We start from the raw sequence: 72,089 nt of genomic DNA, 5'->3' as shown, positions 1-72,089 counted from the left end.
TAACACAACCTTAGTAAATATAATTCTACTTAATTTATGAAAATTTTCATTTTTTCAAAAATTCTATATTCATTTATGTGTAACATACAGTATGTCACAGTCAAGCACAGGCTGAAAAGTAAGAACTGTACCAGACATAATCTAGAGTTCACCCTGTGATCAGAATTGCCAGGATTACAGGGGACTGATACAAAGAGGACACGTGGGAGAGTGTTGCACTGAGATACACATGCCCATTTCTTTTTGCATTTAGGAAGAAAAAAAAACAATGAAGTGCTATTATTTTTAATATTTAAGACAAGAGTGAAAAACATTTTTATGAGGACGTTCAAAAAGTTTCCACACTTTTAAAAAATTCTATTTATTAAGAATTTCAAAAACAAATTATGAGCACTATTCTACATAGTTACCTTCATTTGCCATGCAATTTTCCCAGCATCGTATCAACTTCCTCCCGCCTTCACCGTTTCCAACGAAAATATAAAAGTCCGGAAACTTTTTGAATGTCACTCATATAAATCACACAGTCACAACCCACCTGCAGATGCAAATGTCCTGCTAGTAGTTCTGGATCAACAAGGACCAAAAGCAGACAATAAAAAGGATGGCAGATTGAAAAAAAAAAGAAGGATGATGTTTATTTTACAGTTATTTTGAAAAGGAAAAACAGTTTTTAGTTGTACAAATATTTACAGTGACAAAAATAATGTTGTTAAATCCAAATAAAAATCAACAATCACAAAATGTAAAACATAAGAAAAAACAAGAAGGCTGCTAACCCACTATATAAAGATCTGCCCTGAGTGGTCTCAAAATACAGCTCTGCAACAGTCACAATGTAACAAATACAACGGACTCCCACAAAAAGCAAAAATATGGAGCTTTTACTGGCTAAATAGGAACCTTAATGACTCTTAAACAACATCCCACTGCTGCCACCAAATTGTCATAAGCTACCTGTGGATGCATATGTGCTTTTGTGCTTTTACTACCATAGGTCCCAAACTACTAGCAGGACATCTACATCTGCAGGTGGCTTGTGACACACAGAAACTACTAAATATTGGAGAATTGCTCTATACAAAAGCTTTACTAACCATAAGGTACAGTAGTATGACAGTATTTATAAAAAACTGTTTGCTGAGCAAAACTAGCTGTATACACTGTATTTGACAAAAGAGCTCAAACCAGGTGACACATTATATTTCTAATTTATTACTGTCATACATTATTTTAAGTTAATATTATTTCACTTAAGATTATACAGTGTGTTTGACATGCAAATAACATATACATACCTTAATTGCTGGATAGTGACCATCTTGTGAGATAAATTCTTTAGCTGTCAAGCAGTGTGTGCAGTAATGAATAGTTTGTTTTTCATTCAAATTTATGCTGAAAGTGATTATGCAGCCATGTAATTTTCTTGTATAATTACACATACATATAAATTTTGCTTAGAGTTATCCACACATGTAAAAGTCTTTTGACTTATTCTATGAATATGCAGTTTCTCTTGAGAATGGAGAAATCCCGAGACAAACTATAAAACAAGGCAGAGCTGAAGATCAAATACACAATATTTTATATAAAAAAGAACTTGTTTGAATATTATGGTTACAGAGAGAAGTGGCTCTTAGATTGCTGAATCATTTGCTGCACTAATTCGTACATACACTATTTGAAGAAGATGATAAAAGAGCAGCTAACACACCTAGCTGCTTCAAAGTAATTTATCAGAAAGTTTCAACTGCGAGTGTTGACTTTCATATGTCAGCAAGCCTTCCAGCCCTTTGGATCTTTTCTCTGAGCTAAGCCACATGGATACAGCTGAACAGCCAAGGCCTCAAGAACAGACATGAAAATTGCTTGCAATTCTGCTGTTCCAATGATTTCCTCCCCAACTGTGCCTTAATAGCCATTTATTTCAAAATATTAAATCATCATTAAAAGTCAAGTTGTGTTTTTTTCTGTGATAATTGAGTGTTTCTACTTTTGTTATCTCTCTTAAGGTAAACATGTAAGAATAAGGAAATTAGCAGTCTGTGGAATAGAAAAAACATTTTCATTTTGACTTATTCTCTACAATGAACTGGCACCTATTTAATGTTTGATTCCTGTTTTGCACCTAATTCTGCAGGGATAGATTTTAGCCATTACAGTCTTGGGCAGGTTTAAACAAGTTGGAAAATATATGGAGTTTTCATTTAGCTGTTTTTGACAAAAATTGTGAGATCACATTTGTCCTATCATTTTTGCTCTTGATACTGCAAAGGAAATAAACAACAAGGTAAACAATGGAGTGTTGGGGCTTCAATTGGGAGATCCCGTTTAATGTGTTTTGCACCAAGATCTTTAAAATAAGCAATGACAGTGATGATTTGGCACCCTCTAGTGGTGCCACAAGCAATAACAAGAACATCCGTGTAGCTCTGATCTTCGTAGTTAAATGACAAGCTTCTGCTGTTGCATCTTTGTTTTCATCCTGGCAGGCTGGAAAGATGGGGCTTGATGCGAAAACGTTTTTTCTACGTGCTGTTCCTCCATTCTAAAGAAGGAAACGGAGTGTAACCTAAATACAGTCTGTGTAAAAAACTCAACATAACTGCATATGTAACAGTACTGAAAGATATCTGAATGACCCTGATATGTCCACCTATGTTTTTTATAGATAAGAAAGCCCATTATCACTAATATGTCCAAATAATAAAGCTTTCTATCAATATTAGAAATATTACAGGTTGTCTCTAAAACATAACATTCTCAAACCAGCTTAATCCAATTCAGGTTCACTGAAGCATCTGTCCTAAAGCAGGAAACAACCATGGACAGATGCCAATCCATCACAAGGACATCTACGTGGGGCCAATTTGAAATAGACAATCAACTTAACACAAATGTCTTTGGGTTATGGAAGGAGAAGCTAAAAACATCACCTGAAGAAGAAAACAGCTGAAAAGTGACTTGCTATCTGATTCAAACTTACAGTGTCAGATCAAGCAGCAGTACTGAACAATGTGCCACCATCCCACCCTCAATGTCAGTTAATACAGTTCAATGATGTAGATGTTCAAAAATGGAAAGGACAACTTTCAATTTCTTGTTTTACAAATAATGAACACTTTAATATAGTTGTTCCCCAGCAAAAGGCAACTACTGCACGTGGTATTGATATTGGACCCATCACTGTATTGTATAATAAGTCTTGTGTTTTAATTCTTTAATATACCTTGAAGTAAAATGTACTGTACTTAAATACTGTAAATCAGAAATATTATTAAGGTGCATTTCACCTGTGCAAAATGTCCAGTTTCCAAGCCATTTAATGCATTGTAACTTCATCCATTACTACAGAACATGCTTTTAAAGTTATACATTAAGCTTTATTTACAAATATTTATTTGTTCAAGGATGCTCAAGGATGGATGAATTTCCATAATTTGAAAAATTTGTAAGCAATTAGGGGGCAAATAAAAATCTACATTTATTTTTGGCAGCTTATGCAAACATATTGTAAATTATGTATGGGATAAACAGTATCAGCATTGGATATTATATTAAGAGGCGAGTAATAATAGTAATAAAAAGAATGAGAATTTTTTTTTTTAAATTGAATATTTCTCAGAACATTTCCAAAATTTAATCACCCTCAAAATACTCTCCCTGAAACGCAATATACTTGTCCCACTGCTTTTCCCATTGTCCAAAACTGTTCAGACACTTTTGCAAAATGATAGCCTTCAGTGCCTCCGCCATTTCTTGACCTCCTCTACATCCTGAAAATGCTTTCCTTTAAGGTCCCTCTTCATTCTAGGAAATAAGAAAAAAAATGACAGAGTGCAAGGTCCAGGGAGTAGGGGGTGGTGGGAAACCGTTGTCATCCCGTTTATTGTGAGAATCTGCAGCATGCTCAATGTTGTGTGGACGGGAGTGTTGTCGTGATGCAGAAGCCACTCGCCTGTTTGCCACAATTTGGGTCATTTTCTCTGCACTGCATCACGTAATCACTTGAGCACTTCAAGGACGCCACTTGGCCAAATGATGCAGAGGGCAGTCTAGTGCATGCACCTAGCGGCAAACATCGAAACTAACACCCCTATTGCCTCCAGAATAAAATTCTCATTATTTTTGGGTCCCCCCTCATATAGCACTTTTCCCATGCTTAAGGCGCTTATTTAAACAGCAGGGTATATGTAACATTGGGTAACAAAATTTTTTTGCATAGAACACAGATAATTACAGGAGATACAAAGCATTAAATAGAATAAAAGACAATAAGCAAGAATAAAATGCTAAATTCAATACTAAAAGAAAGCCTAGCAAATAACATCATATGTGATATAACACACACACAAATTAATATTGAGCATCTGCACAGATAGAAAGACTGAAAGAGGGAGCAGAATGTCAGGTTAAGTTAAACACCTTCCTGAACAGATGAGTTTTAAGTTGTTTTTTAAAAGAATGAATGGAGTCAGCTGATCTAATCTAATTAATTTCAGGAGATCACTCCAAAGTCTGGGTGCTATACAGTTAAATGCCCAGTCACCTATAGCGTGCAGGTTAGTGTGGGGCACAACAAGATCGCCAGAATCAGAGGACCTTAGCATAGTGATGGAGAAGGTCACTGAAGGTCTCCTGCCAGCCGACTGCCAGGAATCCCATCTGAAATGCCAATTGTGAAGTATATAGCCACCCCACCCCGGTACAGACAGGCAGGACACAGGTTCACCACACAACACAAATGTTTATTTTTCCGAGGGGAAGTGTTTTTTTAATTGCTCCCCACTTCTCTACAGAATACAAAAAACGTCAACATTGATCGCACAGTCCTTCTTCCTTCGGTCCTCCACACAGACTCGTGATCATTTACATTGCACTGCTAGCACACTTACTGAACTGGAAGAATCCAAATCCAAATCCAAATACCATAACAGTAGAAAAAGTATGTCCTGTTTAATTTATAACTAGAAAAAAATGTAAATGATTTTACAATCTGACAGACATTTGTCATTGTTATCCTTTAAATAATAAACATAAAAAAACATACTCATTAGTTAATCCAATTTAGTGTTACGGGGGCCCGAAACTTCCCCAGCAGCACCGGGCACAAGACAAGAATCTTTCATAGACAAGGAACCAGTACATTACAAGGCCAACTGGAGCACAAACACCCTTATACAAGCTCGCACATGGGTCAATTTGGAATCACGTAACAAACCTTATAAATATGGGGAGAATATGTTAACTCCACAAAGACAACAACCATGTGCATGATCTGAACCTATGAAGCTAATCCATTGCTGATATGTGGGATATATCAACATCACATTGAACATTGTTTCTTTTTCTATTCTCTAGATTGGTAGGGGAGGAAGTTTCTGATTTAAACAAGATGTTATGCCGTATGTCATTCTGATTTGCAAATTTTTCATTGGAAGTTAATTTTTAGAATAAAATAAATGCATGTTGAGCTGTTTAATGAATAGAAAGTGTATTAAAATGGAGCTGAGTGCTTTCCATGTGTTAAAATTATTAGCAGATTCTGTCTGAGATCAGGGCTAATACCAATTTATTTTTCTGATGTACAGTGAGGAACATAAGTATTTGAACACCCTGCGATTTTGCAAGTTCTCCCACGTAGAAATCATGGAGGGGTCTGAAATTCACTTTGTAGGTGCATTCCCACTGTGAGAGACAGAATGTAAAAAAAAAAATGCAGGAACTCACATTGTATGATTTGTACAGAATTTATTTGTATTGCACTGCTGCACATAAGTATTTGAACACCTGAGAAAATCAGTGTTAATATTTGGTACAGAAGCCTTTGTTTGCAATTACAGAGGCCAAATGTTTCCCGTAGTTCTTGACCAGCTTTGCACACACTGCAACAGGTATTTTGGCCCACTCCTCCACACAGATCTCCTCTAGATCTGTCAGGTTCCAGGGCTGGTGCTGAGCAACATGGAGTTTCAGCTCCCTCCAAAGATTTTCGATTGGATTTAGGTCTGGAGACTGGCTAGGCCACTCCAGAACCTTGATATGCTTCTTACGGAGCCACTCCTTTGTTATCCTGGCTGTGTGCTTCGGGTCATTGTCATGTTGGAAGACCCAGCCACGACCCATCTTCAGTGCTCTGACTGAGGGAAGGAGGTTGTTGCTCAAAATCTCACAACACATGGCCCCATTCATCCTCTCCTTAATACAGTGCAGTCGTCCTGTCCCCTTCGCAGAAAAGCACCCCCAAAGCATGATGTTTCCACCCCCATGCTTCACAGTAGGGATGGTGTTCTTGGGATGCAACTCCTCCTTCTTTTTCCTCCAAACACGGCGCGTGAAGTTTAGACCAAAAAGTTCTATATTGGACTCATCTGACCACATGACTTTCTCCCATGCCTCCTCTGGATCATCCAGATGGTCATTGGCAAACTTCAGACAGGCCTGGACATGTGATGACTTGAGCAGGGGAACCTTCCGTGCAATGCGTGATTTGAAACCATGACGGCATAGTGTTCTACCGACAGTGACCTTTGAAACTGTGGTCCCAGCTCTCTTCATGTCATTGACCAGCTCCTCCCATGTAGTTCTGGACTGATTCCTCACCTTTCTTATCATCTGTGATACCCCACGAGGTGAGATCTTGCATGGAGCCCCAGTCTGAGGGAGACTGACAGTCGTCTTTAGCCTCTTCCATTTTCTGACAATTGCTCCAGCAGTTGATCTATTTTCACCAAGCTGCTTGGCAATTGCCCCGTAGCCCTGTCCAGCCTTGTGGAGGCCCAAAATTTTGTCTCTGGTGTCTTTTGACAGCTCTGTGGTCTTGCCCATGGTAGCAGTTGGAGTCTGACTGACTGTGGGGTGAACAGGTGTCTTTAAAGAGCTCAGACAGGTGCTACTAATTAAGATTACTAAGTGGAGTAGAGGTGGACTTCTTAAAGGCAGAGTAACAGGTCTTTGAGAGCCAGGATTCTTGCTGATTGCCAGGTGTTCAAATACTTATGTGCAGCAGTGCAATACAAATAAATTCTGTACAAATCATACAATGTGATTTCCTGATTTTTTTTTTACATTCTGTCTCTCACAGTGGGAATGCACCTACAATGTGAATTTCAGACCCCTCCATGATTTCTAAGTGGGAGAACTTGCAAAATCGCAGGGTGTTCAAATACTTATGTTCCTCACTGTATATTAACAACATTGATACATATATAGTTAGTTAAAGCAGTGATATTTGTAGATAATGTAAAATTAGAGAAATAAGTAATCCCAAGTGGGTATGATCATGACAACGGTTAAAAATGAGCAAACACTTGCAATCTGCATTAGATCTGTGTAAAGAGTATATAATGACACAAATAACACAAATAAAGAGTTAGGGTACCACACCTTTGTAACCCCGTATAATGTGAGTTTTTTTGTGTTAATAAAAACACAGTTGGTTGTGGTGATGTGTTTACAGACCTGAGTCCAAACAGAACTGAAGTAGGCAGCTGGTGTGCTGTTTTATGAAGGAAGATGGAAGGAAGGGGCGGGTCCAGGAGGACAGACACCGGAAATGACATCAGTGATGGAAGGTCTGTCAATCACCAGGCCTGCAGAGGGAGAAAGAGAGAAAGGATTGGAAAACAGTGCCAACTCCTGACTTGGCAGGTAATTACACTTTACTAGAGCCCTTAAGCTGCCTCCCATGTGCACACACATGACAAGTACTAAACGCACATAAGAGGGATACTGATTTTAAAGGTGGCCTCCTTATAATTTATCACATATTGAATGATTTGAAACTAGATAGAAACTAGAACTTCACTTAGATAGTTTAAATCATTTTTATTAAATCATACACTATCTATAAAGTCACTTGTGACAGTGTGCTTTGTGCTGGGCACTGTATAAATGATGTTTTTGTGGGCGCAGCTCAGAAATTTCTTACCTGGGCAGTTGTGCTAATCACTGTGTAGTATAAGATCACATTGGGTTAAGAGTTATTAGAGTGGGAAATGGCTGTGTTTTTTTGCAAAACTGCCTTAAACGTATTAAAAACAGTCCAAGTCTTCAAGGACACTGAATTGCACATGCAAATACTGATGTATTTTCCAAGGTTACTGTAAAAAAATCTGTTGAATTACTCACTGTGCAGTTGAAAGTAGAAACCAAAGTATATAGTCATAAAAAATGTATTTTTGCAATGCTCACAAGTTTCTGATTATGCAAGAAAAACACATACTGAAACAAAATCAGTTACAACCATTCCCCAGTAAAAATGCAAACCCAAATATCCTGGTTTTTTTTTCATACTATAAAAAGCATGATGTGATACCTAACATAATTAATGCCTGTCTTAATTGTATGTGCATGATTAGATCTCTAAGAACTTAACACCTCAGTAAGGGAGAGAAGTGTCACAATTCTTAGACTACACTGACCCAAGCCAATCTGAAAGTAATTTTTATATCTGAGAGGTGCGTATAATATTTGAATAAATTCCTAAGATTTTCATTAACCATTTTTTAAGATGAAGCAGGCCATCTTTCTCCTCATACCCCTTCAATGAGGCAAGAAATAATTAATTTTTTTACAGAATTAAAAAACCCATTGCTGATTTTTGAGTGATTTAATTTCACAAGGAAAAATTTCTTTTATGGGAAGGATTTCAAGAGTACATCAGAGAAGGATTTTTACTGCTGCTCACCCATCTTTCTTTTCACCCATTGCAAGGAGGAATGAGACTTGGTAGAAGACAAACTCTCTCCATAACTCTTCCCCTTCCTGCTATAAAACTTCTTCTAGACAGGAAGTAAACTCATTTGTTGTATGACCAGCAGAAAAGAGCATGTGCTGTATTTATTCCTCAAAACACCATTTCATCCAGCCTATTTTTAATAATAATAATAAATTACATTTCTATAGCGCTTTTCTCAGTACTCAAAGCTTTTATGCTAATAAATGTGGTTATCTGCTGGTATACTAATTTTAACACAAATAAACTGTTAATTTCATAATATAAGATACACATTCTATATACCGCCTGTGATGGACAGCCAGCTGCTCAACCTGGCTGGGACGCCCAAAGAGTGCAAGGATGGGGGAAGGCAGAGACTTTGGGACACTGCCTCCCCCAGGATGCTAGATGGCAGCTTCCCTGGACTGTAGTGGTACCCCAGTTTCCCGCAGGGCACCATGGGGCATGGAGTTTGTTTATACAGCCCTGCTGGGTATTGTGGGTGCCGCCAGAGGAGGCGACAAGGATGTGAGGTGAAATGCTCGCCTAGCCTGGAAGTACTAGAAGGTCACAGGAACGGAAGCCCAGAAGTACTTCCAGGCTGATTAAAGAACTTGAATTCTCCATCTGACCTGGAAGTTCTGGCAGATCACATGGACAAAAGAGCAGAAGCACTTCCGGGTCAAGAACTATATAAAGAACAGCGAGCCAGACTTGGGTGGAGGTGGACAAAGCTTGCTGGGAGGTGTGGAGGAGATGAGAGAGATTATTATGCTTATTATTGTTCTTGTTTACTTGCCTGTTTATTGTGGCTGTGGTGCTTAGGGAGCACTGTTGGAGAAGAAAATAATTAAAAGAACTTCTTCGTGCTTTTACCTGGTGTCCTGAGTGTCTGTCTGGTCTAAATGGGCAACAGTGCCATCTAGCGTCCACACTCCTCACGCCACTAGGAAAAATGGCAATGATGGACATTTAGGTTTGTTTGTCTCCCAACCTCATAGAGCCAATCCTTATCACAATGCTACACAAATGCCCAGCCACTTTTCCTTGGCTGTGATGTTTAGCGGCAACTAACCTTGATGGTCTGCTACTTACATGAGTACTGATATAAGTTCTTCTATTTACCAACATGGAAATTCATTTTACATTTACTTATTTGACTGACACCTTTATCCAAGGCAAGTTACAACATTTATGATACAATTGGTTACATTTCTTTTGGTTTTTCAATTGGATCACAGGCAGGTCAAGGGACTTGCTCATGGTCACACAACCTCAGGGTTTCAAATCCAAAGCCTTAACCACTACACCACATTGCCTGCCAGATAAAGCAGAAGTGGTGTGATGGTTTCTGAGTGCGAGACAGCATTTGCTATAAATGAGGTTTTAGACACAGTAGTTTTTGCTTTGTATGGAGATGATGACATACCACATCTGCCTGTTATTAACAAGAAGATTATACACTAGGAATGAATATCAATTCATTACCACATGCCAGTGGATCAGTGACATGGGTATTAAGGACTGCTGCTTCACTTGGCAGACCTAGGTTTGATTTCTGACCCAATCACTTTCATTGCTGCCTTTTTACCCATCTTTTTGGTTGAATTGTTTGTTTTTTCTGGGTATTTAGGTTGTCTTCTGAATTCAAAATACATGTACATTTGGTTAAATGAATTCCTTATGTTGACAAAGTGTGGAGGGAGTACACAGCTGTTACAGACTGGCATCCCAAACAGGCACAGCGGCAATGAGCTGCCTGACATAACTTATAGGTGGCTGATCAGTTTACTAGCTAAAGTACGCAGCATTGCCCACGTATATATTTGTAGAATAGTTTAAGGAAAGAAAACAAAGATTTACTGTATGTGTTTTATAAATGGTCACTCTATTTGGCAGAGTGGTGGCTTTGAGGCTAGGGATCTGCACTGGCATTCAGAAGATTGCCGGTTTGATTCCTGTAAATGCCAACAAAAAAGGGACTCTGCTCTGTTGGGCCCTTAACCTGCACATGCTGAGCGCTTTGAGTAGTGAGAAAAGTGTTATATAAATGCAAAGAATTATTATTATTATTACTGCTAGCTTTCCCATTTGTCATCCACACTGGCTCTCTGTCAACATCTACTCTTGGGGGTTGAGAATTTGTTCTTTTTGGGTCCAATTGGTAACAGAATTGCTGAAACTCTTTGCTGGGTTGTAACCATGAACTGACTTGTCCTCTTAGTTTAAGTTGGACAGTTCGTAGTGCTTAAATTATGAAGAAAAGTTGACAAAGCAGGAGGTAAACAGTAACCGTTTGATTTTCCTTTGTGTTGGGCAGCACTTTCACTCTCGATCAAGCCTCACTCGATAGAAGCAGCATGCAGGATTACTCGGGTAAATAATGTTAACCTCTGTTCCTTTTGTCTGCTTGTCTGGTTTTAGTTTGTTTGGTTGTCTTACTTGTTCTAAACCAGTAGGTGGCATTGGTGTGCAAATTGTGGCACACACAAAAAAAAAAAAACACTGGAAGCCCTAGGGTCAAAATTTTGGGTTCCAAAGTAGTCTGTGTTGTCCGTATGCAAAATTTGGTCCAGATGGGTCAAAGGGTGTAGGATTGCATAAGGAACAGACAGACAGGCATTCTATAGTAAAATAAACAAGAGGAGACAGAAAAAGGTTTGGGGTAGCCACCCTCTATACTTCAAAGTTGGTCTATGAAAAGGCAAAAAACAACAACAAATAGGTCTTTACAGACTTGAGTCCAAAACAGAACTGAGGTACATTGGGAAAGATGGCCGATATATATAGCTGACTGATAAGAAGAGGTGGGTTTGGAAGTGGAAATGATGTTGTTAGAAGGCAGGTGCTGAGGGACTGGATGTGGAAATGACGTTTGTAGAAAGCAGGTTCTGAGGGACCGGAGGCGTAAGTAAAGTTTTTATGAGATGGATTCTTCTGTTGGTCTGTAGAGGGGAAGAAGAGAAAGAGTTAGAGTACAGCGCCATCCCCCTGTTTGGCGGAGAAACACATTTATTTGAGCCCGTGAACTGTCTCCCATGTGCATGTGTGTGACAATACAGTATATATATATATATATATATATATATACAGTATGTACATAGACAGATATATAACAGTTCCAACATCTATCATTTGTAAATGCAATTAGACATTTATATGCTTTCATTTCCTTTCATATCAGCGAGTTTTCCTGTTATTTCCTTATTTTATGTATAATTTGCTATGAAGAATATATGCCTTTGAAATTTTATGAATTAATGTCTTTAGACATTTTTGACCTTCTTGAGTAGTAAACAAATGTGATCTTATTTGACAAATAGCATACAGGAATTGCATGTTTTTTTTATTTATTTAAAAAACAAATCAATCCACATTAACAATGAGAGCCTCTTATTTCAGGTGCTGTCAGCACTCCCTTTAGCAGGATTAAGTTAAAGGTTTTCTGTAACAGTTGATCAGCCTTCCAAATGGCCTAGGAGGAATTCTGTGCTTCACAAAACTACTTCACTTCAGATGTTTAACACTTTCTTGTATGCATAGCTCTCTTCAGTTCCAACTAATAATCTCTGCAGAGTTCAGGATTGTACTTTAACATTTCACAATCCTGATTTATTTTTCAGACATTTAACTTTATTGTAATGACCTTTTTGAAAACAAAGCCATAATACAGGGTGGCACGGTGGCGCAGTGATAGCACTGCTGCCTCGCAGTAAGGAGACCTGGGTTCATTTCCCAGGTCCTCCCTGCGTGGAGTTTGCATGTTCTCCCCGTGTCTGTGTGGGTTTCCTCCAGGTACTCCGGTTTCCTCCCACAGTCCAAAGACATGCAGGTTAGGTGCATTGGCGATCCTAAATTGTCACTAGTGTGTGCTTGGTGTGTGTGTGTGTGCGCCCTGTGGTGGGCTGGCGCCCTACCCAGGGTTTGTTTCCTGCCTTGCGCCCTGTGCTGGCTGAGATTGGCTCCAGCAGACCCCCGTGACCCTGTGTTAGGATATAGTGGGTTGGATGATGGATGGATGGAAGCAATAATACATTAACTTACTTACACAGTATTATACTTAAATCTTCCTGTTCTGGATTCCCAAGCATTTTCTAGTAAATAATATACAGTGTTATAAAATAAAGAGCAGAAGTGGAATGTTTAACATCTAAAAAAAAAGTGCTATATCACAGAGAAGCTGCGATATTTTGTACCATTTTTTGGAGGGATTCAAACTTATTTTCAGCTTCATACAGTATAGTACACCCCACAGCATTGAAATGCAGAAGGTATTGCATTGTTATTACAATTAAGCAATATTTTGCAGAAAGCAATTAATATAACAAAAGTTAATAATGGTAATAAATATGGATATCCACTTGAGTCTGACTAAAAAGTGAAGCCAAAACATCTGCCCAAGAGAGATGGTTGGCTTGCTGGAGGGAAATACTCCTGGATAAATGTTACTATAATGTTACTAGTTATTATTACTATAAACTTTGCACAGAACCAATTTTTGCCTTTTTAATGCATTCACCCAAAACATACACCCGCAAGATTGCAATTAGAAACTATTTCTGCAGAAACTGTGCCTAAAACAAATAATTACTTTGTAAATACAGTACATCTAGTATTTTATGAGGTGTCAATGATTGTGTTAGTGGGAAAAAGGGAAAGGAACAGCCTTCATTCCAAAACACTGACATTCCTGCCACAAAGTTTAATACGTATACTTTGTATCATGAAATGCAATCCTATAATCGCCTATATTATGCTGCTCCAGTAACTTTGTGTTTTGTCACCACTAATGCCACATTGAATCATACAGCATTTCTAAATGACTTTCAAATCCGCTTAACGCCAAATCATTGCCAAAAAGTAAAGGGTTGAATGAAGCAGGCTGGACCCAGGGAACAAATGTACTTTGTGGGTGGCAGAGATTGTAAAGTTTTTTTTGTCAATGAATCATCAGAACAATCATCAGGGACATTTGCAACATCAGCTCACTGAATTTGTCATACTGCATATTTAAAAATGTATTACGCATTGTGATTTTTATATGAAACGTAATATGGTAGATAGTGCCGTAAACTGAATTTAGTTTAGGCAAAGTACTTACTAATCATGGTGCTGGAGTCCACAGCATGTTGATAAGTACATGCAAGTAAGAATTTCATTCCATTCTATAGAGGTGACAATAATAGCTCTAATAGCTGTGAAAATATTCTTCACACTATTATGACTAAACCAGAAACCAAGTAATGAAACAAAACCAGAATTTCTTTCCCTTAAAGCTTTTATTAATGAAGTTGTTCAAGTATAAAGGTGTTTTGAAACCTAGTTTGCAGCGGTTGAAAAGCAAAAATGTGTAAATTGACTTGGTCAAAAACAAATACAGAGGTATCGAGAAATGAACAGCAGTGCCCTATGAGACTGACACTCAAACCCCCCTCTTAATGAGATCTCATGATGTGGATAGACTAACTTTGGCATACTGTATGTACTAAATGCCAGACATTCCAAAATGAACATTATTAACAAATAGCTATAGGAGTTAAGACAGTAGACATGTGATTTGTAATAATGTAAATTGAGGTTATGTTCATATGGTGGTTACTGGGTAGTAAATGTGCAACATCATACAATTAAATGACACATACCTGATACATCTGCTGTCATAAAACTGAAGCACGTCAGTGTATGCTTTGCCTTCTTTTGTACACTTGCCTATATGAAACATGTTCTCTTCATACCATGCGTAGCATTGGCTACTTTACAAGTATTTTTCCAGTTATTCGTTAATATGTGCTTTGCGAGTTGTGTTTGGTAAATAAACCAAACAATTATTGAAAATATGGTGATGCACAAGGGCAGCACAGTGGCACAGTAGTAGCGTTGCTGCCTAGTAGTAAGGAGACCTGGGTTCGCTTCCCAGGTCCTCCCTGTGTGGAGTTTGCATGTTCTTCCCGTGTCTGCATGGGTTCCCTCCGGGTGCTCTGGTTTCCTCTCACAGTCCAAAGACATGCAGGTTAGGTGCATTGGTAATCCTAAATTGTCCTTGGTGTTTAGGTGTGTTTGTGCCCTGCGGTGGGCTGGCGCCCTGCCCGGGGTTTGTTCCTGCCTTGTGCCCTGTGTTGGCTGGGATTGGCTCCTTCAGACCCCCATGACCCTGTGTTAGGATATAGTGGGTGGGAAAATGACTGACTGACAGTGATGCACAAACACAACTGTTGTCTACCATCAATGATATTTTTCCTAGGTAAATAATGTTTCTTCCAAATAAAACAAGCCTACAAAACAGCCACAGGATGGCTAATATGTTAAGTTTGCTTGAAAGTTTGCATGTGAAACAACCAAACTAACTAGAAATTGAAATGAAGCAATAAAACATCCCATGAATTGGCACAAAGCAAACTAACTTTGAGCGTGAAAACACCTTCAGTCTCTATTAAAGTCTTTATTTTGGGTTGTCAAATTTCCGACATTTTGTTGTATGCTATACCTTCTTTTATTTTATCTCATTATTTCTTTTCCCGATCTTACTAACATCATAACACAGTGCTCTTGGAAGAATCACTTATCAAATAACCCATTTCATTTTATATATCACCACTAGCAGCACTATGCAGCCTCATATGATGCTTTATAGAACAAAGCAGATAAATGCAATATATAACTGACAGGCTCACAAAGAGACTCTTATTCAAACTGTAGTATACCATAAGAGACAATACCGTTGTATTGATAATTTTTTTTTCACATACACTGATCAGCCACATTAAAACCACTGATAGCTGTAGTGAATAACATTGATTATATGTCAGGATCACATTTGTACCTGTCAAGGGCTGGGATGTATTAGGCCACAAGTGAACAGTCAGTTCTTGATGGTGATGTGTTCAAAGTCAGAAAAATGGGCAAGGGTAAAGATTTGAGCAACTTTGGCAAGGGCCAAATTGTGATAGATACCTTTGGGACTGGGATGATGCAAGATGTTTTCCAAAGCCTTGGGACTCTCCCCTGTTCCAGGCTCAGGTTGAAGATGCGCTGTAGAGGACTTCCCAGCTCCAGCGCACAGGCCTTCAGCAGTCGTGGCAATACTCTATCTGGACCCACTACTTTGCTGGCACAAAGTCTCCTCAGCTCTCTGCTTACCTGGGCTGCTGTAATTATGGGTTGGGGGAAACTCTCTCCTATGCTGGTGTCAGCAGTAGGATGGGTGGAGGGTGCAGTACTCCGAGGTGAGAGTGGGTTAGTGTGGTCAAATCTGTTAAAAAAGTTGTTCATCTGGTTTGCTCTCTCCACGTCTCTCTCGATGGTGGCACCCCGCTTCGAGCTGCAGCCAGTGATGATCTTCATCCCATCCCACACTTCCTTCATGCTGTTATTCTGCAACTTCTGCTCCAGCTTTCTTCTGTACTGCTCCTTCGCCGCCCTGAGCTGGACTCGGAGTTCCTTCTGCATGCGCTTGAGCTCATGCTGATCACCGCCTTTAAAAGCCCTTTTCTTCTGGTTCAAAAGGCCCTTGATGTCACTTGTAATCCATGGCTTGTTGTTAGCATAGCAGCATACTGTTCTTACTGGAACTACAGTGTCCATACAGAAGTTGATGTAGTCAGTAGTACAGTCAACAACCTCCTCAATGTTCTCACTATGTGACCCCTGCAGGATATCCCAGTCTGTAGTTCCAAAACAGTCTCTCAGAGCCTGCTCTGCCTCAGGCTAGACGACTAGGTCAGAGCATCTCCAAAATGGCAGGTCTTTTGAGGTATTCCTGGTGTGCAATGGTTAGTACCTACCAAATGTGTTCCAAGGAAAAACAACCAGTGAACTAATGACAGGATCATTGGCACTTAAGGCTCATTTATGTGCGTGGGGAGCAAAAGCTCACCTGTCTAGTCTGACTCCACAGAAGGGCTACTGGAGCAGAAATTGCTGAAAAACCTAATGAAGGCCATGAGAGAAAGGTGTCAGAACACACAGTGCATCACAGCCTGCTGCATATGGGGTTTCATAGCCACAGACCAGTCAGAGTGCCCATGCTAACCCCTGTGCACCACCGAAAGCACCTTCAATGGGCATATGAGTGTTAGAACTGGATCATCAAGCAATAGAATAAGGTGGCTTGGTCTGATGAATCAGGTTTTCTTTAATATCATGTGGACGACCGGGTTGCATATTCTTTGTTTTCCTGGGGAAAAGATGGCAGCAAGGTGCAATGTGCTAAGAAGGCACATTGGCGGATGCAATGTGATGCTCTGGAAAATGTTCTGCTAGGAAACCTCGGGTCCTGGCATTCATGTGGATGCTTCTTTGACTTATACCATGTACCTAAAGATTGTTACAGACTTTACACACCTTTTCATGTCAGCAATATTCCCTGATACCAGTGGCCTCTTTCAGTAGGATAATTGCAAATATAGTTCAAGATCGGTTTAAGGAACAAGACAAAGAGTTCAAGGTGTGGACTTGACCTCTAAATTCCCCAGATCTCAATCCATTCTAACATTTGTGAGATGTGTTAGAAAAACATGTCAGATCCATGGAAGCCCCATCTCGCAACTTACAGAACTTACAGGATGTGGTTCTTATGTCTTGATGGCAGATACCACAGGACACCTTCTGAGATCTTCTGGAATCCATGCCTCAGTGGGTCATAGCTGTTTTGGAAGCACAATGGGGACCTATACAATATTTGGCAGGTGGTTTAAATGTTGTGGCTGAGTGGCATAAATATGAATAGAAGGTGAAGGTACAAAGGATGATCCTAATGTGTTTTTAATTCAGTACAGTAATAACTCTTCTTTTGGGACTCATATCTATATGATTATGTGGGCCTGCTATCTTGGTTTATGGATAGGAGTATCTTGAAGGTGCAATTGTAGTATGGGGTGTGAAGGATGCTGTTGAATGTCACTTAATCCTGGTACTTACAGAGTCAAGTCAAATCAAGTTGGGGAGCATGCACTGGTACAGTGCGTTGCTGCACCCACTACACAGCAAAACAAAACAAAAAAAAAATAAATAAAAAAACTCTTTGAGATATTAAAGTAAAAATACAAGAAATGTAATGTTTTCCCTCAAGTCAAGTTGGGGAGCATGCACTGGTACAGTGCGTTGCCGCACCCACTACATGACGAAACAACTCAGGATCCTGGTTGGCAACCCCCAGGCAGACACGTGGTCCAGTCCTGCCCTCCGGAAATGACCCTCTATCTGCCACAGCCAGGTGTTATGTGGGCGACCCCTTGGACTGGTCCAGCCACTCGGGTCCCCAACAATGAGGATCTTATGAGCTGGACCACCCTCGGGGAAACGTGCCACATGGCCGTTGTGCTGTAACTGATGCTCCTTCACAATGCAGGTAATGTGCCTCATGCGGGACTCCATGAGCAACCGCTCATTCGACACAAAGTCAAACCAACTGTACCCAAGGATTTTCCAGAGAGACACAGTACCAAAGAAGTCCAGTCTTCATCTCAGGTCACTGGATAGCGTCCATGTCTCACAATCATATAGCAAGACAGGAAGCACCAGGACTCTAAAGACTTCGACCTTCATCCTTTTGCATAGATATCGGGAGTGCCACACACCCCTTTCCAGCGACCTCATGACCCCCCATGCTCTCCCAATCCATCTACTGACTTCACAGGAAGAGTCACCAGAGACATGAATGTCAAAGCCGAGGTAAGTAAACCTCTCAACAAGGTCAACACTCTCTCCGCAAACAGACACACTGCTGATGGCTGTGCCCAAGAGGTCATTAAAGGCCTGGATCTTGGTTTTTATCCAGGATACTCGCAAGCCCAGGCACTCAGACTCCTCACTCAGTCTCTTGAGCATCCTGATCACAGCCTTCATTGACTCAGTAAAAATCACAGCATTGTCAGCAAAGTCAAGATCTGTGAATCTTTCTTCACCAACGGACGCCCCACAGCCACTGGACCCCACGACCTTCCCAACACCCAGTCCATACAAGCATTGAACAGAGTAGGAGCAAGTACACTCCCCTGACGAACCCCAGAATCAACTGGGAAAAATGCAGAGGTCCTGCCTCCACTCTGCACAGCACTCACAGTACCAGTGTACAGGCCGGCCATGATATCCAGCAACCTCGAGGGGATCCCGCGAACCCTGAGGATGCTCCACAGGGCAGCTCGATCAACTGAGTCGAATGCTTTGTGAAAATCGACAAAGGCTGCAAAGAAACTCTGCCGATATTCGCGTTTGCGCTCCATGAGAATCCTCAGTGCCAGGATGCGGTTGATGGTAGACTGTTGTAAAACCAGACTGTTCCAGTCACTGGTAGGTGAGCAAGTGATCATGGATCCTATTGAGGACGACCCTAGCAAGGACCTTACCCAGCACCGAGAGCAGTGTTATCCCCCTGTAGTTGCTGCAATCCAGGCTATCATCCTTCCCTTTCCAGATAGGGACGACAAGTCCCATTTTCCAGTCAGTTGGGATGATGCCAGCCTCTCAAATGGAAGCAAAGATTGCTTGCAAAGCCAGGAGGACAGCCTTATGACCAGCCTGGAGAAGTTCACCCCGGATACCACAGATCCCTGTAGCCTTTCCTCCCCTCAGCTGGTTCATCACCTGTGCAATCTCAGTGAGATTGGGTGGTTCACAGCTAATTGGAGGATCAGCCTCAAGAACCATGGACGCAGAGATATCCAACGTCCTAGCCAGAGGATCAGCTTTGAACAACTGCTTAAAGTAGCCAGCCCAGCGGGTCACAACTGCAGTGTCATTCGTAAGGACTGTTCCATCAGCTGCCCTGACTGCGACTCTCCGAGGAACAGATTCAGATGTGCGTAATGCTTTGATTCCTCTGTAAGCAAGACTTGGGTCGCTAGACCACAGATGATGTGTCACTTGCTCACAGATTCCTCTAACAAACGCCTCTTTATCTGCCCTCAGAGCCTTCGCAACCATCCTTCTCAGTTCCCTGTACAGACCAGAGTTGCCATTGAGCCGTGCGCTGCGACTCCTCTCGATGATATCCAGGGTGCCCTGCAAGATGAAACACCTCCTTCTGGGAACACCAGTAACACCAACACAACCCTCAGCAACCTTCAGGGTCTTGAGAAGCCTGGTTATCAGATGTAGTACTTACAGAGAAAATACCAAATTCATACTCACTCTTTTTAGATGTCAAAATCTGCTAAAAATGATATGCCAACAATTTCAATACTGGTTCAAGTCTTTTAGTGGGCAACAGCAGTATTCTGGTGCTATAGTTGTGGTTCCTGCAGAGGCTGCTGGGATATAAAATGTTTGTCAGAGTTTCTGTTAGAAGAAAGGTGAACTGTACGTAGTTGCTGTCAGATTGGAATGGCATCAAAAAAACTTCCAGGATTAGCCATTTAATGGCCTCACCTCCTCAGTCGTAAGCGTCTTATCCTTTTTTACTTTCTCGTATACGAAGTATAGGGAAAGTATTGTAATTGTCCAAAAATTCAATGTCGTGATTTTGACGGATCTTGACGTTTTAGACCTCCCTGACTTTCTTGTATACAAAGTATGGGGAAAGTATTGGAATCCTCCAAAAATTCCATTTTCGAGATATTGATGAATCTTGACATTTTAAACCTCCCTGAGGCCAAAAATTCCATTTCTGGAACTATGTCTGTGTTTTGTGTGTGTCTGTGTGTGTGTGTGTGTGTATGTAAACACAAAAACTTGAGAACGCTCTCACTTAGGTCAACCAAATTTTGCATACAAGTATTAGGTACAAAATGTAGATTTGTATCAATGTTTGGGCTATTTCTGCTAACTGGAAGTGGTACTTTACCTTTTATTTGAATGGTACTTTTGTCTTACTGGTTTCAGGGTCAGTCTAGAGTGTCTCCATTATATATAAGGGTGTAGAATTAGCCAAAAGCTTAGATTCAAATGTATGTGCTGCTTATGATATTCTATTAATATTTTTACTTTTTTACTTGTGCTATATGTGGTAAGATGTTTCTGAGGTGGGGGGTGTGTTTTATTGGTTTAATTTACTTAAGGGTTTTCATTGATTTTATGCACAACCTAGCAGTTTAACTTGCACTGGTGAGGGAGGCGCACTTGAATGTATGCACTAGTTTAATAGATAATTACCATTAAGCAGCGGTGGCACATTAATCAGCAGGCACCAGCTGGAAGGCGAGTCAGGTAAAAGCGGGTAGGCTTGTGTAATGGGAGGAGAAGATTTTTGGATACAGAAGTTTTTATTTGTTGTTGTTGTCAGAGAGACAATGGAAAGGATGAAAGTGATCACTGGTTGGAGAGGTATCCAGGTGCGAGGACAGGATGAGCAGCTATGATGTGCTGCTGCATGGAAGGTCTGTGAAGTGGCTATAATCTTGTCTGCTGAGCTGCAGAGCAGATGTGACAGAGAGAAACCAGTAGAACATGCAAAATGTGCGATGATTAAGACAAAGAAAGGCAAGGCACCCTGGGAACTGCAGGTAACCAAAGGAGGTGCCAGTTTGGGCCTTCATGGTGGACAAGGATGCAGCAGGCTGTAGTTTCAAGATCCCAATGTCTTAATGAGGACATAGTGGGGGAACAAAAAATGGTTGCCTCCCAACTTTGTGATTTTAACATTGTTTATTGAATCTACTTGTTTCTATGGCATGGATTTTAAAGAATGTATATTTATTTATTGATTGATTGATCTGTTTATTACATTTTCTTCACACAACATCAATAAACTTTGCACAAGAGATAAACGTCATCATCATCCATTATGAACCTCAAAATAGGCAGGAAGACTGTGATAATTTTCTTGTGATTTATAAATTAATTTACTCATTCATATACTGTGAAGTGAATAACATCCATTGCCTTTTTATATCCTCAACCTGAGACACTAATGATCTGCGGTATGGACATTGGCAGCTGCATCACCTGATCACACTGTTTCAACATATCTATAGCAAAAATCTCTTACCGGATTGCATGCAGTACACTCTTTTTTACTTGGCCATGCAATTGAGCCCTGCAAAGGAGCAATACAAGACCCAATTACTGTGCTGCTGGGAAAATAATTAAGCAGCAATAGCTTAAAAAGCAAAAATGTGTTAGGTTACTCTTTACTTTAAAAAGTAAATGGACTACATAAGGCATGCTACTTTTAATGTGTCACCCACAACACTGCTCCCCACATTGATCTCCTTAGGTTGCACCGTATGTTCAGCCCATCAACATAAATTTCAGAAATATCGAATCACATCATTTCAACAAGGAGTAGGAATAATGCAATCGTCCAAAATTTATATTGTAGACATTTCCACCTGTGGCTGCTGAAAGGGTATGTAAAGCAAAGACATGGGCAAGTGAACAGAGGGAAATGGATATGCATCAGTCTGCAAGATTATTAACTATAACCAATTAAGGGTTTACATTGCCAAAAATAATCTGGGTACTCGTGGAGAAATCTACTTCTGATAACCAGGCTTCTCAGAGACCAATAACCCAGTTTCTCTAACCGGAATAAGGTTTTAGATGGCATTTTAAAAAAAATGGCATCTGTGTTTTTAGAACACATGTATTTTTTTTTAATAAACTCTGCTTTGGTATTAATCAAAAAGTATTGTTGGTCTGCTCACTTGCCCTGTTCCATCAGACATAACCATCAATGTCCGAGAGCTGGTGGCCATGTCTTTAAAGCGTGAAATGCTTACAACTTGGAATGTTTCTTAAAAGATACTGTACATGTGAAAACTGCAGCATTAAAATAAATGATACAATTTAAAACACATCCCATCACAAAAATGGGATTCACTACAAGTGCAAAGTGAAAAAGCAGGGCTGGCTTGTGTTTGCTGGGAAGAATGCCCAACAGTTCTATCATAAAACCAAAGTAAATCATGAATTTTAAGTTAAAGAGTGACTTTCAAGGTATTGGGGAAATGTTTCAAAATCTGTTATCTGTACAGACAAAAGTTCCATGAGCAGTACAACAGTGCAGAAAAAACTTCAGACACCCATCATCTCAGGACATTTTCATATTCTGTGATTTTTTAAAAACTTATTACATTTTTGAAGTCACTTACATTTTCAGCTTGATTTAATCAAACAGACCAGAGACCAAAGAATTGATTCCAGTTTGCCTGGAAAGAACAAAAAAAACTTTTATATTGCAGTTTTAGTCTGAAATGGACAGGTTGACAGATGAGATTAGACAGGAGTCCCCGTGGACTATGATGTTTGCTGATGACATTGTGATCTGTAGCGATAGTAGGGAGCAGGTTGAGGAGACCCTGGAGAGGTGGAGATATGCTCTAGAGAGGAGAGGAATGAAGGTCAATAGGAACAAGACAGAATACATGTGTGTAAATGAGAGGGAGGTCCGTGGAATGGTGAGGATGCAGGGAGTAGAGTTGGCGAAGGTGGATGAGCTTAAATACTTGGGATCAACAGTACAGAGTAATGGGGAGTGCAGGCAGAGGGGAACGGGTGGAGAAGAGTGTCAGGAGTAATTTGTGACAGATGGATATCAGCAAGAGTGAAAGGGAAGGTCTACAGGACGGTAGTGAGACCAACTATGTTATATGGGTTGGAGACGGTGGCATTGACCAGAAAGCAGGAGACAGAGCTGGAGGTAGCAGAGTTAAAGATGCTAAGATTTGCACTGGGTGTGACGAGGATGGATAGGATTAGAAACGAGTACATTAGAGGGTCAGCTCAAGTTGGACGGTTGGGAGACAAAGTCAGAGAGGTGAGATTGCGTTGGTTTGGACATGTGCAGAGGAGAGATGCTGAGTATATTGGGAGAAGGATGCTAAGGATAGAGCTGCCAGGCAAGAGAAAAAGAGGAAGGCCTAAGCGAAGGTTTATGGATGTGTTGAGAGAGGACATGCAGGTGATGGGTGTAACAGAACAAGATGCAGAGGACAGAAAGATATGACGAAGTCTGAAAATGAAATAAGACAAATCCAAAACATATTTAGAAAAAATTGGATATGAAACAACAAAACAAATGCACACAGTTATTTTTGTAATGTTAAAGTAAGTGGTATTTGTCATGTTGCTAATCAGACTTCATCTCTGCAAAAATGGCCATTGCTTGCGTCACTTAGGTGGCAAATGTCACCTGGGATTTTGTCAGCATGGTCAAATAAGACCCAACTGTAAATTGGATACCTAATGGACTTCATAATATACTCACAAAGAAAAATGTCAGCAAGGTGATCAATTAAAATGGGAACCAATCTGAAAATATTCAAATCACATGTATGGTGTCAAAACTGAAGTAAGGCAAAAATCTGGAATCGACAGACTAAGTGAAGATAAAGATCTAAAAAGCTCATAAATTGGTTGAGGCAGGTAAGCAAAGCAACACTCATGAGACAAAAACAAAGGGTTTAACTAAAGGAAGTAGTTCCAATGGAAGGTCGTAAAACTGTTTAAATAAATCACCCTAATGAGCTTTAATGAGTCTTCACTGACAGCTGAATAAACACTTTAAAGCAAGTAAGAGGCACATAAATAGAGAAATGGGATCCATCACAGGACTTAAAGTAACTTCTGTTTTTTAATCTTGGAATTCTTTTGCAAGTGAATAATGTTTGTTTTCCTATTGTGTGAAAAAATTGGTAAGGTGCTTCTTATAATAAATGTTACATGCCTTGTAATTCAATGAGTAAACTCCTGTTTTAGTACAAAAACATGGTAAATTGAAATAATCAACAACATTGCAATAAGTACTCAAATGGTTGTTGACAATCTGATACATTGTAATGTGTAAGCACAGAGAAATCAGCCACACAAAGGCACAATGGGCAAAGATTTGTTCTGCTGATGCATGGTGAGCCAGTACAATTATGGATTTCCCTGTTCTCCTCTGCCCTCATGCAAAGATGACCCCTTTTGATTAATGCATAACAAGAGTAAAGATAGTGATATTATTAAAAGATGGACTCATAACTGTGGAAAGTATACTCAATTCAAAACTGAGAGTAAACCAATAAGAAACATGCTAGTTCAGGACTAGAAGACAAGCGTAAAGGTATAAAATATTTCAAGTAACACCATCGACTAAGGCAGAAATAAAGTCATAAACTAAGCAATAGGTCTAAAATAGTTCAGAAACACCACAAACCAGATTTAGAATGTGAAATACCTTAGTCATAACATCTCCAAAAAGCCTGTATACGAAGAATTCAGTTTAAGGTACAATATAAGTGGCCTCAGATAATTGATGTGTAATTGCAGTCAATTACAACTGGCTGGTGGTGGGAAGGAAACATGGGAAGTCTGAGGGTGACAGAAATAATTGTCCAGGTGCCTAATCCCTACTTGCTTTGGATATTTAATCCTCTTTTTTGTAATCTCTCTTTTTCCATTATAGGGGTGAACACAGTGTATGAACTAATACTGTCCATAATAGGCAAACAGAAACAGACACACAAATGCAAACTCATAAATGTCCAATTTCAGGTTGTCAGTTAACCTAACATGCATGTGTTTGGAATATGACTGGAAGTTGGCATATACAGAAAACAGATGCTGTACAAGAAATTTCCATTGAGACGGTGACTTGGCTGAAACCAGAACCTAGTTTTCTAGAGATGTGAGGTAATTCTGAATTGGATGTGTTACTGTATTTCCTTCACTGTTTCATTATCTTTTAACTGGAAAAATGACGCTTTCAAAGAATTTTGCATTTTTTAAATGTATTTGTGTTAAAGAATTTTCACAATCAAACACTACCTGAAATATGATGAGTATGTCACATGATGCTTTTTGAGCAGTTTGTTTTATTAAAGAACAAGTGAATAACGTTGTAAGAGCCATTACTCATAAGTTAGTGTTAATCTTCAATTTACATGTGTATTTGTTTAGCTATAGTCAGACCTTAGTTTTACATGACTACATACAGTAGATAATGAAAAGTTGTGTCATATTCCCTGTACAGTGAATGGAACATCCCTGCCTCATTGCTATAATTCTGATATAACATCTAAATAAACTCAGATAGACTGTTTGCTTGCAAATAAAAAAATGTATATGCATAGAGGTTTTTGACTGTACATTATCTATCAATGTGCATAGTTAAATACAGAGTAATAAACATAATAAAGAAATATACCTGTCATAATTTGACAGATGACTGTCATTTTTATTGACTTTTTCTTGGACTTTTAAACTTTATCAAATATTGTTTATGGGTTTTGAAGACCAAGTAATCCAGCTGAGTTTTTTTTTCCAGCATGCTTTTAAAGATATTGAAAATGAATTGCATTCTTCCACAAAGATGCATTGTTTTCTTATGGCTGCTGCCATTTATGCTGATGGATGCCATGCTGATCGACTGGAAGTGTGAGATATGTGACATCATCAACGTGACTGTTTAAAGGTCAGCATCATTTACTTCGCTATTGTTAGAGGTTTAAGGTTCTAGGCCAGAGTGGTGGCTCTCTAGCTGAAGGATCTTTGTTATCACCTGGAAGGTTGCCAGTTCAAATCCAGAAGGAATGCTACTCCATTGGGCCCTTGACCATAACCCTTAATTTGCAAATGCTTTAGGGGTATTTTACAAATACCCTGACCCTGGATCTTCTCTCTCTGTCTCTGAAGATAAGTTAGGATATGTGAAAAATGAGAAATTTCTAATGCAAAAAAGTGTACACCATACAGTGAATTATTATTATGACTGTCATCATCATAAAGAAAAAAAATTAATGATCTTTCTTTTGAGTATTTTTGGTTTCAAATATTGTATTGTGTTCCATGACACTGTGTTTAATTTCTGTATCTGTTTCCATGTTCCCTTTTGGCTACAATATTCCACACTGTTTCACAACTTCAATTCTTGATTCACCTTCTGAGCTTTGCTTACTTATTTCATGACTTTGTGGTAACGATCTTGGGCTTATTATTTTGACATCACAACTTCACTGGATTCCCTTTCCATTTATGCAGTGTAGTCTGCACAGTAACTAAGATATACTAAGATAAATACTGTTAGCCTAAAAGTGAAATGTCATAATTAATAAGTTACTTTCTGTGTATGTTACAAATTCTCTATTATTTTGTGTGAACTGTTTTTGCTTTGAGTTTCATTAAAACTTTAAAAAATAAAGATACTTGGACAATGGAATTTGTTTTTTATGCATCAAACCCAATGCTTGAAACTTTTCATCTTAGTAGCTGTAGAATTTTGAAAATATAAAAGAAACGCAGCTGCAGATGTATTTCTCCACAGTCTTATATTAGCCTATCATATTTATATTACCAAAATGCAGAATTTGTAAAATGTTATTTTTTGATTTAGATTTTCAATACCATTAACAATATGTGTACACACGTAGTAATACACTTTAGAGAAAATATTTGCCACAAATTAATGAGGCATTAAATGTTTGTTGGATGTGTTAAATTAAAGCACAACCAATTTATACATCAAACCATCTACTGTATATATTCACAGATAAGTTCTCCTGCAGATAAGTCGGGACTTGATTTTATCATATAATTTCTTGTATTTTATAACGTCGGTCGTATAAGTTGAAAGTGGAAAACTCACGGTATTGGTCCAAGAGATTATGATATGCTAACGCCCACCTGAGAGAGTAACCATGGAGCACACGGCCTTTTTTTTCTATGTGGTGCTGTATCAGCAAATGCTCCTAACCTCTCTCTCTCTCTCTCTATTGTGCCTATATGACCACACGGTAATACCCAAACTAAGCAACGTTTTCACTGATTTGTGTTTTTTGTATCTCGCACCCTCATATACCTTTATCGTAAGAACATCCCTTATCTACAATGAAGCATTCGATCAGAAGAAAATATTAAACTGGTTTTAAATTAAACATCATTGAAGTAGCCAAAGAAATTGCTGCAACAAAATTCGATGCATCTGAGAAACTGATGCAAGATTCGAGGAGGCAAGAAGATGTAAAAAAAAATGTGTCGCATTTTTGAACTGGCTTATAAGTCGGGGTCTGTTTTTGTGATCAATTTTTTGAGTTTCAAGACCCGAGTTATATGTGAGTATAGACGGTATTTTAAGGATGCCACAGTGTTTGGGGGTTGCTAAGTCATGATTCCAACATCTTGGGCTTGAATAAGTATGGAGTTTAAACTTTATCTCCAAGATTAAATGGGCTTTCATTTGTTTGCTTCAGGTTTCATGCCACATACATATGTATGTGTGTGTCTGATTAACTTGCAACTCTAAATTTGACTGGTGTGAACATCAGTAGGTCCTGAGGTAGACTAACACCCAGTCAATGGTTGTTTCCTGATGCCCAGTGCTGCCTGTACAGATTCCAGACATCTGTGGTACTAAATTGAAATATCCAGTAACTAAGCAAGCAGTATCTACCAAATACAAAATGTGATCTACTTACTAATACCTGTCTTGGTAAATCTGACACTATTACCTTAGCTGAAGCAGTAATGAAATATTTTATCTTACTTTACAAATCAAAAAATATTAGTCATGCAGGTGGCTTTAGAATGATTTGATATGATGAAACGAGTACCACATTTAAAAATATAGGTGATTTTCACATTCTTTGACGTGCTCATATTAAACATTAAATTTAACACAGCTATAACATTAATTTATTTACCACCTGGGTCATATTAGTTCATGGTGTTTTGTATTTGGCACCTTTTTTTCTTACATTATGATCAATGTTGTGCTGGTGGATGATTCAAATACTGATATATAAGAAGAAACAGACACCCTTAGCAAATGTTATAGAAATCCTCTAAACTTAAATTGGTTTTACCAAATTGGCAAAGATCTAACTTACTATCATAATCATACATCTAATTATTACTGTGGTTCAGATTTCCCCATATCACTACTTAATTATGCTTGACTTGTTCCTTCCTTCACCAATACAATTACAGATTAAAGCAAGGAAAATATGTACAACATCTACACTACAACTCCTAATTAAAATATTTGTATATTTGAGAAATTCTGAATTAATTCTGGAAAATAACTAAAAGGAATCATATGTCCCTGAAAGTGATTTTAGGTATAGAAATTGCAGTTAAAAGAAAAGTGGTTAGAGAAATGAAACTGCAGTTTAAAAAGAACATACAGTATGTACTGTTAAATTAAAATTCTGAAAACTAATGTATAGATGGACTGCAACAAAGTTTAATGGACATCCAGCACGAAAATGTATACAAAAGCTCTTTTTCTGCTTCCATTAGCTTCACAGATTTTACTTACTTTTAATGGTAAAATTAATAAGATCCCACATACATGATGTTTTGCCAGCAGAATGAAATGGGCAGATTTTGTTGGTTTTAATAGTGACCGGTAAATGAAATGTCATTGTAAACCTAGCCAGACTTGGAAAAACTGGGAAGACAATAAATTGGTTTGTAAAGAAAAATTAGAAAGTGTAATATAAGTTTGCTAACAAAGAATCATAAATACACAAAATCACATGCTAAATCTTTAAAGAGCATTCACGCTGCTGCCTCGCAGTTAGGAGACCCGGGATCGCTTCCCGGGTCCTCCCTGTGTGGAGTTTGCATGTTCTCCCCGTGTCTGTGTGGGTTTTCTCCGGGTACTCTGGTTTCCTCCCACAGTCCAAAGACATGCAAGTTAGGTGCATTGGCGATCCTAAATTGTCCCTAGTGTGTGCTTGGTGTGTGGGTGTGTGTGTGTGTGCCCTGCGGTGGGCTGGCGCCCTGCCCGGGTTTTGTTTCCTGCCTTGCGCCCTGTGTTGGCTGGGATTGGCTTCAGCAGACCCTGTAGTTAGGATATAGCGGGTTGGATAATGGATGGATGGATGATCTTTATTCCATCATTGATGTTACATAATGCACACCTCTGGCTGTTCGAGCATAGCAAAGCCATGTCTTCTGTAAAGAAAAGAATCACAATATCATGGCATCCACAAATACAATAAAGGCTTGCAATAAGATGTAAAATATTTTTTAACATCTTTAAAAACTCTATAAAGATGACTTTAAATATTAGAATATGAATCTACTTTGAGTAAAACCACCCATAAGACAAAAACAAAAATGATAGAAAAAATTTCAAGTTATCCCAGATTATGGCACATATGAGTGTAGAAGGTAGAAGTACTTTGGGGAATTTCAAATTTTCACTTGAAAAAGACTAATGAGCCATTTTGGGCTGATTGGCAGATTATTGACAGTTTTTTCTTTGACAAGGAACAGGTTTGATTTTGCCTTTACTCACAGAGGCAGGCTCTGTGTGCATGAGAGCTGACAACCAATGAATGCTTAACTGGAAGTTTTGGACCTCACAAACAGAATGGAAGCTTCTGTTTTACATACCACAATGAAAATGTAAACAATACAAAAAGGGTATACTGTAGATTGTGACTGAACTTGACACACCTGTTAACCCTTCCTACAGCGCTGACTCTGACAGGCAACATAATATTGGCTGCTAGAAAAACAGGAAAGCATGCTTGTGCTGAAAGGACAGCACGAATTTGTTAACCATGACTATGACCAGTGATTTTCCATGGTCCTGCTAGAAGATTGACAACTGCAAATCCACGACTAGAAGCCACATAATATGACATCAGCCTTAGGTCACCAGAACTCTGTCTATTATAGGCAACTCCTGGAGATTTATCTTCTCCAGGAATGACAATGACTGGAGTTTTTGTTTTCTTCTTCTCTGCCATGAAGTGGCCATATGTCAGTTGTAATGTTAATGGACTTATATTGTCAGTGTGTTTAGCTTATTCAGTCTGAACATGCTCTGTGTCACTGTACATTTAACTTAACTAGTATTATTGTGCAGGCTAATAATTTAGGGTTTAATAATTTTTGTTAATGCATGATACAGTAACTGCACACAAGTGCAAGTGCACTGAGTTTCTACTTAGTTGCCGTTTTTTTAAAATATGAAATATCAGTCATTTTCTAAATCTACTGTATGCTTTACTACAGGGTCGTGTAATGCTGCAGTATATTTCCTGGCACAAAATAGAAATCAACACTGGTGAAGATGTTTGTCTATTACAGTATGCTCACTCACTGAGTCATTTAGAGTTGACAATTAACCTAGCAGATGTGGAAAAAACAGGAATACTGAACCTATAGAAAAAACATTTGGATATAGGAAGAACTTGAAAACTTCTTAAGTACAGTAAGCAGGCCTTTATTTAAACACAGCCTTTTGGATCTGTGGAATAGCAGAGCTGATCTTTGTGCACTAAATCTTATTAATTCTTCACAGGCCTTTATTCTTCACAGTATATCTGGGCTTCGGCACTCTCCTGACCCTGAAATTGATTATGCAGTGTGAGATGGATGGATGAAGTTTATGTCTGTAATCATTATGATGGAAATATGTTCAGTAAATGTTAAGATGAATTGTCAGATCTTTTTTTACATTGTTTTTGCAGTAAAATAAGATAAATGTACGTAGTACAAAGCTTTCAGATGGCACTGTAATTCACTTGACCATAAACTAAAACAATTAATTAGTGATAATAATGATCTCTCATTCACTCTATTATTAGGCTATTAAAACAGAGTAAGATCACCGTAATTCTGTCTTTTATATCTTAAATATGATGGTTTAAGATATTGTATATAAATACTTTTTTTTGCTATTGCCATCTTTATCATATTCATTTACAGCCAAGAAGTATAAACTGGAACTATTTTAATTTTGTCTTTAAGAGATGAAATGTTAAAAGTTCACAGTTGCTGTGTATTTATAAACGTTCCTGTCATTTACAATGGGATCCAGCTGGCTACGGAATTGTTTTTTCCCCCTGTCATTGAGTAAAAATACATAGACTGCTGCTAACACAAGCCCCAGCCCCGCAAAGTTTCTTTGCCATTTTTGGTAATTTAGTAAATGTCGAAGTATCAGCCATCTGCCAAGAAGAAACTGAATCAGCATTTTACTAGGGAAGTTACATTAGCTCACTGTTGCTCATTTAAAGATAAACATAAAATAAACAATTGCTTTTTTTGGGTGGGATTGCTTCCTTGCTACCTTTTCCTTGGACAGCTCCTGTTGCTGATTCTCAGGGATGATATTTTGTGCATTAGGACAAAGTAACTGAAACTATTTTAAAGCAAAATACAGTATAAATTGTAATATATTATAAATGAGACACAGAAATAGTGAAATTTTCTATTTAATTAAATTTTATTTGAATCTCCGTAATTAACATGGACATAACTATAAGTCGTTTGTAGTATAAATGAATTAATACAGTGCCTGTTACTATTAAACTGAATGTCAGCTGGTGAGTTTTCTGTGTCACATTATAATGTTCTTCTTATATTCACGCCAGAGGACTCTGATTTCTTGTTTGCAGTTCTCAGACATATGAGAAATTAATTGTTCAATATAAATTGTCCTGACATAAATGTGAGTGTGTGCAAGAACAAAAATTTTGAAATAATTTCTGAATTGTGTTGGCTGTTCCAAGGAAAGGCTGTGGCTTCTTAGTTCTCAGATTGAAAATAAATGCATGGTGTGGCAGACCCCAGCAGGGGAACTGTGCAATACCTCCCCCTGGACACTAGATGGCTGTTCCCCTGGGTTGGAGCGGTGCCTCGGTTTCCTGCAGGGCTCCATGGGAATTGGAGTTGGGTGCAGCCCTGTTGGGTCCTGCAGGCGCCGCCAGGGGGTGCTGCAGCTGGGACTCCTGAGCCCGTATGGGCAGTGTATTTGCCACACCCGTAAGTGCAGCCAGAAATCAGCAGTCAACCACCTGGAGCACTTCCGGGTGGACTATAAAAGGGCCCAGAATCCACCACTCAATGGCCAGAGTCGGGAGGAGGAAGACGAAGCTTGGAGGAGGAGTGGTGGTGCAAAGAAGAGTGTGTTTTTCTATTTGTTTGGTGTACTGGGGACTGTGTTGTGCCTGTGGGGATCACGGGGAAGATGTGCCCCACAGGTGAAGAAAAATAAAAGTGCTTTGCTTTTACAAGTGCCTTTGTTGTGAATCTGTGTTGGGTCAGGAGCCTATATAGTGCCTTTTTACAATGGATAATAGACAGCTGAACATGATCTGTGAAATATTTAATAATATAATAATTTTTTGTGACTTTCTTCAAAACAGTGGAATAGAAACCAAAGAAGCACTAGAGAGATCTCTGGTGTACTGTGTTTAATACATTGACATTGGTGTTCGTTGCAGCTTTTTTATTGGCTTGGGCAACCTTCCTAAAACATTCATCATTAAAGTAGTCTAACTAAGACAGTATTTGTTTTTTCTTTACTGATTTCCACCTGTGACCAACTGTCTCAGTCCCACTATATACTAGAAACTAAATTTACAGAACCAGTTGACATAAAAAAGATCACTGATAACTTACATTCACTGTACAGATTATTAGGAACATCTTTACACCTGCTTAGCCATGCAGTTATCCAACCAGCCAATCATTTAGCATCATAATCATGCAGATACAGGTAAGGAGCTTCAACTAATGTGGTCATCAAATGCCATAATGGAGAAAGCTGTGATATTAGTGTCTTCAGCTGTGGCATGACAGGTTGACTGGAGTATTTCTGTAACTGCTGATCTCTTGGGATTTTCACACATGACTGTCTTTACAGTTTATCAAAACAGTGTGAAAAACAAAAAACATCCAGTGAACAGCAGTTCTGTGGACAGAAACACCTTGTTGATGAGAGGGGTCATAGTAAAAATGGACAGACTGTGTCGAGCTGAGAGAAAGGCTATGGTAATTCAGATCAACACTCTGTACAACTGTGGCAAGCAGAAAATCATCTCAACATGTCTAACCTTCAGGCAACCAAGAACAGAAAGCTGATGCTGCAGTTGGCACAGGATCACCAAAACTGGACAAATGAAGACTGGAAATTCATAACCTAGTCTGATGAAGCTCAATTTCAGCAGAGTCACATAGGTAGCAGAAATCCACTCAAACTTTCTTGCTTCAACAGTCCAGGGTGGTGCTGATAATATAATGGTGTAGGGAGTGTCCTCTTGGCACACATTGGGCCCCTTCATACCGATCACTCATCCTTTGAATGCTACGACCTATCTGAGCATCGTTGCTGACCATGTGCATCCCTTCATGGCCAGAATTTTTCCAACTTCTAATGGCTATTTCCAGCATGATAATGCACCATCCACAAAGCAAACATCATCTCAAATTGGTTTTAATGATATGGTAATTAGTTGAGCATTTTTCAGTGGCCTTCCCAGCCACCAGATCTGAATCTAAATGATCACCTTTGGGATGTAGTAGAATGGGAGATTCCCAGTATGAATGTGCAGCTGGCAAATCTCCAGAAAATTGTGTCATGGACAACATGGACCAGAATCTCAAAGAAATGTTTTCAATGTCTTTTGGTATCCATGCCACAAAGAACTGAGGTTATTTTGAGAACAAACAGAGATTCTACTCAATATTAGTATAGTATTCCTAATAACGTGATCAGTGAGTATATATGGCTATCAATGTTATCAATGAGAGTGATGTAGAATAGTAAGACTGATATCAAACCACTCACAACAAAAATTTACTGTCTTTGGTAATGAGCATCTTACTTCTGCCACCATTGTAATTTAGATAATATTTAACTTCAGTCATAACCAAAAATCAAACTGGCTGAGCTAAAGAAGGATGTCTGTCAGCCTGCAGGGTAACACCATTGTTACCTGTGAGGAAGGTGCTTTTAAAAGGCTACCATGATATTGAACAGTGTTTCAGTATGAACTGAGCCAGCAAATTATCTGCATGTTTTATATAAACTTGCTTGTTCAGGCTACAGAAAACTTTTTTTTTTTTTTTTGCATTTGGCTCATCCATGTTTGTTTATTCAAAGAAAAGATTTAAAAAGGGCCATAAATCTCCTTGAGAAAGAATACTATCTTTGTATTAACACACAAGGCACGTAATGTTTGTGCTGGCTCTCACTGCAAATAACTTCAAATCAGATATTACAAAATTAATTATATTATGGGAACTTGCACTACGGAAACTTTTCCTTTGCATTGGCTCAACAGTAGACGGGACTTTTCAGACAGGATTTTGGGACTCATTTCCAAACCACTTGTATAGTAAGTGATTTTGAGTCATTTTCAGAAGAACTGTTTTATTATAAATGCATGCATTGTCTGTCTGTGTTAATTGCATTTGTAAAACATAAAAAATTGTTTCACATTTGATCAAATTCATCATATCTGTTGAAACTCACCATTGTGGTAATAATACTTACAGTAAGCAAATTTATTTGAGCAGAGCAGAGATTATCACTAAAATCTTGGCTTGTATTTTGGTGCAGGCTTTTTTTTTGTTCCTTTTTTGCCCCCCGGTACTCAAGTTTTCCTTATTGAAGGAAATGTGATTTCAAGGTTAATTTATGATTCCAAATTAGCCTGGGTAGTGGACAATTTGTGAATGGATGATTATTATTTAAGGTGTTCCTTCTATTTTAAATGGTCACTTCTTTTGGTACCTTCTTTGATTGGTTTGCAATGTCAGACATGAGTTGTGGTGGGCGGCCGGGGTCCTTGCTCGGCTGGGACGCCCCTATGATGGAAGGACCAGGGGAGAGGACATATTGAGGGCAATCCCCCTGGATTACATCAGGGCAATGGGTTTGGAGCTTGGACAGTTCCACCAAAACCAGAATTGCTGCCGGAAAGAGGATCAGAGAGCACCTAGAGCACTTCCGGGTGCACTATAAAAGAAGCCGCTTCACTATGTTCGAGGGGCCACAGTCGGAAGGAGGAAGACAAAGCTTGCTGGGAGAGGAGTGGAGGTGGCAGAGAAGAGGAGTGAGAGAGAGAGAAGGGACTGAGCAGTATTGCTGGGACTTTGTTATATTTCTGGGGAATGGGGAAGTCGTTTTCCTACAAGGGAAAAAAGAAATAAAGTGTGTGGTGGTTTTGCACTTGTGTGTCACTGTGCCTGACTGTACTTGTTTGGGGAGCTGTATGGCCCAGATATACCACAGAGTCTTATAATAGATTTTAAGATCAAATAATAGATTTCAGTTGTTTTGATACAAATAAATCCACTCAACCATACATGAACTTCAACCATACATATTTTATTATATTTACTGCCAATGATGTTACTACACATATGGCTACAGTTTTAATACTGTATAGCACCTACTAAGGAAAATTAGATGTAAAAAAATGTGACAAAAAGGAAAGAACATATTGATTGTTTTATTACTTTATTTTATGATTGACAGAGTTTGAAAACACAAACCAGAAATCAAAATCTAAAGACAACCAGGAGTCAATTAATCAAAGGGAATTTTAATAATGGGGCAAAACATGGTGAAGAGAATGTTTTAACTGAGAACCTAAAATTACTAACAAAACAAAACATTTTAGTCTTTTGTGAGATCGAGTTTTTCCTTAATTTTTAGGCAGATTTCACAAAGGGATAATTTGTAACACCTTGCTACTGAGTAACATAGGGCTCACAATATCACAAACTGAAACATGTTCCCTGTCTGGTCTACAACTGGCCCCCTTCAGCATCTAAAGTATTTTATCTTTTTTTTCTTGTTGGTTATGATTCTGACTTTTTAAATCTATAACATAATCAGTAAGATAATTATGGACATCTAAAATTCAAAAGAAAAAATAAATTGTATGGTAAAAAATCAATCAAATTCCCTTTGGAAAGAAAAAAACAATAAAGAACAGAAAAGAAAGATGTGATACCTCAGGGCCAATTGGAAGATTCTGTTGGAGAGTCCTAATCTTCTCAACAGTAGGTTCACTGTGAATACCTATTTCAGGTGTTGTTACTTTTGTATTTCAAGACCAGAAGAAGCAGGACTTTGGAAAATGAGTTAGACACTGTGCATAATCTTTAATCTTTCCATTATTTTCACTCAAACAAGACCCTACAAGGCACTCACCAGACTCAGGTGTTTGACAGTCTACACATGCTTTTCTTTCATTATATGTTCACCAATAATTGCTAGTTGGAGGGTCAGGGTAGTTTCACAATAGGTAGTGCAGGTTCCACTTCAGAGGTAGCTGTCCTTTTGATTAATCCCAATAGTAAAAGGTAAGAAGAGAAGAAAAGAGACAACAGAGTTGCAGAGTGTTACTATGCTTAGAAACTGCAATTGTAGTTGTGGTGTGGGAATTGCCTACTGGAAGGGTTTCCCATGAGTAAAACCTTTGTTTATTGGCAACTTGTGTCTTAGCCTTTGTGTGTTGGGTGTTTTGGGAGCTGCAGCATGCTCTAGTGGCCACAACACTAAGTAACAAATTACTAGGTTCAGAAAATGTACATACTGTTGTTGTCTTCTCTTCATAATCTTGATAGATTCAATTCCATAACTTTAAAGATGTTGTGGCAGAGGACCCTTTATGGAAAAGGGGTTCAGTTTGTTATATACGTTACTATATAGGTTTCAGGCCGTAAGATGCCCTAGTATGACATTCACTATCAATGAACACTTGTTATTAGGGCATAGGGAACTGTACTGTCACCAGTTGGGGTTGTTATGCCTTTTAATTATATATAGTATGATGTTTTATTAACACTAGTTGGCTTAATGCTAAGAGAAAGGGCAGTCATGATCTGATACATTCATTTGCTACTTGAGTTCTCTCAATACATACGATTACAGCAAGGAGGCTATTTATGTGATATATGGCTTCTTGTTACCTACTTGTATCAGAATGGACAAGTGACCTAAACATGGTCCCAGGTACGGAATTCAGGATTGCACCTGATATAGCTGGTGTAGTGGGGTAGTTCTAGTTAGATGTACTCAAGAGTTCCAGGGGCCAGTTCTGGCCCATAACTGATCAGTGAAATTACCTATACACAGTTCCTGGTTGAAGTTTAAAACCTCCTTCCAGTCTCTGTAATTTTGTGCATGGAGTCCAGATAAGAGAGGAAACCACTAACTAATAGGAGTGTATTGAGAAGACATGAGCCAAAGGATACTTAGTAGAGAGACAACTAAGCAGTCAGCCTATGCAATATTTAAGGATAAACCTGTGAAGGATCATTATGAGGAGTTTAACATTTTAATTTGCTTAGTACTGTTATTTTTAACTTGTTTCTCCCCCAGTCCCTTTACATTTCAATTAATTATTATTATTTTGTTAATAAACATTCTCTTTACTTTCTGGTCTGCTTGACAATATTTGTGTTTGGGGACCATTCAAGAGCACTCTCTATCATCCAAATGAGTGCAATCCATCATCTTGAAAGTCTTTAACTTGGGAAATCACAGTAATGTGTATGCTAAGATGAATAGATGAAACACTGGAAGAAGCAGTATGATTTTTCAAAATTTACAATGCTTGCTAGTCACATTAGGCCAAACTTGCTGTTTGGCAAAGGTCACTCTTATTAGAGGTAAAACCATAAAACTGTCCAAGTCAACCTTACCAACACAAAGTAAAATGGCAATATTTTATCCAGCCACTGCCCATTTAATAAAACGGTTGTCATCAATTAAATATGAAAATATGATTTGTTGTTAATGACTTCTGATAATTCTTGTTTAACTAAAATAATAGTTAAGTCCTCTGATTTTTTGATAGCAATCCACAGTCTATTTTGAAGCCTGTTTGTTGTAGTTTCTATCTCAGAAATCATGCACATGTCTTAATCTGCTGCTAAAAACTTCTAGCAGTTGCTGTTTCTCACTTTGTTAGGCTGTTCTATGAGAATGGCTAAAAAATAAAATTTAAACAGAGAGCATCTGCACTGTGGTTCAACAGAGACCTTTGATTATGCAAGTCTGGTATAACAGTACCACCCCGCAACTTCACCCTTTAAAGATTTTTTTCAAAGAATTTCATCCACTGTCTTCTTTCACTTAAATTAGCATAACCTTGGACAACTATCTTTCATCTCTGTCCAGTCCTTCATAACATCTACAAAGTCATTTAATTTCTCCCTAACTATGGTACTAAACCTCTTGTTTGGAATGTTCTACTCATTAGGTTTGATTCGAAAAACTCCTTGCTGTCAAAACTATCTGCAAATGCTATTTGATCTCTACAATTCATTCAAAATGCTACTGCCTACCTGTTCTATTCTGACAATTCTAGCTTCACATCGCTGCTTTGAATCTATTCTGAAAGTTCTCAGATACTTTGATCCTTGTTCTCTTCCTCAAGATCTGAAGTATATATTCTCTTGGTATGGCCCTCTATGTGAGTTCAATACTAGATTCTGCCAGACTAAATCATTGTCCTCTTTCCAGAAGTACTAACCATTTGACCTTCTCCCTCTGAAGCTATAATTATTGCATGAGCTTTCCTTGACCATGTGGACTCTCAGCATACTAACATTGTGGTGTTTCTTGAATACTCATCTTGAATCATCTCTATGTAGGGTTTCTAAAACTTTACTGTTTTGAATTTTTTATGCTTTCACATTTACATTCACATTGAACTCCTTTTCCAGCAATCCCTAGTTTTCACTCTACTGCTACACGTCTCATAACCAACTAAAGATTGTTATTCTCTTTACAGTGTTTTGCCAGGTACTGACACATATTGCATGTATCCAGTCTTCTGTAAACCATCTATGATAAAGTTTTCTATTTGATAATTATAAAAAAACTATGATAGTAACTGCTGTGGCAGTCTATGTAACTTTTCAGGCAGTTCACATTTCATTGTCCAATAGCCCCACTTCAACATGGAAGGAAACTTTGGTCACAGTTCTACAGATAGTAAACTTTGGTTTTGGTTTAGGGGTAAAACGTTTGCATTCTTTCTGGTTTGTGTTCTTGTATACTTTGTGGTTTGGTTGAAAGTGAACGTGACATTGGCAACAAGCAGGAACATGTGGAAATTATTACTCTAGGAACAATAAAAACTTGTTCCACTGTAAAAATCTGTCCATATACATTATTCTGGCTATGCAACTTTATGGTATGGCAAAGACAGATGGAGATCGAGACTAGAGATGAAATTGTTCCCAGCTGTTTCATTCTGAGCTAGAGTTAATACATAAATAAATAAATAAATAACAAATTTGAGGGCAACATAGGATGGGGTAGGAGGAGAAACTACTAAATGCAAGTTAAGTGAAGTGGATTTAGAGAAAATTGAATTGCCATTAATATTTGCCTTTATTTTAGGCAAATATTAATCCTATGGCTTTGAGATTAAAGTTGCCTTAGTATGTATGGGAAAAAGAATTAAAAAAGAAGTGAAAGTAAATCCTGCACTGTAAATAAATAGAATTTCAACATTCTGGCTGTTAGCCTCCATCAGCTTCTTAGAAACCAAAACATTAGGGTCCTTTTTATTTCCAAGTCTATCAGAAATGCCTTTCTGATGTTGCTTCACTGTTGTATACACTGTAGGCTACGAGGCAAAAAAACCCAGTAAAATACCAGGAAATGAAGGGAAAAAGAATCAAGCTAACTTAAAGTCTAAATGGAGGGAAAAGGGGCAAAAGAAGTAGAATGACAGGGCCTTTTAAGGGACAAGATCAAAATCAAAATCATAGTCTTAATTTCAAGGAGAGGTCATTTACCAAATTTAAAATGTATGATATCTACTAAGTTGAATGTACAAACAGAGATCAAAGTTGGAATAATATACAGTATAGAAAAATCTTAACCTGAACTCAAATACACACACACTATTACCGTGAGCATCTTTTTTGTTGATTGTACTAAGAAACAAGGAAAACCAGTGTGATGGACGGCCGGTACCTCATCCTGGCTGACACATCCAGGATGCTAGATGGTGTTTTCCTGCAGCCTAGAGGTGCCCCAGATTCCCGCAGGGCAGCATGGGAGATGGAGTTCGACTTCACAGCCCTGCTGGGTGCTGTGGGTGACACCATGTGTCACTGCAGGGAGACGCGGGGATTTTTATTTCCCATATAGCCCGGAAGTACTCCCTAGTCACGGGAACGGAAGTGCTAATGAATCACATGGACAGAAGGACAAGAGCACTTCCGGGTCAAGGACTATATAAAGGATTATGAGAGACCCAGCAAGCGAGCCGGAGTTGGGAGGAAGTGTGACGGAGCTGCTGGAAGGAGAGGAGAATTATTGTGTTTAATAGTGTGTATTTATTATAGTGATTACTTGTTTATGGTGGTGGAGGTACTTTGGGGCACTTTGAAGAAGAAAATAAAAATACTTCTGGTTGCTTTTAAACCAGTGTCTGCATCTGTCTGTTGGATTTCACAGGGCAACAGCACCCTCAAACGTCCACTTCTTGACACCAGGAAGTGCATGACAGTGACCTTTCTTTATATCATCTCGATGGTGATGTCACACATCACGAAAATGCCCATAAGAAACCAAAATGGAGGTTTGCCAAGAGGTGATGACATTTTAGGTACTTGAGATTCATAAACTAATTACAGGAATGTGTTCCACATAGCTCAAAACCCCAAACAGAAGGAAACATACAAGAAAACCACTGGAAAAAAAACATTTTCAGTTATAACAGTAAACAGTACAAAACCGATTAATAAAGCGTAAACGTTGAGCAAAATCTGGAGGTCAAAAATAAGTTATCTAACCAAAATAAAAACAAATCCCCTAAGGTTGTTTTATTAAAAATTATATAAAAGCCCAGAAATCAAACTTCATGAACTTATTCCGATGACAGAAAAAAAATTAATCTCATGTATTCATGGAGAATGGATGTAACTTTCTAATAGAATGGGCATTTATGGAGACCGACACTTGACCATAACGAAATATTTCAAAATGTACATGAGAACATCTCACATTACTCATGTCACATAATCCACATGTCAAGTCATTCAGCTTAAATATTTAGGTAAATATTTTCCTGTAATTTTGCTGTGTGGCCAGCTTAGGTGAACATTTTTTCTGAGCACCATCATGATGCTTTGGAAAGCCGGCATGACATCAGAGAGTTTTAGCAGGCATGCGTAGAACAATCACACATGATTACTGTAAGATGGATGCCAACATTGCAGTTGCTGGCTCGCTTGCACACACACAAGGAAAATAAATAAATAAATAAATACCCTATTGTGCTTGACAGTGCGTTGTGATATTTTTACCCCATCTCTAGCTGTGCTCATTTCACCAAGGGGAAACTCCGCTCTTCCACCCATGGTTCTTTCAACTGCCCTGGATTTCATCCCATATGTTTAAAAAGATAAATAAATAAACTTGAACTATTTTCATTTGAGAGGTACATTAACTGACCATAATGTGAATATTACTCATTCTGCCACCAAATACTGCATATACCCTGTAACCTGATCCCTGTGCACTGGCAGTGCAGCACTGCATGAGTGATTATGCATGCAAATTAGCAATGTGCCCAGCTATGATCCCAAAACAAGCCATAAAGAAACCTTAACCTCAACAAAAATGAACAGGACATGCTATGAAATAATAAAAACAAAAAAAATGTATTACTATTTACAAGGTGTTTCTTCTTGATAATATTATCTGCACAGATAAATCAGAAACAAAACTGACATGCTAGCTGTGCCCAGAGCCACCTCAAACAGCAGAACGAGCGATTCCAACATTGCCACTTAGTGGCACGGCCAATGTGTGCCCCAAGAGTGAAACTCTGTGACCACAATAATCTATATTTTATTGACTGATTGTCATTTTGTGGTTATTTGTTGTACAGTATTTTGTTTGTGGTGTGAAGACACAAAAGGCAAAGAAAGAGGTCTGGGCACCTTGAAGGCAAACCACGTATAAGTACACAAAAGGTGTAAAAATAAATGCATTGTACAGCTCAAAGTTGAGTCTTGCTGAAAAATTAGTTGGTCTGTCCAAGATGGTGGTTCTTCCTATTTTGATGGTTTCTGGGAGGAAGAGGCAGGTCCAGTTGGTTTTCCTTTCTGCAAAGGGAAAAGGAGAAGAGATGTTTTTATTATATAGCACCCCCTCGTGTCTTGGTAGAGAATCACATAAGTCCTTAAGCTGTTCCCCAAGCACACACATGTGACAGTAGTTATCACTCTGTCTTCATCTTTTGCTGTTTGAGGCACAGTGGGACAATGGTTCACTCAGATCACATATTTGGCCACCATAATCAGTTCTGTATAGTTTGGCAGATTCCTTGGTGCCACTGAAAAGAAAATTACGCAATTATAATTGACTCAAAACCGATTCAGTTCCTTCTTCTCCATTGACTTCAATGCATTTTGCAGAGTTCAGTGAAGTTCGAGAACATCTCCGTGATTTTGCCGAACTCACAGCCCAGTGAACTCTATGGGGTCTGCTCATCACTAAACAAGAATAAGAATACTTATATCCAGAATAATGCAAATTGAATCAACAGATTGACAAAAAATGTCTTATATAAAGCAAATGGGTGAACCAATGAAAAAATCAAATCAATCAAAAAAAGACAAAGCCTTGCTGCTCAACTGGGCCCGAGGTATTACAGGTGTTTGTCTTGGGCAGCAGGTGAGGAGACTGTGTCAATAACATTCATTCTCAACTTCCTTCTCTCTCTGGAATTAACTTTTAAATGTTTTTTTTTTACCTTTTTTAAAATTAGTTAATAGTGAGAAGTCCAGCAAAATTACACCTTTTATTGGCTAACTAAAAAGATTACAATATGCAAGCTTTCGAGGCAACTCAGACCCCTTCTTCAGGCAAGATGTAAAATAAGTTTAAAAAATCTCCAATTGAATCAAAGATATTTTTAAATACTAAAAGATAATAAGCACATTTTTAACAAAATCAGTTAATACATACTCATTTCTAAGTATTTCAACATAGTTTAAAATGATTTATTTACATATTTAAATGAAAATTTGGCTTGCAATACCCATACACTATAATATCACGGCCAAAGTAAATGCAATCATTTTAATTTCTTTACTTGCCTGAGCACTTTTTGACCTCAAACTGCTAAATAGCTGTTGTTACTGGACGAAATTCAAAAACATTGATTCAGGAATAACGTACTGATAGCCAAAGAAATTTTCATTTGCTGTCCTTGTTGTTGTAGTGTCATTTTTGAGCAATTTTTCAAAGAACTAAATGCTTTACGCTGTACTATGGGACTTGATTCTTTCCAAAGTGTAAAATCTGGCAGTCATTTGTAAGCAAGCAAGTCTAATAAAATCAAAGTATTGCTGTTTTAATTCGAGGCTGGATATTCATTGCTGTCTATAATTATGACTGACACACTATAGACAAACACAAGAACTCAGAGAACTGGGAAAAAAAGGTTTGTTTTGGGACACATTTCACAGAGGTTTCAGTACTAAAAATCACACATTTTGACTCAATAAAAGATACTGAATCTAAGATGATATTGAAATGAAACTGAAAGGGAAATACAGAGTAATCAAAGGAACACTGTGGTTATAATTACCTACTACTTACGTATGATATCTACTGATTTATTCACAGTGAAAGGCTAACTCATCTAGAACAATATACTGCAAACTTAATTTCAGGAAATGAAAAGCTGACTTGTCAAAAATGGTCCTTCAAAAATTCTGTGGTGGAGAATCAGGACAGAGCAGAAACGATTTATTATGTCTGGCACTTTAACAAGGACAATAACTTAAAGAGCACAATTAAATACAGCCGAGTTTCATCAGCAAATGAATAAAAACTGGCAACATATAAAGAGAAAATATTGGTCTTTGAACCAGACTCTGATGGACAGTCTATCAATACGGACTGAGGGAGTACTGTATTCAGACTACTGAATGAAGTGTAAGCAGTTTAATGTGGGTTTACTGTAAGTGAAAAAACTAAGAAAAGCACCAGATAGTCCAGTTCATTTCTCAAGCACGTTTAATGTGGTCAAGATTGTCAAAAACTGCACTTAAATGTAAAAGCATAACCAAGGTGGAATTTCCTGAATTGGAGGATATTAGAATACAATTTACAAAATGAGTTTAATTTTGACTATTTTTCAGTTCTGACATTCTGAAAGTTAAACTGGTTGATGTAAAAAAGAGTCAAGAAAGGAGCAAGTATGTGGAAGTACGTTATGCAACAAAAAAAGATTTAGGCAGGGTTTGGCTCCAAGCATCTTTCCTTTTATTCACTGATTTACTCTCTCGTTATGTTCAGGGAAGTGTGTCTGCATGTTGCACGTGTGAAGCACGTATAGCATTAACTGGTGCAGCTGATACTTCTTTTTTCACAATGATGGCTAATCAGAAGTAACAAGCAAGATGATTACCTCCCTCAATCCCACACAACTGCCTGTCAAAGTACAGTATATACAATAAATGAAGTAACTGATCTTACTTCATTTTAACAAATTATATAAAAAACAGCAAATTACACATTATTGTAAAATGTCAAAGTATTGCTTAATTTCAGTCACTGAAAGAGATGGATGCCAAATCCCCTCTTTTATTACTTTTAACCTAGATTATTCTCAGAGTTTATGTTTGGATATTTACAGTCAAACTGGATTTAACTGAAGCATAGACAGAATGCTGATGCAAGGATGCTCACACATAAACTTGCATTGCAGTACAAACATTCTTAGAAATTTGCACTGGATTCCAACAGGGTTACATATACTGTAACATTTAATATATCCATCCATCCATCCATTTTCCAACCCGCTGAATCCAAACACAGGGTCACGGGGGTCTGCTGGAGCCAATCCCAGCCAACACAGGGTACAAGGCAGGAACCAATCCCGGGCAGGGTGCCAACCCACCACAGGACACACACAAACACACCCACACAACAAGCACACACTAGGGCCAATGTAGAATCGCCAATCCACCTAACCTGCATGTTTTGGACTGTGGGAGGAAACCCACGCAGACACGGGGAGAACATGCAAACTCCGCGCAGGGAGGACCCGGGAAGCGAACCCAGGTCCCCAGGTCTCCCAACTGCGAGGCAGCAGCGCTACCCACTGCGCCACCGTGCCGCCCGGAGTTTTCTAACTTAATATTTAAAATTTTGTATTATTATTTCAATTTTCCATGCAATCAGTAAATGATGTGTCCAGACTTGGTCCATGTTATGCAAGAATAGGATCACACATGTACTGAAAAAAGTGGAAAACAAATGAATTTTTCATTATTATTATTATTATTATTATATTTTTCACTGCAATGAGAAAGTTTATAAATGGATCCATCCATCAATTTTCCAACCCGCTGAATCCGAACACAGGGTCACGGGGGTCTGCTGGAGCCAATCCCAGCCAACACAGGGCACAAGGCAGGGAACCAATCCCGGGCAGGGTGCCAACCCACCGCAGGACACACACAGCCACTAGGGACAATTTAGAATCGCCAGTCAACCTAACCTGCATGTCTTTGGACTGTGGGAGGAAACCCACGCAGACACGGGGAGAACATGCAAACTCTACGTAGGGAGGACCCGGGAAGCGAACCCATGTCTCCTTACTGTGAGGCAGCAGTGCTACCACTGCGCCACCGTGCCGCCCTTATTATATTATTATTATAGTAACCATACCATTTTTTAATTTTTATTTTACTTAAGACACATATAACAACACATAACCAAATGAAAGATATACTTGTGAGAGCAATTAAGCAGTTTGGCCATTTTGTTCCAAAAATAAAAGAGAGAAAAAACATTCCTAGAAAAATCCATCAAACTAAAAATCGAAACACACAACCACACCTGGCAAGAAAGGCCCAATGTGATTCATTGCATATTTTAGAACAACAAAAATAAAGTAAAGACATATTTTATGATAGATTTAATGAATCATTGACAAACTCTAAAATCTTCTTAAACCATTTCACAGAGGGAGAATTAAATTTTTCTGGTAGAAGAAGAATAATAAGAAGAAAACATTGCATTCATATAGTGCTTTTCTCGCTACTCAAAGCATTTTGCATAGAGAGTGGGGAGTCACTTCAGCCACCACCAATGTGCAGCATCCACCTTGATGATGTGATGGCGGCCATTTTACACCAGTACACTCACCACACATTAACTATTAGTTGGTGAAGAGGTGAGAGATGGTAAACCTATTAGAAATGGGGTATAATTAGGAGGCTAGAATGGCTAGGTTGTGATGGGAAATATTAACTGGACATTGGGAAGCATCCTACTCTTTACAAAAGATGCCGAGAGATCTTTTATGACCACAGAGAGTCAGGAACTCAGTTTTACATCTCCTCTGAAGGATGGTGCCATATTACAACACAGTGTCCCTGTCACTGTACTGCAGCATTGGGATTGACACACAGATCACTGGGTAAGTGCCCCCTGCTGGCCTCACAAACACCTCTTCTAGTAGCAACCCATGCTTTTCCTAGATGGTCTCCCATCCAAGTACTGACCAGGCACAAACATGGTTAGCTTCAGGTTGATTACCTGTTCAGAAGTGCAGCTGGCATGGATGCTGGCAAGTAACCAAACCTCTAAATATACTGCACACCCTTTATTTGTAAAGTATTTTCATAATTTTTGTAATTTCAGTATTCAATTCCTTCTAAGAATGCAATTCTGTCTGTAATGATGTGCAGTAACATTCAAATCTAGACTAAAGACAACCTTTTTCCTAGCTGAATTTCTATAATTGAAATTCTTGAGTTTAATGCAGTATGCATATAATACATTAGTCTGACTTTTTGTAAAATGTGTTCTAGTATTATGTACAATGCACATAGTACATTTTAACCAGTATTACTTTGTGATATTGTTTGTTATTTTATTAATATGATAGATAGATAGATAGATAGATAGATAGATAGATAGATAGATAGATAGATAGATAGATAGATAGATAGATAGATAGATAGATAGATAGATAGATAAAACTTTAGGGGAAATTTTAAATAAATAAATACATAAATAGATAGATAGGTAAATAAAATAAATATATATTCATACCAACTATAGTATGAACATGACATAACTGAGCTTGCTAAGTAATTAGCTTGTTGATTCAGTGGGCATCTCTTGAAGTGATTTCACCAGCACAGCACACCACAGTGTTGAAACCCACACTGGCCATCATAGAGTTATAGAAGATGTGAAGAATGTCACTTAAAGGAATGCAGTTGACTAAGGAAAAAGAGCCTGCTCTGCCCTTTCTTATGTAGTTCCTCTGTGTTCCGAGACCAGTCCAACCTGTCTTTAATGTGGACCCCAAGTACTTTTAGTAGTGGACCACCTCTACATCCACTCCTTGAATAGTAACCAGACATAGAAGTTCTTTGGTGATGAGAAGGTCAATAACTAGCTCCTTGTTTTCGCTGATGTTATAATTCTCTTTATACCAAGAAACAAAATTTTCCACCAGACTTCTATACTCTGTCTCATCCCATTTATCAATACACTCCATAAGTTCAGAATCATCTCACAATTTTTGCAAGTGACATGACCTGGTGTTATATTTATAGTCTGAGGTGTACAGAGTGAAGACAGAAGGAGACAGGACTGTTCCTTATGATACTACAGTGTTGCTCACATCCACATCAGAGACGCAGTCCTCGAGTCTCACAAGTTAGGTGGAATAAATACAGACATGTTAACTGTATAGGAATTTTGGAACTAACTGCAGATTAAATGTATGGCTTTCACTTATATAAAGCATTATGCTGTATATTCAATACCAGTTTATCTATAGAGACAAAATATTTACCTCTAAGTATTGAAAAAACATTACATATCCTGACAGATTGCACACTACTGTATTTTTTACCCTAAGGACTGCCAGCCTTTACAATGCTCTCTTCCTACATGACCTAGCCAAAAAAAAAAAAAACTCAAATCACTATTGAAGATAAATGAAGTGACAGTTTATGTGCTTGTATTGTGCCTGCAGTGTTTTTCATCTGTTTCTTCAGACCAGAAAATATTTTGTTTTGAAAAAAGTCTCTTCAATTTCTGGCGTCTCAATGAACCCGTATGCATGATTATGACTGATGATGAGAACAGATTATTTTAGGATGGCTGCTTTCGTTGATCTTAACTATGGTTTCCTGTGCATGAAAGAAGATGCCTCTGAGATTTTTAATGTTCCCAAAACAGCCAGAGCCCAGAGTTTTAAAACCAACTGTGGAAAGCTGGAAAGTGAAAGAGTATTACAGTAAATTATTCATAAAATCTCAAGTTAGAATTTTTTCAGCACAATTTAAAATGCTAAATATACGACTCCAAGAGTCACCATGGACAGTTTGCAGTTAACACATACCAAGCAAATATGTTCCATTTAAAGAAAATGGTTAACATATTAAACCCTCCGACTGTGAATAGAGCAGCACCGGTTGCTAAAATATTAAGGCAAAATAAAAATAAAAAGTAGAGAACCTATTATTTTTAAATGCACTTACTGTATACAGTATCTATTTATCCTTGTATTTCATTTGTACATATTACCTCAGCCAACACAGATACAAGAATTAAAAAATATTTCCTTATATATTTTAATACATTATTCTTCCTTCCCTTCATTTGCAAATGTGCTTGTTACATTTTGATTTTGATAAATTGGCATTCTTCCCAGTGTCATCATAGCTGATTTTTTTGTTAATGGCTAAGTTAAAGTTTTTTTCTGGTTATATTAAATTAAGTGTAAAATAAAAACTGATGGGTGAATAATATAGCATCTATTTCTTTATTCTTATTGCATAGACAAATTTGCAAACCTTTCTGAGAACATGTTTTCATTTTGTCATTATGGGTTATTGAGTGCAGAATGATGGGCACAAATGGTAAATTTATCCATGTAAAATTAAATCTGCAACACAATAAAGTGTATAGAAAGTAAAAGGTTCTAGATATATTCTGAAGGTACTGTATGTATAGTTTTGTTTTATTTTTTCCAGTTGTGACAACCTGCTTAACTTATACAATTAATGACTGTGATCTATTTCATATAAAGTTTCACAAATAAGTACAGTATATAGCCTTACAGTCTTACTCATTATCATCATATATCTTTGTGTTTATTTCTGAAAATACAGTTTAGAGTTTATCAGATATTATGAATACATAAAGCAAAACACAAAACATGCATGTTACAGAGACAGATTTAATTAATTTTACTGTAGTGATATTTGACATACAAAAGCCTTTATATGGTTCAGTTGCAGCACTGCCCCTATACTTAACAACTATGTTAACTGGCAGACATGCCTGGATCGCTTGTGTTTAGTCCGTGGCAAGACTGAGAGTGTGAAACCTGGGGCTCTGTACTCGATGAAAAATGATTGCCAGTCACTGTTACTGCCAAGGAAAAGCCAAGTCTTGGGTATATATGATGCCAGAAGCATGAATGTTCCTCATCAGTAATTCCATAAAAAAATATTAACAGTGTCTAAAGTGTGAACTGGTTTAGAGGTAGAGGCAAATAACAGTAGGGGCAGTGACTTGGGGTCCAGATTTTCATTGATAGTTTAGATGCTAAGGTTTCTTAATATTTGGTTTGTAGTGAGGCTCAGAGAATGAGGTATCAGGAGTGAACCTGATATCTTTTACAGTATGTTATATTCTGCTATGATCAACATCTGACAAGGATGATGCAATCATTACTTAAATTAAAGGATTTGCTTTGATGTTATACTGTATTCATAGATTGCTATGGAAATAAACTAAAGTAATGCAATCTTCATTATCTTTTTTTTGCTAAACTAAGCATTTAACAGTTCCTAATTTTAGTTATGATTGTATGGGTAACATAGCAGCATAGTAAATAGTAACACAGACTAACAGCTTCACAAATCTGCAGCCTGCTGTCTGTTTACATGAGCTTTCTCTGGATATTCCTCTTTCTACCCACATCCTAAAGACGTACGTGTTAGGCTAATTGGCAATAACATGTTATGATTAAGGGTGCTGCCAGTTCCATGTGATTCCTTAATAGAAAAAGTGGATTCAGATGACAGATACATTCATTCCTTCTTATTTAATTCCATCTCTAGTGGTGATGTAAACCTAAACTTGACTTACCAGTCACTGTGGACAGCAACTAAAATGAGGATATTCCAAGCACAGTAAGGTTGCTGCACAGGTCTGCCAAGTTCAGTTATTCCTGATAGAGATGGAGCGAGAGGTAGACCTCAGAATATAACCGCTGCTATTCTGGATCTAGAGGAGCCAGTTGAAGTGGTTTGGGCATGTGTGTCTACCATGGGAGAAGGGGTACCAGGTACTTCCCACTAGGACAGACTGACAAATACATTGGTTGGATTATTTCAATCGACTGGTTTTGGAGGAACAGCTTGAAAAAACTGGTGGAGATAGAGTCAAGCTTAGTATATTGCAACTTAACTCCTCACAAGAAAAATTAGACCAAAAGTGAAAAAACGTAGGCATTTGTTTTCTCTCTGAAGTATAACAAGTGTTTTTTGGATTACATCCTTAAAAAACATTTTTACTGTACTGTATATAGTGGATTTTTGGAATGAAAGTGGTGAGGTTGTCCAGTAGGCAGCTTCAAAATGACTGGACGTAGTGTAAGTCCTTTCTTTTGCTGGGGTAGTGTCTGTGTGGGGTCTAAGTGTTTCCTTTGCATTTGTGTAAACTTCCAACTTCCAGTTTAGGGACCTTTAAACTTTCTGAATGTAATTAAAATATCAGTGTGAAATTACTAAGTCTATAAGTGTATGCCTCTGGTATACAACTGTTTTATTAATTGTTAACTTGAAAAAAATGGTGGCTGGATCTTTTCTTGTTCTGAAATACTGGATCTCATTATTTAAACAAATGTGCCCTGTAATCCTCCAAGGAACAATTTCACATATTTTTCTGTAAAGGTGGGCTATTGAGGGACTTTTTTTTTTCACTAAAGCCTAAAAATGAAAACAGCAGTTAACCCTGCTTTTTAAAATATTTGACTTGTATGGAATTACTTTGGCCAACATGCTAAAAGTACGTGGTGAAAGGGTGTTTCCCCAAAGAGTACCTCACAGTTTAACAAACAAAGGGGAGCTTTCTAATGGGAACTCGAAAAGGAAAAGGCTTTGCCTTCACTGCAGCATTTTCCACTAAAATAGCTCCCTTGTCATACTTTATATGGAAAAGTTTGCAAATCTGTCATAATTACTGTGCAAAAATACAGTAAGTTGTGTAGGTACAGTGTGTAAAAAAAAAGAAAAGAAGCTTATGAAAATGCAATTGAAGTAGAAGAGTAATAAATCATGTTAATGGAAAGTGCCTGCTTTACCCCACATCTTGCTTCTTAAAGTATGATATATGGTAGCGCTAACTGAAGGGGGTTTCCTCTCATATCCATGTTATATGGTGGGAGGCTTGAATGGAGTGATGTTCATAATGTTCAGACAGTTCACCTCATACATCAAAATCTTTTAAATGACATTCTAAAAATATTATCTCTTGATTACTTAATGTCTAGGGAGAGGTTTACAATAGGTCTGTTGCACAAAAACATTTGTTTGACACTCATAAGCTAAACTTTTTTTCTGGAGATGCAGCTTGTTCAGAGATGCAAGACAATATTTGAACTAGCACAGGGTGCCTTTTGTAAAAATAAGGCTGTGTCACTCCTGTTTTATTGAATTTTATGAATAGAAGTTTGAGCACTAAACTTGTAACCACTAAAGGCAAGAGTCGATTGACTAGGTGTGCTTTCATAGAGGGGAAATTCAGAATTCAAAGTCAAGGAAAATAAAATGTAGTATTATTATTATCAAGGAAGTGAAGATGTATTACCATAAGATCTAACCAAATGATTAGTTTTAATATTGTTTGAATGTTTCCTTCATTTTTTACATAAAGAATCAACAAGAGATTACTGTAGCCTATGTATGTGTAAAGGTTCTAAGGTAGCAGAGAATGCCAGTGTACTTTCTTCCATTGTCGAGCACCGTGTTCCTTGTGTTTTTGTGCGTAGATGAGTCGATTTGCTCACAGAAATTGCTTTTTGGCACTAACTCTTCCATGAAGACTCCTCCAGATTTTAGACAGACATACTGTACTTGGGTTCAAGTGTTTTCTAAGAGTTCAAGGCTGATAGCAATGCTAGACTTCATCCAATTTCGATGGGAAGTCAGTTTGATGTAGCTCTGACCTGCTGCACTCAGCTTCTGCATTTCTGATCCTCAGCCTTGTCTGTTTCTTTGGACTTTTTCAGAAAAGCTTGGACAGTACATTTTGAAACTGCTATCTACATGGGAGAAACCTTGCTGATGCAGGATATCTACCTTCTGTCTTGTCGCTATGCTTACTCTTGCCATGGTGTGAAAAATGATCATTTGAGGGTTACACTTCTATATTTGGCCAAAACTTATTGTTTACTTTCAATATTATTCACCCAGTTTGATTCCTTCTACACCCATTTCAATGTCAGTTAATCCACTGTCATGTCCGTGTGCATGGCAGACAGCTTAAGAGCTCTGGTGATGGTAAATACCCACCAAACCAGGGGCTGGCACTGTCGTCTAATGCATTCTCTCTCTTCCTCCATCTGCAGAATGGAAGGCTGACAACCAACAACCACTGACATCACTTCCATTGTCCGTCCTCCTGAAGCCGTCCCTTCCTGCTGAGTGACTATATAACCTGGGAACTGGCCATTTTGTTCTCAGTTCTGTTCTGAACTAATGTGTTGAAAGACCACTCCTCAAATTAATACATACATGCATTGTTGTGCATTTCATTAAATTATACAGAGACACCAAGGTGGTGCCCCAACTCATTCACTTTGTTTTGTTTCCTTTTTACACTATTCATTATGTTATTAATCATTAGCACATCTTTGTTATCTTTGTTTAATTATGCATTGAGCTATACAGTAGTTCTACAAAATAATTAAGGTTGTACCTGAAAGTGGTTAGTTACTCAACTTGTTACTTTCCTTAAAGGAATAGTCCACCCCAAAATTATCTTTTTTATATGTTACATGCTACGAGTAATTTGTAGTGATGGCTGAAAAAAATTCTTAACGTCATGTTTTCGTGCACAATTTTCAAATTGGCCAATGCTGGAAAACAGTAAACAATAAGAAAAAGTCCATTAAAAATTCCATGTTACTTTTATTTCATAATACACATGTCACACCTTCCAGTTGTACGCTCACAATATCCCAAACTCATATATTTTTCCCGAAGTATTTATTGTTAAATAAACCACTTCCAAAAACCTTTGCCTTGCATGAAAATTAAGTACCCTTAGCAATGCCTGATATTTGAATTCAACACCCCATCCCCATTCACTGGTCACAGCTTATTCTTTAGATAACTTTGCAATTCATGTGATATCAGCAGTGCAAAGTTCACTGTGAGATGTATACAACTAAAGATTAAAAGTTGAAAAAAAATTATTATGAACACTGTACCTTATAGTTGAGCATATCTGAGATACAAGCAAAATATCAATTTACCCAAGAAGTTTTACATCCCAAGGTACTATAAACATAAATGTAACTGTGAAATAAATGTAACGGGACAGAGGTCCACAAATCAAATGCTCTTTTGCATCTTAAGGAATTCCATTTTCATTCATGACAATGTTTTCTGGAGGTGCTTTATTTAATAACATTTTAGTACAAAGACATATGTTTGGGACGTTATGAGGTCATGACTGGATGACTTCAAATGTGGATTATGCAAAACAAGAGAAATTAGACTTTTTCATGAACATTGTATAGTGTTTGCTGTTGTCTAGATTTGATCACCACAGATCTGTATTGTTATGAATGAAGTTTCCTCCAAAGCAGAATAGTTTGAGGACTCAAAAAGATACTACTCAAGTAGGCCAGGAACCTTACTGTCTTGCCCAGAAGAGCCCTATCTTAACCCAGCTAGGCCCCAAATGCTAGACCTACTGGCTTCAACAAGGGCAGGCACAAAAGTTTGAAGCTGGCAATATAACTCAAAATGAAGTGAAAGCTATCACAAGGAGGAAGGTTACTGTCAACCTCCAACTTGTGCACAACATCTAATCTAATAATCAAAGATTATTACAAAAATATCAAAAATACAAAGAAAATTCTAAAAAGCAAAAAAGAGGCAAAATAAAGTTGTCTGAAAGGCAATCCATTGGAAACACAGTCCAAATCACAGAAGTCTTAATACAAAGCAAACATAATCAAAAAAAACACCCAGAAAATCCAGTACCAGAGACAGCAATACTTAAAGTAGTTCCACTAAACATAAATTATTCCTACTATTAGGCTTTTGTTTTCACTTTGAAATGCAAGAGGGAGGGCCCAGAAGTGATGGCATCACCGTGTTCCCGCCTCTTTGAGCTCCACCCACAAAGAACTTGGAACAGAACTACATTTAAAGAGACAGGACACACTTATAACTGAAAATACATAAAAATAAAACACATAACCCAAAAACAATAATAAAATACATAGCACATGTAATACTTCTTCCATCTGTTATTATTATTTCAGAAATTTAATTATTTCCATTCAGCATGAATACATGAGATTAACAATTTTTTCTCAGCCATCATTGCGAATCACATGTGGTAACTAGCATATAAAAAATAATACCATTATTGCCTGAATTATTCCTTTAACACAATAAGAAAATTTCTCTCTAACATTACATTTTTTGGAAAATACATGGCTGGAAATCTGAAGTTTGCTCTTTTCCACTGATGCACTAATACGAAAGACAAAAAAGTTGTAAGATTTTTGCTGTTTTATATCACAGAGACAGTTAAAAGGTTGAAGTTTCAATTTTGACAAAGATCAGCCTTTAATGAGTTCAACTCAAACCTGAAAACTGGGTCAGCTCTTTTTTGTGAGACAAGAATTTAAATAAATATCTCTCTATCTATTCATCCATCCATCTATCTATTAACTCACATTTCCAATTCAAATATGTGGGGTAAGTGGAAAAGGCTGCTGTATTGATTGGTAGTGGGGAGTCACCATTCTGCACATTTCATTTTTCTGGTTTGCAGCTAATGTAGTGCTAATATAATTAGACAGGTAATTCATTAACAGGTGTAAAGATCCCAAGGCCAAAGCTATGTCTTGCTGTTGTGTCATATCTGGATTTTACGAGAGTAGCCCATGACTGAGAAAGTGCCAAAGGGAATGCTTTGCAAGTAAACTGTTTGGATAGAGGAACATGAGCCTCAGAGAACATTAAGTTTAATACAGCATGGAAAGGCAACAAGAATGTGTGCTACATTGTCTGAGGTATCAGGCAAGGTTGGCCTGAGGCTGTAACCGTTTCAGAATGCTCAGTGAAAACAGGTAATGTAGAGGTTTGTTCAGGCCATGCAGTATTTCCCCCCTCACTGCAAACACCCTTGTTTTGACAATGAAAGCCTTTATTTTTATTTCCACCCTCATTGTTAATGCTCCTTTGCTTTGTAAAATAAAAACACAGATTTTTGCACTTCCTGTGGTACAGAATCATATTTTATGTGTTTTTCTGGTGGTGGTGTTGCTGCTTCATATATTGAAACTACTTTAGTGAATTTTTGCATGTCTCATTTCTTTAATGGTTTGTATTCTGTATCAGCAAGGGGAAAGTGTGGGGCTTAAATTCCTTACATCAGCCTTACCCTTCTGTAAAATAAAATTGTATCCTTGTATGAAATCCTATATAAAATATTGCACAAGTGAAATTTGCGGCCTGGGGGTATTGGCCGGGATGACTGGCCGGCCATATTCCACAGGGGATACCCTTAAACTAATCATAAAAATACAAATATAATCAAAAAAATAATACATATTAATCCTGTTTGCATGTAAGGAAGAATCATTAATGCATTCCTAACAAATATTACCTTTAAATGAAAGCACTGGCCTTACAGATGACATTATGAAAGATGACAGAGTAAAACATTAAAGAAGTAAACTAAAATATGTTTTACATTGTTATTAATATCTGAAGCCAGAGCACATACTATGTAATGTATAAAAATTTCAGTTTCAAACACCAGCCCAATAAATGTTACACTCACACAGAAATTCAACCAGACAATTTACAATTTATACTTAGCCAAAAAGTGTGCATTTGAACTAAATAATGAATTATCAAAGGAGTCCCTTGCAGGCTGTGATGCCTGGGTTGTCTGCAGCAAGTATCATCTTCTCCAACCATCTATAGTCATGTATCAAGGACAGACTAGTGTAATTATAGTTTTCATATTCAGATAATAAGGAAAAATAACATAGACAGTGTGAGCATTGCCATGCTGAGACTGGCTTCCCAGCCAGAGATGAACTAAGATCCTTACCAGGCCGGGAGGCCAGTGTGACAGAAGGACAGGGAAAGACAAAAGTTTATATCGTAATTGATGATTGAATTTGGGAATAACATAATTACAGGAATATGAATTAAAATAATAAGCAAAATGTTTGATTTTTACATATCAAAGACGCCATAAGAGATATAGCTAGTTTTGATGATCTGGAATCATCAATATAGACCCTAGTGTGTAAAGAAAATAAATTACAAGAAACTAATTACCATAATGTAATTTTACAGTTCAAATATGAAAAATGCAAAGTCAAAAGGCTATTTTATATACTCTTTATAGTAAACAGTTGAGCCTTCAAGAAAGTAAAAGCAATTTCTATATGAAGAGTCTGTCAGAAAGTAAGAGAATGAGAAAGGCTGAGTAGGTAAATTGTATTAAAAACAATCAAGTTTAACAAGGACATACAGCTTATATAAAGGTGTAGATTCATTACCACAACATTTCATCTCTAATGAGTAAAAGATACTAAGATAAAAAGTCATGGGAGCCAGAGTGCCAGTGTATTACATCCATCCATTATCCAACCCGCTATATCCTAACACAGGGTCACGGGGGTTTGCTGGAGCCAATCCCGGCCAGCACAGGGCAGGAAATAAACCCTGGGCAGGGCGCCAGCCCACCGCAGGGCACACACCCCCACACACCAAGCACACACTAGGGACAATTTAGGATCACCAATGCACCTAACCTGCATGTCTTTGGACTGTGGGAGGAAACCGGAGCACCCGGAGGAAACCCACACAGACACGGGAAGAACATGCAAACTCCATGCAGGGAGGACCCGGGAAGCGAATCCAGGTCTCCTTATTGTGAGGCAACAGCGCTACCACTGCGCCACCGTGACTCCCCCAGTGTATCACATGACCCATTAATACGCACCCATGTGACACCAATTTGAAATTGTTCAACAGTCTCACACGCATATCTTTGGGGATGTAAGAGAAAAACTGGATTCCCCAGAGAAAGTGCCATGAGGAGAATGTGCAGATTCTATACCAACAACAAACTCTGGACACAGGATCCATGAAGGTAAGAGCTCTAATGCAAAACCCATAAGCTAACCATAAAATATAATTTAAAAACAAAAGTTAAAGGTTATTCCTACACTGAAAGGTAGTAAAGAAGGTAGATCTGATTGTGGACGAAGACACCAGACAAGACAGCAGGTGTGGTCATATAGCAGCTTTATTTTCTCATCGTCACAGTGAGCAGAGGTTCAGAAAAACAGGCAATCAATATTACATGACAGCGTCAGGGCTCTTCTGAACCCCATCTATTGGGTGGGGCAAAGTTTTTATACACCTAGAATGCGTGATTTAATATCATTATGAAATGCAACAGTCAACTCTTTATTATACATAATCCTTGAGCCCCTCCAACGCCCCTTTTGCAACTTGATTTCTTGGCCCCTTTGTTATGGCGTTCAGATGTAAACTAAGGGAAAACGTGATAAGGCAGTCTCAGTGTGGAATGCTTAGACCTTGAGTCCTTTGGACAAACATTTTTCTGTTTGCTCAGCAAAGCATGTTTTTAAAGCTTACTTCTGCTTAACTTTTTAGACAAGGATTAGTACAAGGGAACAAAGAGAACATTTATCTTTCACATGATACACAACATATTAGCTGTGTAGCATTTGCCAGTGCATCATGAGATGATGAAGGCCACACAGCAACAGCACTGTGTTTCAATTCTTCTTTTCTATATTTTTAGAATGGGAAACAAATTTCTCTTTTTACTTTTGATAAGGCATGCTCACTTCACTAATTTCATAGAATTATAATATACAACTGCTCTTCTCTATATGAATATACTGTAGTTTGATTTCATTAACTCAGGTATATATTAATTGTATTTATTTTAGTAAGTTTAATCCTACATGACCTCACTTTAAATATAGATAGTCTGACAAAAACCTGTAAAGCTGCATCAAAGTGGTGATTGCAAAAATATACAGTATTTGCTTCTCTGTGTCTTAAATAATATGTGCTAATTGTTTCATTATTGTTAACCAGCTTTTTTAGTTTCTTTTGTTATTTTAGTTATGTCCCTTTTATCTTTTGTAAATTACTTTAAACATCAGTGTGTTTGATGGAGGTGGTTGAGGACTGATAATTTGATTACAGACTACCGGTGCGCTCATTAACCTCACTTAACAACTGGGGACCCTTTAAGGTTCTTTTTTTTTAATTTTATTGATTTTATTGTAATCATTCCATAAAAATATATACAACATTTTTACAAAAAATAGGATTGAAAACAAATTAATCCCCACCCCTGAGAAAGAGAGCATAGCCAATGAAGTAAAAATTAAAGCTAGTAAAAATAAATAAATTGATGAGTTTAATAGGCGGATACAGGTAAATGGAGAAGAAAAAGAAATGGGAAGAGAATCTACTTCCTTAGTGCTTTAAGAGCTTATTCTAAAATATTATTGATTAGATCCTGCCAGGTTTTGAAAAAGTGCAAATTTGATTTTTTCAGATTTCAAATAGTATAAAACATTGGTTACCCACTGACTTAAAAGAGGAGAGTTAGGATTCTTCCAGTTTAGCAAAATAAGTCTGCGTGCCAATAGTGTAGTGAAGGCAATTACAATTTGTTTGTCCTTCTCCACTTTAACCCCATCTGGAAGAACACCAAACACAACTGTTAATGGGTTAGGAGGGATTGTGACACCAAGGATGTCTGAAAAGCACTTAAAAATTTTTTGTCCAGAATGATGTTAATTTGGTGCAGGCCCAAAACATGTGACCCAGTGAGGCTGGAACTTGATTGCAATGTTCGCAGGTTGGATCTTGCCCCGGAAACATTTTGGACAGTTTTAAGCGAGACAGATGTGCTCGATATATAATTTTGAGTTGAATAATTGTATGCTTTACGAATATGGAGTTCAAATGAATTCTCTGCATTGCTACCTTCCACTCCTTTTCTGATATGTTGAGTGAGAGATCTTTTTCCCATTGTCCTCTTGGATCTTTGAAAGGGAGGGACTGTAAAATAATTTTATATATTGCAGAAATGCTGTCTGAATCCTCGAGATTGAGCAATATTTTGTGCAGCGTAGAGGAAGGTTCGAGATGAGGAAAATCGGGCAGGTTCTGTTTAACAAAGTTTCTAATTTGAAGATAGTGAAAGAAATGTGTTGCTGAAAAGTTAAATTTGGAATGTAATTGTTCGTAGGATGCAAAGATGTTGTCTATATAAAGATCTCTATGAAATTTAATCCCAAATGTTTTCCAGATATTTAAAACTGCATATGCTTGCGTGGGTTGAAAAAGGTGGTTCTCATGCAGAGGTGCCACAGATAAAAGATTCTCCATCTTAAAATGCTTTTTAAGGTTCTTACAGCCACTGTGTTGTCTTAGTGTTGTGTTTGTCTTCTCCCTTCTGCTATTCATTTTATGTTTTATGTTATAAATAGAGTTCTTTGTGATCCATTTTGCAATGTTAATGTTATGTTTTTCTGGTCCTTTTCATTTCATTATTGGTTTCAAAGAATGCCAGAACTATTGGTGATAATGTTTTTGAATGAAGAATCTATTTAATGTAATTAAAATATTTTAATATCCTTTTTGGTGCTATTTTGTTTTTCACAGGCAAGACTATTTTGCAGAGTGTCTGCCACAACACTGCTAGAAAAATGGATCTGAAGAGCATTGCACTGGACTTTGCCTAGTTAATGTGTGGGTACAACATTTGAGTTCAATTTAGGATTTTGCTTTTGGATTTTTTGCCTGTATATTTTGATTATTCAGTTTTCACTTTTGTGTAATTTTATTTTACTTTGTTCATCCCCTGATTCGTTTCTGCTAAGTCTTTTTGTAGAATGGATATTTGGGTTTTAAAATGCAGGTAGGTTTGCTTATGCTATGGCCTAGTTGAACTGCTAGCCTTTTTTAAGCATTTAAAAGATTTTTTCTTTTTGCATTTTGTGATCTCTGACCATTTTGTTTAGAAATGTTTAGGATTTTGCATTTGAATTTTGTTAGATTCTTATTAGTAGTTTTTGCTTTCTTTTTTTAAATTTTTGGAATTTAGTATTCCTTTTGATTCTTTTTATGTTTTGGGATTATGATCTTTTCATTTTTTTGAAAAATCTTTTTCTTTTTTCGAGTTTTTATTTTGTACTGTTCTTCAGTTTTTATGTTTCCTTTTTCATATTTTAAGACTTGTTTTTGTATTTTAAAATTTAGAACTTTTTCCTTTTGAATTTCTTCCTTTGTTTGTTAAAGTCTTTAATTAAATAATTTACAGCCTCATTATAGCCAGAGATTTTGATGGTGTTTTCTGTCAGCTACTGCAGAAAAACACAGACTCCGAACCACCCTATACAGTACTGGATTCTGCAGGTATGAGAATGCTAGTTTATTTTATTTATTTCCTCATCCATCCATGTTCTAAACCTGCATATCCAGAGCAGGGTTATGGGGAAGCTATAGCCAATCCCAGGAAGCACCAGGTACATGGTAGGAACAAGCCCTAGTGAGGGTACTAGCCCATTTCAGGGTGCACACACACACACATGCTGTACACTGTTTAAAATAATGGTTCTTTAATGGCACTTTATGGTTCTTTACTGGGTTGTGTGGTTCCTGGTAGAATTGTTGCTTGAAAAAGAACCGTTTCATTCTGGGAAAGGTTTTTTGCATATGAAGTTGGTTCTTTGTGCTTTAAAAAAATTCCTATTATGTAATTAAAAAAAAAAACATGAAATCTTTAATTTATAGTAGGTTATCTTGCAGGGCGCTAGCAGATTAAGAAAACCTGGACTTGGCCTACTTTATTGTATATAGCAGGAGTCCTTTTAATATCACAACCAATTAGTATTTCACTTATGATTATTTACTGTGTTGCTTATGTAAAGACCCTTCATGTGTCTCTCAAGAAGCAGTCTGCCACCTTTTACTTTTAATAGTGTAGAGCCAATTTAGCATCACCAATCCATCTAGCCTGTCTTTAAGCCAGAACACCAGGAGGAATCCATATGGACACTGGGAGAACATGCAAACTCCATGCATGGACCACTCAGGACTTGAACCACAGTCTCCTTGTTCAAGGTAGCAGTACTACCATTGTGCTGGCATGCTGGAAGTGTACTGCAGTTGTTATGTTTGAGTTTAAATTCCTTTTTTATATATTTTGCATTAATTTTTAATTATTCAATTACTAACTGTGTAAGCTCATGCTGTGAAAAGCCCGGGCTCCTAGAAACTATTGAAATCGTCAGAAAATAAACTGAAATGTAGAGATGTCAGGTAATTGAAAGGAACTACTCTGTGCATCTCTCTCCTAGTAGGATTAGTTTTGCCGACGTGCTCACATCACTTGTGTATTATCAGCTAAGCAACTTTGTCTTTCTTAGTATTTATTTATTTTTTTTCTTCAGTTTTGTTGTTTGGTTCCTTTGTGTAGATGCTTGTTCTGCCACTTCCCATGTGTTTTGTAGGTGAATCCCCAAGAAGTGCGATCACCTGTGTGGACATGTTGGACCTGGACACCAACAGGCTGACACAGAAAGTCTTCAACAGCACATGTTTATTACAACCCGCATCCCCCAAGACAACATACAGTGCACAATCACCTAAACACAGTCTCTTAGGTCTCCTCTCTGCTTCTTCGGCTGCCTCCAACTCCTCACTGGCAAGGTCTGTCCTTCTCCCACCTGACTCTGGCTTCCTAATTGGAGTGAGGTGGCCCCTTTTATTCAATCCCCGGATGTGTTTCAGGTGGCCCCTGATTAACATCTGGCAGCACTTCCGGGTGTGTCGGAAGTGCTGCATATTCAAATGCAGGGGCTATCCAGACACCCCCTGGCAGTGGCCACGGTGGAGCATAGGGTTGGATCCCCCATCTCAGTGGCCCCCGTACAACCCAGGGTCGCTGTCCCCTTGTGGCCCAGGGAAAACACTGCCCTTCTTCTGGTACTCCCGTAGTTCCAGCATCCCGTTGGGGCAAGGTCCCTGGACATCTGTCACACCTGTCAATCTCCATTGAGGAACTGTTCCCAACCCCATTAAGGCTCATGGGAATTGCAGTCAATAGGCAATACATTTGTATGCACTTGGTGGGTGGTGAATGTTTCTGTTTTGCTTTTGCTTTTATGTTTGTTTCTCCTGGACTTTTTGACCTTCTTGCTCTGTTTTTTGAACTTGTTTTTTCGATTGCCTATTGGGACTCTGTGTGTGACTGGATTGCCTTTTTTAAGGCAACTCCTTTTGTTTGAAAAAAAAACATTTACTACAAAGATTCTTTGTTTGCCCTTTATCATCTACAAGGCAAGAGTTTGTGGTCATTCCTTCTCTAGTTGGGCCTACTTCATATAATTTGGAAATTTAAAAATATTTTTTTTCTAACATTGATTTGGAAACATATTCTTCCCTTGTGTGTCTTGATTTTGTTATTTATTTATTTATAAAGCACTTTAAAAACAACATCAAGGCTGACCAACATGCTGTACAATAAAACCCAAGGGTAAAAGAAACAGAAACACATAAACACATAAGAGCTGAAGAAATTCATAATAAAAAGGACACAGATAGTCAACATATCATACTGGGTTAAAGGCCAGGGAGTAAAAGTGTGTTTTTAAATAGAATTTAAAGACAGCAAGTGAAGGAGCCTGCCTAATGTGCAACGGCAAATTGAGCTTTGGAGCTGCAACTGAAAAAGCCTGATCCCTTCTGGGCAGACCATTGGAGATTCTGGCCTGTATTTGTGACCATTTTGGAGATCCCACACCACTTTTTCTGACATTTTTGTGTCAATCACAAAAGCAGTACTGTATCTAGTAGGTCGCTCACTATATGTCTAAAACTTTCCACAAAAAGCAGTTATATTGTTGTATTAATTATATTATTTATTTGATTAATAAAGTAACTTGAGTAAAGTGAGAAACAAACATTTTATACCTCATGTGAGATGGCATACATCCTTAAGTGTGGTGACTGTAATGGAAACTTTCCTGTTTACCCCTCAAAAACAGTTATGTAAGAAGTGAAGGAAATAAGAAATAAGCAATGAAGTACATATGCTAACTTTTACTATCATTTTAGAGGCTAACCTCAACCCTAAGGTAAGTAATTAACATGTTGTGCAGTCTGCATGCACATGTTGATTTGTTTTGCCTGATTAAATCTGAAGTGATTAAGAACAGTTTTGCAGTAAATCTTGCCTTCAAGTATTCTGAAATAAGGCCACTTTTAAAAATTATTCTACCATTTAAAACACATATTTAAATAAAAACTTTAAACAGGTAAAACATTTTAAAATTAACATGAACTAAATGCAAGTTAAGATTTTTTATTTGTAAATATGAAAACATAGTTTTGTAAAGGTTACAGTTTCATAAAAAATGAAACACTTGTTTGTTAAAAATATCTTAGAAAAACAAACAAATCCTGATAATAAAAAGCATGTGTGTCTTAACTTTGGCCAGCCTTAATTTCCATAATTAGCAATCCGAGTACACCTGCTGAATAGCCTTAGAAAAGGCAGACTGTTGAAACACTGGCTTCATTTCCATTTCTGAGTAATTCTGCTGGTTTTATGTTAAATGAGGTGTGTAACTCAGCTACTATGTTTTTTTCACAATATGTTCTTCTTAATTAAGAGACAGAAAATTGTAAGCTGAACATTTGAAGAATATCCTTGGATGTGTACATTTGCAAGAATAATGATCAGTTTCTTCAGATCAAGTTATTTACTCTTTGTTGATTTGTTCAGATTTTTGTCAACCATTTAAACAAAGATGTTTTTCATGTTCCTTTTACAGGGGAAGTTCAAGAAGAGGAAACTCCATAATTAGTCTCAATTAAACAACATTTTTGTTTCTAATTAAAACTGATGTTTCAAGGAATTCTTTTTCCATCGTCGTTTCTATTGTAATTTGGAGTCATAAACATTTCTAAAAAGAGGTGTGAAGCCTCCAAAATAAACCACAAAGCCAGCCACGAGCTTCATTGGTCTGCCCAGAAAAGGCTCATCCAGGCCTGCCAGTCCCTCCACCATGACCGGAAGGCCCCAGCCTAGAAGGGCCTATAAATTGGAAGCTGACTTTTAAAGTTAAAAAAAAAATGTAATGACATCTCAAATCTCACAAAAAAATGTAATCTTTATAAATGAAGAATTTATCAGGAAAAAATAGGAAACTGCAAAGGTGCAAAAGCATTTGCCTAAAAGGCAACCAATGCAAAAAAAGTCCTAATACACAATCTAAAAAGCAGAATCCAGAAACAATATAATTGCAATAATCAGAAAAAACAAAGCTGCAATACTTATGATAAACTTCTTACAATACTCAATTAAGTACTGCTTAGTCTCGCTTCTGAGTGCGAATATATAGCCAGAAGGAGGACCCACCTCCTGGGGCTCAACCCACAAAGTACATGACATAGAAGCATGATTAAGGTGATAAAACACAAACATCAAAGTGAAACTGATAGAAATAACATAAAATATGTGATATGGTATCTCAAAATTAAGAAAAACCAGAATAACTGTAAGAGAAAAACTAAAATCCCTATCTGTAACAGTTTTTACCACAACTTATATCTATGGTATCATTGACACCGATCATGGGCTAGCATCCGGGGTGGAATGGTTCAAGGTTCTTTACATGGTTGGGAGGGCAGTATAATGGAGGGAAGGGAGAGGCAACACGTATGGACACTTTCTTCTACGACACAATAGGTGGCAGCCTCCCTGGGCTACAATAAATGCATGGATACCAGCAGGGCAAACTAAGAATTAAAGTCTTGTGGGAGAGCTGCAGATGAATGCTACTCCTACTTTGAGGGACTTCTGTTTGACTGTTCCATTAGGCAGTGTTCTGGAACTGGAGATACTCCTGCGTCCAAGACAAAAGAAGACACCTCGCCTATATCGGGGAGTCAACATCAGGAGGCAGAGGAAGAACCTCTTCGGGGGAGTGGAAGGAGAAAAAAAGAATTGTTAATTACCTTTGGTTGTGGTACTTTGGCTGTGCTAGCCTGTTTTTAAAGGTACTGTGCTTTATTAGAGGGACTGTTTTTAAACCTGTGACTGTGTTTGATGTGATTTTGTCTGGGGTTTGGGATTTCGTGGTGCCCCCTGCTAGTTACAGGGGGTAGGGGGGATTTTAGCAGCAACTGAATGTTAACACGGTGTTCTTATATTTTTTCTTTCTTTGGGATACAATGTTTCTGCCAAGCTTCACATTAATTGAAATTAGTCATATCTCACTAACAAAAATGTTACATTTGAATGCACAATAGGAGGTATGAAACTTGTATGAAAGAAGGACATTGAAGGTATAGTGGACTTGTCACTATTAACATTCAGACAGCATACACAAGCCATCAAGAAGGATAACAGAATGTTAGGTTTCAGTACAATATAGAGAACAAGACAAATCAGGTTATGCTTAAGTTATATCATATACTAGGGAGGCCGCACCTGTGTATAGCCTTGGTCTCAATATGACAGAAAGATACTGCAGCACTAGGGAAATTCCACAGCAGAGTGATTAGGCTGAGTCCAAGACTGAAAGGTATGAGCTATTAAAATTGGAGAGTTTAGGCAAAGGGAGATTAGGAGATGAGGTGATGGAAACATTTAAAATTTTGAAGGGAATTAGTATAGTTGATCATTGCAGTTGTTTTGAATTCTTCAAGATAACAGGAGGACACCGTTGAAAACCTATACACTTCTAAAACAAATATGAGAATTATTTGTTGACACCAGGAACCATAAACACATGGAATAAATGACCAAATAGTGTTGTAGACAGTGGGAATTTAAGGACCTTGAAATATCTGTGAACATTTTGGAGCATTTAGGTGAATAGGTTTGGTGAGTCAATTGGGATGAATGGCCTGTTCCCATCAAAATTGTTCTAATGTTCTGTTATTATTTATTGGTTAATAAATTATTGGGTAACATGTACACTACAGCAGTGAATATAATCCCACGTGTATTTTACACAATTACCAGTAAAGTCTGGAAAAACTGAAAGTGCTCTTATAAGCAAGGGTTAGTGTTACTGCTTCTCAGATCCATTGGTTTTAAACATACATCTGGGGCCTCATGTATAACGCTGTGTGTAGAACTCACATTATAACATGGTGTAAGCAGAAAAGCAGAAATGTTCGTACACACAAAAAAATCCAGATGCATAAATCTGTGCGAACGCCAGCTTCCACGTTCTTCCACTACATAAATCTCGGTCAGGTTGAAAAGTAATGCACGTGCACGCACCTGCTGTCCCACCCCAACTCCTCCCAGAATTACTCCTCTTTGAATATGCAAATCAATATAAATAGCCCTTAAGCTCAGCCTTCTGTGAAAAGACAATGGCAAAAGCACGAGGGAAAATAGAAGAATTTCAGCGAATACCAAGTGGAGGCAAGTAAAAACTTACTATTTGTTAGATAGATAGATAGATAGATAGATAGATAGATAGATAGATAGATAGATAGATAGATAGATAGATAGATAGATAGATAGATAGATAGATAGATAGATAGATACTTTATTAATCCCAAGGGGAAATTCACATTCAAATTGTTGGTTTAAACAGTGGTATAAACAACAAAAGGAAGTTGATCGAGTGACATAGCGTATCGGAGAAACTCAAAAGCTCAAGTTCACAAAGTTGCACAGTGCCTGAAATAAGAAGGAAGTTGTCACATATCAAAGTCGCTGTGAAAAGGCGAGTCGTAGCCCACCGTCTGAGTGTCATATAAAAGCTTATTAGGGTACAGAGCGGAAAAAAACACGAAATGTCGATGAAAAGCATGTTTATACATGAGGCCCTTGGACATTATTCACGTGGAGTTCAAATATTCTCCCCATGTCTGAGTGGGTTTTCTTTGGGTTCTCCGATTTTCCTATCAGCATGATAATCCCATGCTGTGTTTTTGAGTGGGCAATGGAATGACACTCTGTCCAGGGCTGTTTCCTGTCTTGTGCCAAGTGCTTTTGGGGTAGGCTCTGGACCCCTCGTGATTATGAATGAAATGTGCTTGTGAGAGATGATAATGATGGTAATGACTTATGAGTAGAGCTGATTTGTCCTTGTACTTAAACCTTAAAATCTAAGAAATGGTGATCAATGAAAAAAAAACTGTCAACTTCAAGTAAAGCAGTATAAGGCATGCAACCAGGCACCAGCCTTGTGTTTTACCTTTGCCCTCAGCTCACATAATATTGGAATCTCTAATAATTAATGTCTCCATATGGGCATTTTTGTGGTGTGCCATGACAAATGTAATCCTCATTTGTAAATAAAGACATTTCTTCAAGACCCCTGAGTATACCATATATTTGTCATACCAATAGTATGACAAATGTTAATCTGTTTGCGTAGTCAATATTTGTCTAAACAAGCTCAGCCCAAGTGTAGGGTTGCAAGGGGTCTGGAGCATATTGCCAACTGTCTTGAATCCCAGGTCAATTTGTTAAAGGACCCCAACCCAGACATGAGTAATGCAAACAAACAGCACAGAAATAATAGTATGTTGTTTTAGCAAATATATATATTTTAAATGCCTTAGAGGATGAACTGGCATCCTGACTGAGGATGAAGGGTGATATCTCACCTGGCCAGGAGGCCATAATGGAAGATCAGCATAGATGGAGGCACAACTCAGCCAGGATGGTTCTTGTTTCGGTATCACTTTAGATTACCATGACCTCCCCACATACTGTATGTACTTAAAAAAACTGTGAAATTACAATTACAGCTGAGTACTCAATTATAGTGTTACACTGTATGACAAAGGAAGTACAAGGTAGTAACACATAGTTACCCTGTAATTATACAGATAATTACAAGGTAAGTACAGTGAAATTAAAGACACCTAATCTAAAGTGTTACCCTTATTTCTTATCCCAGTTGTGGTCAAGAAATAATGGATGGACTGGGGAAAACTGTTTATTAGCAACAGCTTATTTCTCAGTAAGATAGTTGGCAGTGCTCCTAGGGCCTGGTCCAGTTTTGACACCAGCAGGTTTGCACAGAACTTGTAGTCTTGGAGGACAGCCCTGTTGGGGTCCTTGGGTGCAGCCTGAGGGTGCTGCATGGAGATTTTTTGTGTGGAGCTTATGCATGACCTGGAAGTGCTTCTGCCGGTCAATGCCATACCTTTGAAAGTAGTCCAACATAGTAAGAGCTGTTCTCCTTCACTCAATAAGTCACAGTCAAGGAAGGAAGAGGACAACATTTGCCAAGGAGGAGTGGAAGGAGACGGAACAAGCGCTCATTATATTATACTGTGCTGGACTGACTAAACAAGCCTAAAGTGTGCCAAGAAAATATCCCCCACACTATTACACCACCACCGCCAGCCTGAACCATTGATAAAAGGCTGAATGGATCCATGCTTTCATGTTGTTGACAACAAATTCTGGCCCTACTATGTTGTAGCAGACATTTAGATTTATCAGACCATGCAACACTTTTACAATCTTCTGATTTTTAATTTTGGTGAGCCTGTGTGAATTGTAGCCTCAGTTGCTTGTTCTTAGCTGACAGGAGTGGCACCCATTGAGTTCTTCTGCTGTTCTTTTTCAATGTTCAATGTGTTGCTCATTCAGAGATGCTCTTCTGCTTACCTTGATTGTAACAAGTGGTTATTTGAGTTACTGTTGCCTTTCTATCAGCTCAAACCAGTCTGGCCATTCTCCTCTGACCTCTGGCATTAACAAGGCATTTTCACCCAGAGAACTGCTACTCACTCATAAAACCTAGAGATAGTTTTTCGTGAAAATCCCAGTAGATCAGCAGTTTCTAAATGAACCAGACCAGCCAATCTGGCACCAACAACCATGCCATGTTCAAATTCACTTAAATCACCTTTCGTCCCCATTCTGATGCTCAGTTTGAACTTCAGCAGTTCGTTTTGACAATGTCTATGTGCCTAAATACATTGAGTTGCTGCCACGTGATTGGCTGATTAGATATTTGTGTTAACAAGCAGTTGAGCAGGTGAGTGTATATATGCTTTAGTGCCACACATCAGCTATTTGGACTTATTCAATCTGACATTGAGCTTCACTATAAAATTCTTTTATTATATAATAATATACAAATGTTTGTCAATGTGGAAATGCAACATAAATGCACATTATTTGTTTAATATAAAACAGATTTCATCCCTACGGATTACATGATCTCAGAATTATTAATATGCTCCCAACAGATGACAAAATAATGTGCCCAAGGATGTAAGTAAAATACTAGCAAATACAGCCCATATTGCAGAAGTCCATCTTGAGAAAACATACTGAATACTAATTAATCTTGATTATGCATGCAACTGTTTTGTCCAAGCTGTTTTATTTTAATATACCCCGGACATGCAAATGTTCACTACACAAACACCAGACTCAGAAATATAAAAATTCCAGTAGACAAATACAGAGAAACATTCAATGGATGTATGCTGCTATGCTGTAACATTTAAGTGTTCAGGTGTTCACTATGCTAAGTTGGGAACAAGATCATTCAAATGGACAGATTGGAAGCTGTAAATGAGCTTACTTAAGGGGGAAATTAAGAGTGGCATCAGTAAACTTTGCAAAGGTCTTGAAGCAAATACAAAAAATAAACTGAGCATCAATTCCACATTGAAAACCAAAAGTCAGAGTCACAAAAGGCTAGCCAAAGAGTCCTATCAATTTCTGTAATCCTGTCCCTAAGAATTATTGCTATTTTTTAAGCCTATCCAAAGCTTGGATGTTATATAAAGCACTCCAAAATCTTATATAACATCAATGTAAAGGGTCTGACATAATATTTAATGACATTAGCCCAAACCAATGACCAGCAACAGATATTGTCATCAAATACAATATTCCCATGGTAATATAATCAAAGCCTACAACTGCTTTCTCCATTAGAAACAAAAAACAAAACTGCAAAATGGTTCAGCAAAAATGTCACCAAAATAATGACAAAAATTAATAAAAAGAATAAAAACAACACCAGTAGTGTAATAAATAGTGCAGAATCTTTAGGTTTCCGAATGTGTTCACTCAACATCGAAGCTGTTGCATTCAGTTTGTTATGTGCATGTGTTCATGTACCTCACAGAAAGGTATTTACTTCCAAGAGCAGAACTGTTTTCTTTGCTTGTTTATTAAATAAATATATAGAGAAATGGTGCTTTTGATTGTATTATTTCGAGGTAGTGCCGATAAAAACCTAATCTAAAAAAATAACATGACCTTATATTATTATTTTAAAACTTCATCATTTACTTTGATAAATAGCTTGCAAAGTATCATTATAATAAATTAAATTTTAACTTGATTTAAGATTTTTTTGTTTCTCATTTATTTTATTTGGAGTAAACTGGGTTGGAAAGGCAACAGAATGTTCACAATTAGAAATAACAGAGATGCTCAGTCTTATGAAGAGTCTTTCTGAATATTTCTTTTTAAACCTGGAGAAACACTTACTGGCCTGATAGCTAACTTTAAAATGTTTTTCTTCTAACGTGGGCACTGTATCATACAGTATAAACAAAAAATATATGAATATCTTCCTTGCAAAAGTATGCAGTCCCCTTGAAATGTCATCAAGATTCTCTGGATTTCAAAAGATACATACACAATTTCTCCCAATAAGTGTGTTCATCAAAAATCTGTTCTTAAAATTTATTTTTAAAGCCAACATAAATATTTTTCCTAAAGTGTATTTCTAAAAAATAAATTTTGGAAAAATACTGCTCGCATACATATTCAGACACCCCACATCAATATTTAGTAGGGCAAAAGCAGCCTAAAGTGTTTTGGGGCAAATCTGAACCAGCTGTGAACGTTGCTCAGGAGTCATTTTGTCTAATTCTTATTGGCAGATTTTCTGCAGTTCATTCGGGTTGGTTGGTTGAAGGAATTCCACAGATTTTCACTGGGGTTGAGATCAGGGCTTAGACTAGGTATAATTGTTACAGTCTCACTGCCAGTATTTCTAGTTCCATTCGTTCTTCCATCAGTTTTAACAAGATTCCCTGTCTCTGCAGATGAAAAGCCTCCCCACAGCATTATTGTTACAAGACAGACTTTTCATGAAAAGGCAAATAGACTGAGAAATGTTAATGTAAACCAAAAATCACATACAGTGTCAGGCTAAAGTCACAAACTGGGACATCAAAATAGAGAGCATAGGCAACCAGCCCTCAGGGGCAAACCAAAAATTGAAGCAAAAGGCAAATGAGATTTAAAAACACATAGCCAACTTAGCACTTGGTCTTCTTAAGAATAATATATCACTAAAGAACTTTATTTCTTTTTGTTATCCAACCAAAGAATATTTACAAGTGGAATTGAGGATATATTTATACCTGAAGCCCCAGATGATTA

The sequence above is a fragment of the Erpetoichthys calabaricus genome, chromosome 3 (assembly GCF_900747795.2).
Source record: "Erpetoichthys calabaricus chromosome 3, fErpCal1.3, whole genome shotgun sequence".
Classification (NCBI taxonomy): domain Eukaryota; kingdom Metazoa; phylum Chordata; class Cladistia; order Polypteriformes; family Polypteridae; genus Erpetoichthys; species Erpetoichthys calabaricus.
The sequence above is the reverse complement of the archived record's forward strand: the minus strand, read 5'-3'. Positions refer to the sequence as shown.